Below are 72,089 nucleotides of genomic sequence, written 5' to 3' on the forward strand. Positions count from 1 at the left end.
GAGAATATAGTCATAGACTATTGAGACGTGTAAATCAAGCTTAATCCTCAGACTAAAGCAAAAAGCCTTTTCCTCACAGAGGGTGTTGAGACGTCCTGCGGGATGCTAATGAGCCAACACCGCCCACAACTTCTACATACCTCAAACAATGAACATAGGTCTAAACCAGAGCATTAGTTTAACGACTAATACTTAGGCATTGTTAGGTTTCCTATTAGGCGGGTCCCTACAATCAATGTCTTAATAAACTATTTATTCCAGTGTGTAGAAATGACAAAGCTATTATAATTATTATTCAACACTTTATTGTGCAAGAAAACAAGTACATACGGGTAACAATATAGGATTAAATAAAAGCGCAAATGGCGGCTTCATCACAGTATGTATGTAGGTACGTCGTTGGCGCCATCAATTTCCCACATTGGAGATAATACTGCTTTAACTTTTAAGTCATATTGCTAAGCTGGGGAAAATGACAGCACAAGTCATTTTGAAACCTATAAAGCGAAACACGACCACATTGACCAAGCTGCTTCTTTTTATGTGGTGTTTCTCGAAGTTAGCCAGAAGGGCTGTATACATCTTAACGCGCAGTAACTGCTTCGCGAGGCTGCTCGCTCTGTGGACAGTGGACACCCCGTCTATTGACTGTTAGTGAAAACGCTGTGGCGGATCCAAATAATTTATTGTTGTAACAGGATTACGAGTTAATCTATATTGCAATTCAATAATGACTACAACAGACGTAAATTAATTTACAGAGCTAATGCGGTTCTGTACGTTCATTTAAGTTTTATGTACTTGTAGATTAAGCTTGGTACCTACTATGCTTTTGCCTTATTCTTACAGACAAATAGATGGATAGACTTTCGATTCTTTAATCTGATATATATTTTTTCATGAGCCCATTAATAAAGAAGTAGGTAAGAGCTTTAATTAAAAAGGCAGTAAGTAAAAAAAATCTTATAAGTCATCGTTAATCACGTTATCTGTATTGAGATGTAGAAGGAACTTAATTTAATTGAACAAAATTTAATTAAAAAAGTAAAAAGCGTACCTAACATTATAAAAATGTAAACGTGTATGAAAAATATTTACCTATTATAAGTGTGAAAAATAAATGTTTTATTTTGGAGTACGTAAACAAAGGTCAATTCAAAAGCTTTTATCAAAGCTACTATTTGCTCGTAGCCAAAGCCAATGTATTTATTTTACTGTATAGTTACAGGAAATCCATCTTGCTACAAATTTTAATAAACCCACAATTAAATAACCAATACGATATCGGTTTCTACGGATTAATTTAGCAAAAAGGAATGCAATAAAGTATTCATTACTTCGACCAGACCGGGTTCAAATAAACCAGCGAATACGGAGTTTTCGAGCAAGAACCTCTTAGACAAAATGGCTCTTACGTCGCTTGTCAACCCGAGTGTCTCTTCACTGATCTCGACTTGCAACCCCTATCTACACACTGTTTGAACCGAAAGAACTCAGTACAAACAAACAAAGGAATTCCATTGCTTTTTCTGTGAATTTTAACGCGGACGCATTGTAGTGAGGCATAAAGTAAATTAGAGATGATTGAGATGTAGTCAATTTTATAATAGTTATTAAAAGTATTTTTTTAGCTTGTTGAATAGTTAATATTATATCAAAAGAATGCTAGTTGAAAACACTCTAATTCAGCTTCGTTTTAAGTTTCATTTATAATTCCTGACCAGCATTTTTCATTAGTATCTTCAAGTCCCTAATGTATATAGAAAATACACAAATTAAAGATTAACCGTTTGTGGTACTTTCTAATCTATCGACTAATAGCGTATAATTAATGGAATTTAATTTCTTTTGATAAATGAATATTACTTTTGAAAGCAATTTTCTTCATTCGAATAAGGTTAAGCACTTTTGAGGCGTCATGTTTATCAACAAGTTCCAACTTCAACGTCAAACAGTATTGGCAAGAAACTAGATATTTATCTAATATATTGATTAATTACTTAGAAAATATGCACATTGAGCATTCACCATAATATTAAATATGTCAAAGTAAAAATATTATTCGCCTTTATTATATTAAACGTTCAATAAACAAACACAAAAAAATAAACGACCGTTCTATTGATTGGATAACTGAATGATATTGCAGCTTTGCACCTTCGTGATTTGGAGGGCTATTAAATGTTATGCAGTCGAATCAGAAGCTGCTGCTTGAACGTTTTGTGAATTCCTTTCAAAAGAATCTGAAATAAAAAAAACATGGCCAACAGATTATTTCATAAGATCTAAGTGATTATTTATATCAAAATAGTCAAATCGCTTAAATCACTTCTGTTTTGTGATTTTAGTGCAAATCGAAGGAGAAGGAACTTCCTAATTTGATTTAAAAAATGTCACCATACCTATAAATTTTTATATTTTACCAATTTTTATTATACTCTTTTTAATTGAACGCTCAATCACGCGCTACTAAAGACCACAGCTAAGCCATTACCATTATTATTAGTTTTACCCAACGAGTAGATAGTTTTTATCGTCTCGTTACTCTATCAAGTCATTGGTACATTAGGTACTCAAGTATTAACACATTGGATTCAAGCTGCATATATTCAAAATTCCAGAAGCAAGATCGTTCTACCTGTATATTCCATTCCAACGCAACTCGGCATTGCTATAAATTATTTAGCTATCGCCAGGGATCGTGTACCTTCATTAATATACAGTAAGAAAAACTGTCCCACCAGCTCTGCTCCGACATTTACTGTAATTTATTTAAAAGGAAATAGACTAAAAAGTTTTTGTTCTGTTTAGTAATTGCATACTAATTTATTCGTTTTCGATTCACGATGGTAAAGCCAATAATGTTATTGTGTTAGGGCTAACTCGTGGATAGTTTATTCATTCAATTCTATAATGCTCACTGACAATGGTTAAAAGTTAATCTATTTTTTTGTGAATCCTATTTATGTAAGAAGAATTTTAAAATTTACATCATCAAACTAAATTTACCATTGCAACGACATGTAAGCTATAACCCTAGTATGAAGCAAACATTGAAAATAAGTTAAAAAAAATTGGTAGGGTACCTCTAGAACTCAACATATGCCAAGCAAATAAATAAACAACAAAAATATTAGACAGAGCATCAGCGATGTTTACAAGTGCGCTGTAAGTAAAAAGAAGTGAAATAAGCCGCCAGAATGTGTGATATGTGGAAAATAGTCTCTCAAATAAGTCGGAATAAAATGCAGTTGAACGAAACAAAGGCTGAGCTCGCAAAGCGACATGGTGTAACTCCGCCCGATAGATAAAAGCTCTATTAAGATAGTAGAAGCGTAACAGACGTCTTGCCAGGGTTTATTGCATCTTTGTTTGCTCGCAAAGCTATAATAGCGGGACGACCCACCCTCCTTTGGAATTCCGGTACTAGTTTCCGATTGTTATTACTCCCAACTTAACCTATACTTGCTGTGAGGTTTACAAGGATTGGGGATCCGTTTAATAAAATACCGTTTGTTTGCCTATTTTTAGGAATTGTAGCAATTATAGAATTTTAAAATAAGAAATCGTATTACATCTAGTCATTATATTATGTATGCAGGTTTTATGAAAGCACGGAAATAGAGAGTCGTGAATATCTTACACTTATAAGTCGTCTTCTATAAAATAAATAGAAACCATCTCTCTGCACACTATATTAAACAATAATTAAGCATAACAATTTAATGATATTATAGAACTATTTGAAATAGACTGCACAGTTTAAATGCATCGATTTAAAACAACGAAAGAAGAATCTATAAATTGAAACTAGAAATAAATATTCGCAATCGAAAATAAATGTAAGTTATACATTCACGCGAACTAAGTTTGAATTGCTATGGACATTTTTCTCTTTATTTATTCATAAGTTAAGCAATCTAAAACAGACTGGAGCTACTCGAAAAATACGTGACTGCCAAAGCCTAAATAATTTATAGAGAATTACTTGAAATGCGGGGTTGATAGTTGCATAGCTGTTTACTCTTCGATTTTATGATAATTTGACTTGTTTGCTAGAATTGAGTTTCCTTTTATTCGTAATGTCGACCACATTTCCAATACCATCTTTGTAATTTGAATAGAAATTTGATAAATTATGATAGCTTTGAATTTAGTAGAATTCATATGCTCATATACGATTATGGGATAAAGCTCATAGAGTTATAATACTCGGAGATATATTAGTGATGGTAGAACCACGAATAAACGGGGTATATTATTTTTTTGTTTCTAAATTAAAGACCAGTAGTTTTCCATAAAAAATTATAAACATACATATTAGTAGCAATTAACACTTAAGAATTTTGCTTCAAGCGTCAAACATTTCTTTCTTGAGAGCTTCTTTTTCAGATTCATATTAAGTTTCAAGAGTCATGACATAAAGTTTAGCTATTTTTTGACCATTTTATATCTTTAACATCTGCTTGTACTTGTACTTGCTTCAACAGATATTACCTCTGAAACGTAAAACCACTTGGGGCCGTCACTGTTTAACTACGACTGTGCCATGAATTTTAGAAAAGAAAAATATTTAAATATGCTCTCGTATTCAAGCAAATCCTACCGACTGTGTCGTTAAGATTACAATATTAACAATATTTGCAGGGATTTTCGGAAAATTGAAACGAATGTTGACTGAAATAACGTAAAAGATATTTGTATAACGGTCTCATGTTTCTTGTAAATATATCCTTATCTACTCGAGGTTTGTGCAAATATATTTAATATTTCCTTAAATTTCATGAATACATGAAATGGAGTAAGGTATAAAATATTATCTGGATGAGGAATTGTTTGTAAATTAGTTTAATACGTAAAAGTTTGTTTTATAGTACCTTATAAATATAAATAATATGACTTTAAATATATTTTTACGTTAAAATAAACAATTAAATGTTACTTTAGTTGGTATTAAAGTAGACTTTTAATTAGATAATAAATACCGGGAGAGGGGTTTACAAACTTAGTTAATTAATTAAGAACTATATTGGCTCTATTTAGAATCTTTAAGATGATCACAACTCAGACCTCAAAACCAGATGCTTTTATAATTGACCTACGGTCCAGTCAGTTTAAAATTCAAAATTGTAAACCTATATTTTGCCTAAATCCACTTTCAGTATTTATACCCAATATCACTTAGTTATATCGCAGAAATAACGCGACACAATAACAAAACTCACAAATTTTATTACAATTTAATTTCAAATAATATTCCATGAAGCCTTTGGACTTTAATACATTTAAAGCCCCTAATCCCTGAGATCTTAACGCGGCGGTGCCCAAAATAATCTCTGAATACCTGCTTATCATCGAGTAGAAAATTAGTGAATCCGTTGGAAATGTATGAAATATTAAGCCTATTAATAACGGATCACAAAAGAGCGCCGCAGTAAGCAGCGTCTTGAGGACTCAGCTTAGAGATAATGATGCTGTGATCCGCGTTCGCGAGAGATTTGCCAAGTCCACTTGAATTAATTATGTTCGAAATCCCTCATATAAGTTACAATTTAACGTTGTTGAATGAAATTGTATCATTTGTAAATCTGGTTTCTATCTAATTTTTTATGTATTTACACACGCTACACAAAACTTTATTAGAATGAAATCCGAGATTGAAATATTATGTAATAGAGATCGGCTGACGTGCATACGAGCGATGGGCGGTAAGCATGTATATTACTCGTATTTCTCATCTCTGCATTTTGTTTCAAATACAACAAAGTGTGTAAATAATATATAAATAAAGTAATATAATATAAATAAAATATAAATCTAACAAATTTTTTTTATAATGCATAGATATTCCATACAAACGTATATAAAATAAGCATAATGGGTTATCCATAAATTGAAAAAACACGTTAGGGGTTGGCAAGTAAAGGGAAGTGTCAACGGGTTGTAACATTGTGTGACAAGGGGTAGGAGGGGTCATAGGCTTTTTAACTTCACGAGTCACGTATCAAATATTTTTTTTATATTGTATGTGTTACTTGGTAAAAGCAAATAAATGGGATATTTTTAACATTTTGTGCTATTTCAAACTATTAATTAATCGTCTACTGCAAATTCATACTTATTGGAAAGGAATCTATCCATCTATCCAAGGCAAAGTTTCACATTTATAGAACCTACTTTATTATAGCGTTCTAAAACTGTAATTCTATGTAATAATGATTGAAGGAAATAGCAAACATCTCTTCCAGTAACTAAACAACACATCCTTTTTATGTTTATAAGTCATTTTTTTGTTATCTGGATCACGTTTATATTGAGCTCCTACTGTATAAACATTGTGACTTCTATCACATAAAAATAGTAAGCTTCTTTCCTGATTAAATCCTTAATTATTAGTCCTAAAATGATTTATTCAACCAGGAAAAATTACAATCAACACTTCGGAGATATCAATAAAAGTACAGACGTACAACCATAACGAAAACAATAATCACAATTTTAAATAACCTTAAAAATAGACATTTAAATAGATACAGAATACAATTGGTTAACTGTTTAATTGTTATTACTTATTTTGACGACGCGGTTGGCGCAGTGGTAAAGTAACTGCCTACTGAGCCGACGGTCCCGGGTTCGATCCCCGGTCAGGGCAAATATTTGTGTGATGAACTCAATTATTTGTTCTTGGGTCTGGGTGTTATTATGTATATGTGTATTTATTAAATATTATATTTATCGTCGCCTAGTTCCCACAACACAAGCCTTAATTGAGCTTACTGTGAGACTAGGTCGATTTGTGTAATAATGTCCTATAATATTTATTTATTTATTTATTTATTATTTATTTATTAGCGTAGGTATGTCATAAACCAATTCACAGTTTGGGTTATTATCGGTCTGATAATCATGGAAGTTTGTGGGGGCGATGTAATATCTCTATATAATTAATATTAATTACATATCCTTTATTAGTCCCGGCTCTAGAGATGTAGTTCATTATTTTTCAAGCCCACGATTTTTGTTGCCCACGTAACGTAACAGTAATTGACTTCATCTTAGATGAGGTAAAAATCGTGACTCTTGAGATCTCATCAACTGTTTTAGTAATTTGTTATTTATAATATTCCAGAAAAAAGCTATTTTGGTAAAATGTATCCTTCTTGCCATGTGTAGGTTGCAAGGTTAAATTATTATCAAACTTCTATGTTCTCGAAATTTCCAGTTATATCCCGAGATTTTCTTCACCAATAATATTTTTTATATTAACACAATTAGGATAGTATTTTTTTAAACTGTTTTCAAAAATATAGAGAAGAATAATTATGAAACTTTTCTACATTTATAATTAAAATGGTAAAATATTGACAATTAATAAAATATAGTTCTTAACATCACAAACCTTTGTAGTTGAAGAAGACGAAAAATACAATTTTAAATTTCAAGATTGCTTGAAATACGTTGACAAAGGTGTTCCGCTGTGAACGAATCACAACAAGAAAATAAGTAAATAAAATAAAAGAAACTTACCCCACAAAGCGATATAAGCACAGGCTAATGACGTCACGCCTGAATTTATATGGAAGACGCAGCTTTTGTTGAAATTTTAATGAAAACGGAAAATGAATACGTTGTGCTAAGCATTTTACATTAGGGTGTGTTGATATCACATGTTTGAGATGAAGGTATATAGAGTATGTTGAAGTAAAAAGGATTTTATTTTATGTGGCATTGAGATCAAAGTAGCTTTCGTCGAAAACTCTCTGGTTTAGCTTTCAGGTTTATCAAAGTATTTGTGAACTATTTCTTAAGCTATGAACTGACGGTATTAAAGGTATCAAAATTACTACAATGAGAAATAAACTGTATACTTAATAATCATTCAGCATTTGAAAGTCAAGACTTAGACGACTCAAGATCATATCGATAGCGATAAACAGCGATCATTTTCAGGTATCCGCTCAATAATACAAAAAAGTAAATGTGATAAAAATAAAAAATGAAAACTATGAAGATATAGTTTGTTTGTGATAATATAAACAACTTTTAATCAACTCTGCATCACGTTAAGAAAAATATTGCACTATAAAACGTCGGGCAACTCCGAAATTAGTTTTAAATGTTCTGTAAAAGTATGTTTCAATTTAAACTTTCAGGCACGGAACTATGTAAAGGAAAGTAAAGTCATACGAAAAATACGGCCTCCTTCAAGTTTTGATTGATATTCATTATTTCATAATGTTTACATTTTTATCTATTAACTAGCTGTGCCCAGCGGTTTTACTCACATTGCTGCGATCCTGTTAGTCTTAGCCTAATGATAATATATTGAATTCCTCGATAAATGGGCTATCTGTAACCGAAAGAAGTTTTCAAATCGGACTAATCGTTCCTGAGATTAGCGCGTTCAAACAAACAAACTATCTCCTCAACTTTATAATATTATATGTGTATCTAGAAGATAAACATAGGTCATAGGTAGAGTAGTAACAATGACATTTGTTCCTGTAACTATCATAATATTATATGAAAATTTCAGGAACTGGTAATCTATTGCCTATTTGCAATTTAATTATCAGAAAATGTAATTAATCAAACATTCTGGTCTAGTAAAGCTTATGTTAAATCATTGCAGCTGGTTTGAATGATATTTAATTATAAAACGAAACGTTAATGTTATTTATTGGAATATTTAAAAGTAGGGAGACGCAAAGGCTGAAAAGCAAAGTATGTATCAAGCTTACAGCGGTCTCACAATTACTTTTCACCAAATTTTTGTTACAGGTATCTTGTTGCAGCGCGTTAATACATAATTGACGGAGTCCGAAAAGCTATGAGCAAAAGGTCAAACTATTTTAGTGTAATCTACAAACGGAGGAACTGAAGAATGGCTGGACAGATAGCGTGCACTAGCACTGCGTGACCATGCCTCATTGATCACTATTCTTGAAAGATAGATGCGAAAGACATTTTTTTTCACACGGAGCGTCCCCTTGTGGGCAAAGTGGGTGCGAGCAATTCTCATACCTACGTAATTTGTTACTTTAATGCGACGTGTGGCCACTTGGCGTCCCCAGCGCCTTTTGTGCGAGATTTAACTGGGCTTTTTATTTGATCGAGAATGTTTTCGAGGAAACTTTTTTGGCGTCATTTTTATTGAGGTTTGCCTGAAATTGTCGTTATAATATATTGGTTTAATAGAATACTGTTGTTGTAGGAAACTGGCAAATGGCTGAGTGTCCTAATTGCTTCATTTACTATCAACTCCTTGATTAATGGACTAAGCACGCAATATATTTGTATATAATATAATCGCTGCCGTGTCTTGTTACTTAATTAGGTACGGACTATTATAATGATATAATTATATATTGGAAGGGAATATTATGCGTCCATCCGAATAAAAACAAGGGAATCAATATTATATGATCGTGGAAATTAAATATATAACGTTAAGTTGGCTAATAAGAAGACATGTTGTGGTTTATTAAACGAACGAGTAACTCAAAAAAACTACATAAATTGACATACATATTATTTCAGATGAGATGTTCAAACCAAGAACTATCGAAGATCAATGTGATGGTTATTAATTATCAACCAAAATATAATAAAAGCTCTATCCTGAATGTTGCTACGTAAAAAGCTGCTACTTATATTAAAATCTACAGTTTTAAACAAATATTTTTAAGAACACCATACCTTCTTTATTCTTCATTAAACTGGAATAACAAATTAGCTAACTCTATCAGAATACCCAAGCAATGACAGAGTGGTGGCAAAAATCGTTCACGCAAAGCTTCACAAAGGTAACATCATTTACTTATATTCCGACGGCGTTCGGAACTCGGGATTCGCAAACGCATCCGTGAGTCCACAAAAAATATTGCCCTCTGCTTCCTGCACTGCAAATTCGAACCTAGTAAAACATTTGATGGTATATAGTGGACCGCGTTTAATTTATTTACGCCAATTCGCTTGGAGTACTTTCTGGATGTTACTGTGAAGTGAAAATGTCTAAATGAATAAGGGAACAGGATATAGGTACAACTTATAATATTATGTCGATATGTAAGCAGTATATACAACACAATTTAACAATGAAAGAAATTAATAGACCGGGAGATACTGACACAAAATTTCGAGTCATTTGTAACAAGGATGGCGGTTCTACAGGGGTCTTAGTACGCAATGACAAAAAGAAAAATGATGGTGTGAACGCTGGTACCGGTGGCTTAGTCGCGTGGGCGTTTGTCGAACTCGTCGGAAAAATAGCGAAAGTCAAACGATTTGTAACACAAAAATTTTAGAATTTGCCGATAGCCCATAAAAAAGTAGTAGGCGGTAGTGTCATGCCATACTTTTCCGGTGTGACTTACAGCCCGCCATACCGACGCGAATGTGTTGATTTAAATAAAACAATCATTCAACCATTTGTACCAGGCTAACTTTTGCACAGGTAACTATCGTCGTGCAGCCATTTACGAAAATCGTAATGCCATACTTTTCGGACGATTCCAAATGGTCGCCATACCGCCGAAAATCTGCAAAAATTTTTTATTTCGCCAAACTTTTTGTACCAGTATTGCATTTGGATTTTTGGAGAGTATTTGATAAAATGCGACCATTATTATATTTGCCATACTTCTAGTAGGGGGAAAAAGTGCTGTCATACTTGAAAACTTAATTTATTATTAATTTATATAAGTGAAGATTTCCAACACATAGATCTTTGAAATTTTGTATTTATATTTGTTGATCCTCAAACTTACAGGAAAAATAAGTGCCATACTGTTACAAATCGTTTGACTTGCGCTATTTTCCGACGAGTTCGACTAACGCCCACGCGACTAAGCCGCCGGTACCAGCGTTCACGCCATCGTTTTTCTTTTTGTCATTGCGTACTAAGACCCCTGTAGAACCGCCATCCTGTTACAAATGACTCGAAATTTTGTGTCAGTATCTCCCGGTCTATAAGGAATGGAATAGAAAATAGTTTAATCATTGTTGAATATCTCAAGATTTTTTTCTTTTGTAAGCTCGATTACAGATAATAAAACGGAGGATCGTGTAAATTAAAATAGATATTTTAAAAGTACTTCTTTAATAAAAACAAACTACAGACATACCTTAACTGAGTAAATTAATACCTTTTTACATTTTTCTTAAAATAACAGTTAGTAGTAAAATACATAAATGGGTAAAATTTCTTTCTTTGCATATGGTTCAAGTCACCTTGATTTATTTAGAGGCAGTAACCGTGATTTATTTATAGGCACAGGTTTCTTCCGAAGTGTTACAATCTTTAAATTTGTCACGAAAGGCTTTTGGGACACGAAACCCGCATTTTTCTCATTAAAAATCGTAATGAAAATGTTAAAAATTTGGAAAATCCAAAAGTGCACGCCTCATAATTTTTTTTTAATAAATATTTATTAATTATTATTTTTGTTTATTTAATAACAATTAAACCACATCGAATCAGACCCTGAAAAATGAAAGGGTTCTATTCCTGAGCATACTCAAGCGTAAGAGAAAAAAAAAGACTCGATTAGTAAAGTATTTCGGTCGCTATCGTGTTAACAAGAAAAAGGATCCGCACATACAGACACACGGACGTCCAAGACAGAACTTTTTTAAACTGTTTTTTAACTAGTTTAAATAACAAAAATGACATCAAAAATATCATGAACGTTAAAAATAGTGTTTTTTCTTAATATGTGTGTGTATGTATTATCTTACAAGTGCAATGTATGATACATAAAGACATTTTAAGTTTGAAAAATCAGATGTTTTGCGCGAAGTGACAGTAGTACCCACCTCAACGCTTCGCTTATGAGGCGTGCAATAACAAGTTTAAATACCCTTTAACCTACGTAATACGATAAATATCTCGATGTTGGAGTTATGATTTTATTTTGTGAGTAAATAATACCTACTAGATTCTTTATGAGCGTTTGTAGACCTTCTAATATTTGAATAAATGAAACGAAACGAATAGATAAGAACCTATATAAATATCAATTAGTTACTTGTTTTAATATCTAAAAGTAAAAGTTATCCTCAATGAACACAATCATGTATAGGTAAACCATATTAAACGTTATTTAATAATATAGGGTTATGTTAACGAACAAACTATACTTAGTTGCAGTGAAATCAATGGAATCTGAAAAAGAACGAAAACTATTAAATCTGCTTTCCTACTTCTCCCTGAACAGAAAAAGATAAAAAGATATCGTTTTTATTTTTTATTCACGCGCTTAAGTCCTTTTTAATAATCCGAAATATATTCGCTCGTCATTTAATTTCATGAAAAATATAATCTACGCGAAGTTAATAACCACAATCTACTGGTTTATTAATGCCACGAGGCTTATCTGACGCGCTTATGTTTTGAGATGCGACGTTAATTTAAGACTTTATTAATACCTCAGTAAAATACATAAGATTTTTATATTAATTTGGATTTTATATAACACTAGTGGTCCGCCCCGGCTTCGCCCGTGGTACATGTTGACGTTTTCTCTCCATAATAACCATCCTCGTACTTCAAGGAATACAATAAAAAAAGAATTATCGAAATCGGTTCAGCCGTTCTCGAGTTATGCGCTTACCAACACATTTTGCGATTCATTTTTATATATAAGAAGATTACTATGAAAACGAAAGCGTGCTAGATTCTTAATGTAAGCTTACTTTTTCCTTTGTTTTTACAATCGGCAATCATGTGATTTAAAAACGCTTAACGCGTATTAATATTTCTAGGAGTTAATAAACTCTATCTACATTAAGCCTTTAAACCCACTTTAACGTATTACCAATAATCACTTAATACTGTATTAATATCGCGACAAGATCGCTAATTAGTTGGTTATAAGCTAGTCTATTCAACAGTAATTTATTTAGGTAGGTATTACTTGTATTTATAAGTTAAAGGAAATTCATAAACCCAATTAATACCACCGAATCAGTATCGACATAATATACTCCATACTTGTGTATTTAATTACGGAAAGGTAAGAAGAAAATGTATTTCGGCATTTACAAGAAAAAGTAAAATAAATGAGGATCATTTCGAGCGGTGGGATCATTCACTTTCCTTCTGTTTCTGATTCATAAGATTCTTATCGCCTATTAGAAAAAGGTAAACAACTGACACTTACATATCGTTTACTCGTCTCCAAAAGTATTTAAAACTACGTGAGTGATAAAATTGCTTTATTTAGTTACAAGCTAACATTGCGTGACAAAACGCGGCTATCCTCTAATCAGATTATGTGGCCATTTGGTTGTCTTTCTTGTCAACTATCAGACCCTACGCAATAAAAGTCCACGGATACATTTGTACTACCGTAACAATAAATAGTGGGATTACTAGTGGCTTGAAATATCAAGTTGTCGGTGTCCATAGGTAGCTTATTTACCTATTTATGTGTTTGATAAAAATTATTTCAGACTATTTCATGCTAATGCTTTCGTCGAAGGTATGTTCAGAGCATAATTGATATAGCTTTTCATGTCCTGGACTATAAACTCTACCATCAGCTCAGCTGGACAGCTATTATGGACAAGTTGTTTATGCGTGAAGCAATTGTATGCCATTCTAAATTTAATTCATTGTCCTGGTAGTAAACTTTTTTGTGATCCACATTTCAAACTTGTCCTTATTTATTGGAAAGTCGCAATGACGCTATCAGGTATACAAGTTTCAAAAGCCCGTTAAAATATCTGATGAGAGTAAATTCCATCTGTTTTTCTAAAATATGAAAACGGGCTAATTTATTTATATTCAATTAGTAATGGATTCATTTACTTTGTACCATTAAGACACTGCTCAAAAATCTTTATATCTCGGTTCGCGTAAGATTTAGCTCCCTGATAAATTATAATGAATAATTAATTTAATTCATAATCCTGAATCCAGCTTAATTAATAATTAAATTCTGTTGCTAATATTCCTTAATTTATGTTTGAATAGATTACTAAACCAGACTCCTTCGTGTAAGAAATATAAATGTTGCTTTGATGTACTTAAATACTGTTATATATATATAAATTTGTTAGTTCGCGTGAGTAATAAAAAGTATGCGTGTACAATATAATTTTGAACAAAATAAAGTTATCCTTCAATGTTTACGTATGGATTAGCCGTTAAACTAGTGGGATAATACCATGAACTTCGCTGACTAGGCAGTTTTAGCTCGTAAAAATTCAATAGAATTCTATGAGCTATGAAGTATTTTAAAGATGAACTGTGAACTCTGTTTATATTTTAATGAAAAAACATTAATAGGTAGGTACACTTATACATAATCTTCAGTTGTAAAAATTTCAAATTTCAAATTTATTTATTATAAAACATACATGTACATACAATTACAATTACAATTTATTACAATATACAATTAATATTCATGTAAAATTATATAAATAAAAAGGCTACTAAAACAATTTATACAAGCCAATGTTTCCCTAGCTAGGATAATGGGCAACCTGTGTTTAGAAGAAACAGCTTGCCAGTACTTAATTATAAATTAAAATTGGTTACAATAGAGAGTAGAGAAATAAAAATATGTATAAATTTAAGGTGTGAGAATGCGGGTGTGCCGTATGAAACTGTATCGTATGAATGTATATAATATATTTGTGTGTGTAAGTGTGTGTGTGTGTGTGTGTGTCTGAAATATTATATTGTATCTAAGCAAGAGTCACGTTTACACTTAAGCCAGTATCTCAAGAAGTTGTTCTGTCTCGTCATAAGTTTTTCCTAATAGAAAGACGCGTACGGTTAATTTACATTTAGAATACGGTAAGGCATAGATGCCATTAATTTTGATATCATTAATTTTGTTATACAAATAGGGTCCGAGGAAGTAAAAGAAGAAGAAAATTGTTTACGATATCCAAAAACCTGTCGTGTAAATCTGGAAAATTATTGAAAATAATTTTCAAAAACAATTCGCACCAATGAGCTTTGAAAATAAAGCTAAAATTTATGAAAATAAAAAGTATCATATTAATTTTATAAATCCATTGAATATAAGATAAGGCTCAGAGAAAGGGTTTTATTTATAGTAAGTACAATTTTTATCACTTGTGAAAAGAAATCATTATGCAAAAACTTTGAATCTGTAGCCAACTTTGAGTCTTAATTTTTTCCCATCATTTTCTACTTTTGTTGTAGCTATCTTTTTATAATGTTATGAGTTATTATAAATTTCGTGTTTCTAGATTTTCCGCTTAAAACAACCTAGTCATTTACTAAGTTATCCTTTAAGTGTCTACAGTGCTTCTCTTAAGCTACCCTAATTACCGTACATGATTGTACAAATTCATATAGCTAATAATTATTTTTATATTATTGTGGGAACTTCATAATTATTTCCATATTCCTTACAAGTAAGTATAATTTCTTATTTAAAATATTTCAAGTACCTACTTTATGAGGTAAGTACAGAAGCCTCTTGACCCTCTCTGGCCAAAACCTAAAGCATTCAAATGGGTATTATTAAGGAACAACAACGGGTGCTCATTTGCGAACAATCACAAGCAACTTTGCGTAGCTCTACAAAGTTAAAACTTCACCCCAATTGTATTATTTATAATACATACAACTTTGTTATTGCGAGTAACAAAGCCCTCGTCTCGACGTCTTAGAAGAAAGACGTCATAAAAATGTTATTCCCTAAAAACTGTCAGACTACCCTTGTTTGTATTGCATTGAGCCATCTCGGAGTTTGAAACTCAGCGACAAAAATTTAATAACGCAGTTAGAATCTCATTTAAACTTTTAGAGGGTGTTATAAACATGGAATACAATTATTTGCACTCTGTTCACGCATTTAACACGTAGCTACACCCTTTTGCGTGTCCCACGTTATTAACTCACAACGCGTGTTTGACACGACCACTTAATTGTGACCTAAACTTTTTGGCACATTACCCTGATATAATCACTTTGTTCGTTATCCGAGGGAAACGAGGCGGTTCATTTAAAAGTGGCGGGTTAATTATTTTGATGGCCCTCCTATCACCCGTTGATTTACGTAAATGATTCTTTGCGTGCCAAATTATAGTATAAGGGAAGATTACAGTAACTTTAAATATTACTGGTGTAAATATTCCGATTGTTTGAAATTGAATTCAATGAACTTCAATTTGAAGGAGTTTGGTTGGTTTCTACGCAGTTAGCGTATGCAAAGCTTTAAGTTCCATTGAGCATACAAGTTACAACACTGTATTGAAAAAAATAGTTCGAACCTGAGGAAAATTATCATAATTAAAAAAAAACACACGGTTCGTACGTACATTTTATCGTATATTTTTTATTCAAAAAGCAAAACTTTACAATACGTATTTGGCATAGTTCCATTGCAGGATTAACGTAGGCTTAACTAAAATAAAATTATGAACAGCGATACAGTAATTTATAATACACACTGTATTTATTATTAGTGCTGTTGAATGTAGAGGCATAATATATTCTTATTGAACGGACGGATAACCGATAATATTATATAAAATTATAAATCATAAAATTTATATTATACATAATTTCAAATTTCATGATTAAACAATACCTAGTGACTATTACTGTTACATTTTAACATTGCGTGTTTGAATCTTTACTATTCATATTAAGAAACAGGTAAATATTCTCAAACGTTTATAAAATGACCAAAAACTAAAACCAAACTTATCATATTACAGTAAAACCATAAAACATAAATAGTTGATGGATTCAGTCAATTTAATATACTTACTGTAAGTTCAATTTAGCGACGAAATACGACAAAGGGTTCGTACACAAGTATGTTGGTTTGCTGACAAAAGAATCTTGTAGACAGCTTCAGCAATTTGCCCGAGATGGTCAGGATAAAATGTGCTTTACGAACCTTTCAAGCAGGATTTACTTTCTTAACTGTACGACTTTTATAGTAATAACTCTGAGCTGCATTTTTGGTCAGTTTGCGAAGCTTTAGAATCAGGGATTATTGAAAACCAATCACTTCCAACTGGATGCATTTTTTTGGTACAGATTTGGTTATTGTCTATATATTTTTAATCGGAGGATTTTACCTAGTTTTATATTACTTTAATTTACATCTGATTCATTGATTTCATTAACTCAATATACTATTTTGATTTGACTTATTTTATAATGAATGCTGAGTCCATAGCGACAAAGTCTATCTTATATCCAATTCAAATGAATTTTTAAAATTATAATGAAGTACTTGAATAAATACAAGATTTGAAGAAAATTGGATGAAAGAAGTGCTTCTGAATAAAATATGTTAACTGATAACAATATAGTTGCCGGGCGAAATTACCATAAACGATTCTAGGCTGTATTATTGCACAGTCTTCGTTGTGAATGAAAAATGGTGGCATTTATGTCCGTCCTCATAATCTTTATATGAACATGGGTTGTTATTGTTTGGCTCGCCCAAAGGGTAACATTCTTAAGGGTATACCTACGGATATTGATCCAATGTATTGCGGTCACGTTCTCAGTGTTCGAAGAAATGCAACTTTCATGTTTGGGTATTTTCGAAGTGCTATTAGGTAAATCAGTTTGAGTGCTTAAGTGAATCTGTTGATAGAAATATTAGTAAGTACCTACTTACTACATTTTTGTATCAAAATTCCGCGAGTTGAAATGAAATACAGCATGATGAAAAATATGTTGACTGTTGTGTCTAAAGACAAAATTGCACTGAAAAGCTTATTGAATACGATAATAATTATCATTTCCAACCTACAAAATTACATTGGTATAAATTAATTTTCAAACATCATTATTAAAACCTTTGAAAATCACATAGCTTCATGATAAAATTGGAAAAGCTGGTCGCACAGAAACACTAGTAAAATTATTCCGTTTCGTGTAAGAAATGTCGAAGAATAGCAGACATAGCAGTCAATATTAGTCTTCATGTAGGACTACTTGTTGCTCAACGTATATTTTGCCAAGCGATACGTTATCGAAGAGTTCATAATTTATGACTGTTGTTTTTCTTTTTGTAAATATTAGTGTGAGTTGTTTACTTTCCAACTTTGTCGTGCCTTTGTATCGTTGTTTAAAGGTTACACTAATGTTGATTTCGGTAAGATCAGAATCTTTGTAAGTAAATAGAGTTGAATAAAATAAAAGATGAAGTATTTCAATTATTATAAGGTCTATTTAAAATATTGTATTTTATTTTATTTTTTATTTTTATTGTATTAGTGTACTAGATAAAGTAGCATATTATTAAGTAGCATATCAATGAAATAGTCTTTGGTGTATTATAGCCATACACAGATCATCTAGGAACTTTAGAATTTTCAAGTTTTCACAGAATTTTCAAGTTTTAACGTTTATTACCACATTAACGTTTATGCATGTGACGGTGTATTTGTGTTATTGTGACGGTGACTTGTTATCTATACTAATATTATAAAGCTGAAGAGTTTGTTTGTTTGTTTGTTTGAACGCGCTAATCTCGGGAACTACTGGTGCGATTTGAAAAATTCTTTCAGTGTTAGATAGCCCATTTATCGAGGAAGGTTATAGGCTATATATCATCACGCTACGACCAACAGGAGTGGAGCCACGGGGGTGAGACCACGCGGAGCAGCTAGTTATAAATACATTGTAAATATTATGTCTTTTAAAGCAGTTTTGCCTCAGCCAATTTGTTTTCTACGCTGGTTTTTTTTTTCACCAAAAATAAATGATTCAAGCCTCTATATAATAAGATTAAATAGAGAGAGTTGTAAGAGTAGATTATAGTGAGGTAGATTAAATGAAAGTAATAAAAACAAATAATTATGTTAATTGTTTATTTTATTTCAATAAAATCATAATCTTGTATTCTAGATACAGAACAAATGAACAACAAAAGCATTCGTTTCTTAGAATCTATTCACATTAGCTTAACAGTTATAAAAACTTCCATTCGATTCAGTTCTTCAAGGGACTAGAAAAGGACATGAAATTGTAGCTATTTACTAATAAAATGGATTAAGCCGCATTGATGTCTGGGTTTCGACGTTTAACTATAAGTTCGTTTAGTTTCTTTGAGCTGTAAAACTTACTTTACGGCCGAAGTTAGAACCAAGCTTGATTAGAGGGTGTTTAACCGTTCAAACAGTTAGGTAGCTTGATACCTAATTACATAAAACATTGAATATTATCCATCGCTTCATGTAATATAACACAAAAACCAAATCATTATTTTCTACAGAGATACAAATAACGACAATCACTATAAATAAGTCTATTTTCTCAAGGTAAGGTAATCAAGTCCTTAGCGTAGGTTTGTCTCAAGAGAAATCCACGGAACAAAGAAGTAACCCGACATCGGACTACGGCCGTTGAGTATTGAGAATACATTGAAAATAGACAGAACTTTAATTAGGATCTTTTTTATTTCGTGTTCATGTAATTTATGAGATCATAGTGTTAGTTCAAACTTCATACATATTTGCAATGTGGAGCTAAAAAATGAACGCGTAAAAATTGTTATTGCAAATTCATAATTATGCCTATGATGAATTTGAAATTCCAAACGTAATATTATCAACTTCACTCTATCATGTAATATTTGATATGTGAATTTCTGTTATATTTAATATGAACTTATTTATATAGAAGTTGATATTCTTTAAGTTTATTTTTATTAAAATTTAAAACCTTTCAGCCGCCGTCATATTAGCTTTTTATTATAATTACATTAATTTCACAAGTAGGTACTTTAAATCAATATAGGACTCATAAATTACAAGAACTACAAAACATTTCAAAATAAACGAGAACAACTTATGATATTTTTTTACATTCAAACTTATTACCTCATTACACTTATAAAATATTCGTATGTTTGTATTTACAATTGACAAGTTTACCGATACATAGCACTGAGTACTAAAATAATTTGTGAAGATATGCCTAATAAAAATAGCCAGAATTGAAAAATAATATTTCATTTAAAAATAGATAACATTTACATAGTACATGTTTTAGATTTATCCCTAGAAAGATTGTCTAATCATGTTACAAAAGAACTTCACCTATGCAATATTTACAAATTTATTTACTAGGAAGGCGTTACTAAGTTTTTATTCATATCCAAGTAGAAACAAAAATAATAATGAGAAATAAAAAACTTGAGTGATGTCAAGGGACATCCGGATGGAACGAAGTGTTAAGTTAGATAGAGACAGGCAGAGAACCACGCGCACGCCGAACGGCTTACAACTCTAGCAAAAAGTGGCAACTTTTCGTAAGAATTTTTTCCGTTTGCCCCCCCCCCCCCCCTTTCATGACGCGCGATAAGGAACTTCGTTCCAATTAATTTCAAGCATGTTTGTAAAACAATAAGTGGCTTAATTACAGATATGTATTTGATGCTTATGATTAACTAATTTCCAAAATATCTATCTATAAAGTATGGGATACTTGCATGGCTGAAAATTAAACAATGTATGCAAAATTTTATTAACTACTTATAAGTATCACAATTATCGCTTTGGGGTTGCATTTTTAATACAAATAAATCACTAGAGACTCAAAATTAAACGAGGTTTAACATTCTTAATTTTAACATCGACATTAAAATAATAGTTTTCGAAGTACCTAAACGATAAAAATAATATGTACAACATTAACAAATCTTTAAAAAAATTACACTTAGAGCGTGTATATAAACGGATATGTTGAATTTCTGGCAAACCAATAATTTTATCTATTACACAGATTCGAAATATACGACAAACCTTGTAAAATTCCAAATTAAATTAATTATCAAAACTTACAGTAAGTACCTACAAAATATACAATTAAAAGTATACAAAACAAAACCCAAAAACAAACAATACAATAAAACAATTAAATTCAACCTTAAATTAAACCAATTAAAAACACAAGTACCCCATCGCAAATAACTTACACCTAATCAGAACCCATTGCTAACGAATTCAGAGTCATGATTGCGTCTTAGCACATTTTCGGTTAATAAATACAAGTGATAATTTATCACGTCTCTGATTGTATTAGCGAACTGAGGATTTGAAGGAGCGAAAGTGTTAACAGCATTACACTCAACGTGGCTGCCTCGCCCGAACTTCGCACTGAAACAAACAAGCCCAGTTATTATTCAACTTAATGGAAGGACTTTTGTAATGATAACTGTGAATAAGACGGGGGAATTGCGTTAAGTATTTAAGAATGTTTTTATGTTCATCTCTTTGCTCTAATTACACATAATTAATGAATATTAAAAAGTTCGTTATAGCGTGTTATTTTCGTTGGAACGAGCGTGGTATATTATGCGAGGTGTAATGCTTTTTGTTAGAATAAGTTGCTTATTTTTTGTTGACGCCTGTTCCTTTGATTTATGTGGCAAGATAGGTTTGGAATTATAGTATATATTATATTATTTCACAGGGTGTAATAATATAATATGTACAACAGTACTTTTGATCAACTAAATCTGTTAACTCCGAGTTGAACTTTTTCATATTTTACAGAAACTTTCAAGTTTTAAATGTTATTACCCTATGTACGTTTGTATTTAATTTTAATTTATTACACATTCAACGTATGTTTTTTGCTCACGCATATGTTTTTTTAATAATTTTGTTACGATATTAATAAAAATAACAACTCAAAGTTATCTTCGTAAGGAGGTAACATACTCTCAATACGGTAACGAACTTGCTACGTAATTAATCCAAACTAGATGAGTCTTAGAATCCATATATGTTGATAATAATAGTTTAAAAAAACTAAAAAACACGCTTTTTATAGAAAACCGAATTAAAAAATAGAAAATTTTATCAAATTAGTGTACTGTTATCGGTCCTCAATAAATCTACAAAGTTTGAACGAAATCTGGCCGTTTAAAGTGGGTCAAAATCGCGCCCAAAGAAGTCGGTTACAAACAAACATACAGGTGAAGCTAATATAAAGCGTGTAATAATAAACTGCAGTCAATCATTGAGTCTGTAATTAATTAAATTCTACATAAATAGTTTACTTACACTAAGTTAGTATTTAAAATTCTTTGTAATATTTTATTTATTTAATTACTAGTTACTCTATTGAGTCTTTTGACTTAAAACATTGATGATGTATCAAAAGTTTCGTGCCGCCATTATTAGATTTTTGTTACATGCATCACGATTGTTTATTAGGATATTAAAAGTATTCGACAACGATATTTAAAACCCCTTTTTCAATATGAATTTTCGAAATCAAAGCTATTTAAAAATATATTAAGTTTACATTTTAAAGAGATTTAAAATGAAAACAATTTAAAAGTACGGGTGGCGCCGTGTGCGGATACTAGTCTGACATAATTAATTTTGCAGCCACTAGAACTAACTAGCAACCCGAATGCGATCATGCATGCATTCCGGTTATTTATAGGAGGTATATATTAAATTTGGACTGAATTTACAGTGAATTATTTGTATAATTTATATTTAGGTATATAGACAAGAAAATAATAAATTGTTATAACTAAGTTGGTTATAATTTAAATAAAGGTTTAATTTTAGGACATGTTTCACTGCATAGTATAAAACAAAATTGCTTGCCGCTGTCTGTCTGTCCTTATAATATGTATATTGAAAAGTACGCTACAAAATTTGATGCGTTTTCTTCAAAGGTTAGAGTGATTCTCGAGGAACGTTTAAGTTCGATATAATTTGATAAGTTTAGATAAAGCGGACGAAGCCGCGAGCGGAAAGCTAGTTTCTTATAAAAAAATATGACGATTGCTACAATTGTGTATTAAATAACCTAGACGATTTATAAAAGATACTATTAAATATTTGATATTCATTTCCACATAAAAGCATAAGTTAACCATCAATATACCTAATAGATCTACGCTTTTCATTTTTCTATTCAACGTTTAATACGAAATTGAATGCAGTGGCTTGAATGTATAATCTCCCACGGCGAAGGAATATAAATTATACAGTCAATTTAGGAATTCATTCCGTAGAAATAGCAAAGGGAATTATTAGCGTTGATTAAATGTAATATCATGGCCGTTTCACAATTGAAAATATCGCAGCCCCAATTTAGAGAGGGCAGCGAAGTATATTCGGTGTTGGCCGAGTTAGTCTTTGATATAACTGAATTAAGATTTGCTTTTTATCTGTTCAAATATTTATCGTGATTAAATGTATAGTAAAAAAAAAAAAAGTAATTATATATGCATTAAATTATAAAAGAAACAACAATATCAATGAAAATTAAATTCTATATTACAATGTTACAATGTGTCCTTAATCGGGGATTGTATAGTGTATTGCAACGGAAACTAAACAGGACAAACCTTTCTAATACGATTTCTATGTCTATTTACCTATTAAAAATGCATGAAACATAAGTAGATACTTATGGGCTTAAAACCTCTTTAACAACGGGTAACGTAGGCTTACAGAAAACAGACAGTCAATTTCATTTTGTTTTATTTTAATCACTTCTTGTCTCAAAATCCGTACACCACTTATTGCCACATTTTTTACATTTATAGGTACTTACAATTTTATAATTGTTCACATGAAGTCTCTAATACGCTATTCTCCTGCACAAGTTCTGACCTCTTGGGAATTTAGGATCTATCTTCCTGTGAGAGACTTCTTTAAATGTAGAAAATAAGCCCTCAGACAGTCAAGTAGAGAAAAAAAATGTTTGGTACCTATCGTTTAAGCGAAATAAAGAAAACAAAGTTATTTTGAATTCATAGGTCATAGTCATGTAACTAGTTAATGTAACCTACAGAAAAATATTCTATCAAATTGAAAATAATACTAAAAATACGTTGTACTGCACTTCGAAAACCGTATTTATTTTCGTTAATTAACAGATGTAACTAGTTCGAAATAAATTAGTATGAATATTTCCGCTTGCTTTCAAATAGATAAAATTTATTTTACACGAACGTTGAAAATAAATAGAAAGTTACGTCAATCGAGATTGTAAAGAGCATTTTCATTAAACTAGCGTAAAGGAAAACGATCATATTAATTTACTAATTACTATTAGTGTAATCGTATTTAAAGTGGTATTGAGAATACTCTCCAACAGATATCGAAGTTAACTAGTTGATAACCGCGACTTTCCGCGAAGTTTTCCTATTAGCGTCTCAACCAAATGGAGTGATTTTATATCGTCATTATTAGAATAGCAATTGACTGTGGAACAGAGGCGGCTCGCCCTAAGGAGCGCTGGTGCAGTGAACTCCCATAAATAATTATAATAAAATCATACTCCTTAATTTAATTATTAACAATAATTATTACTATTTAAAATCAATCGAAATCTTTAAAACTACTGTTAATACCAATGAATATATCCATCATTCCATCATCCCATACACCTGTATAATATCTACTGTATTATGTAACGCGCGAAGCGGAGCGCTCACGATTGCGCTCCAATGAAAAAAGATTTAGTACATTTCCTAATACGAAATCCAATAGGAGTGAAAGAGAGGGTTTTGCCAGAGCCCTGCGCGTGAAACTATAGATTTTCTATGGAAAAGTAGCAAAATTCGGAGCGCCGCACCCACAAACGTTGCCGGTTCGTTTTTACCGCCCGGCAGGATAGCGATTGCGCGCGCGGCGTGACGTTGCCAATTGCCACTTCTATAATATAAACAAACACTCGAGTCAACTTCAATGCACGCGCGCGATTCATGCAATTTTCTAATTAAAATTATAAAATACGTGTTGAAATAGCCTGTAGTTATCAGTATTACTTGTGAGTGTTAAAATGAACAATAATTATAATGTGGCGTTCATTATAAAGTGTGATAAAACGTTACAAATTCGGCTTGAATGTAAAGCTAAGGGACCGCCACGGCCTGAACTTGATCTTACGCAAAAATGTACGACAAAAACGAAAACATATTATACGCGTGTGTTTAAATCTGAACAATATGTGAAAACACCGTGGTTGTGTGGTTGTGATGAAAGCAACAAACTATTTTGTTTTCCGTGTCTTTTATTTAAAGCGGGCGCGGCCGGCGGAGGTGAGAGTGCTTGGACTGAAACGGGCGTTGACGACTTAGCTCATCTTTCAATCAAGATGAAAAAACATTCACAATCTCGGTACCATTTGTTGAATGAACTGCAATTGGCGTCTATCGGTCTTGTCGCTTTAAGTTATAGATATTTTTGCACACCAAAAAGAAAGACGTATCACGTATGCATCATTCAATTAATTTTTTTGATAAATTGTACTGCTTTACACCATGTATTTTCAGTGTTTTATTTCAAGTGAACACCCATAAAATTTTGTCACGAGCCGCCTCTGCTCTGGAATAGACAATGTTTGTACTATACATATATATAAATGTTTTATAACTATTTTTTGGGTATTAGATTTAAGCTGTGTACTTTAGAAGCTTTCTTTTAATAACAACTCTACATAATATTTTGATTAATTGTAACAGTAGGTATACATAAGCAGTCTGTCATGTGCAATTATACTATTGATTTTGATATAATAAGGCAACGTCATGAAAATGAGATGATTCAGATTGGGTACACCGTATACATAATAATTATTATAAGAAAACGAAAGTTGTAGTGAGAAAGATGTCTAGACACAGGCATAGAATTTGATTTTATTGTGATCTACTTACCTGATAAGATCCTTGATCCTGATCCTGATCCTTTCGACATTATAGAGTTATAGATGTACTAAATCAGTGTAACAGTAGTCTCCTCCGACAGAATCACGTGTATGTTTATTGTTATAGTACAAAATACCTTAGAGTTTAGACTTTGTTTATAAACAAAAAGATGCGTCGATTTTCTTGTTGATAAAATTACCCGATTAATGTACGACACCTAATTTTAACTTTTATTCATTAAACCCACAGTTAACTTCGCTTACCTAATAACATAGCTTCTTTACTATCAGCCAGCTGGCTGTTGCCGATCACGGCTTCGCTGCCCTCCCGCCAGCCTGGCGCGACGCGGGCTATGCAGCGGACCTGCATCGTCCGGCCGGTTGGCACGCGCAGCCCTAGCGCGGTTGACAACAGCCCATGAGCGTGTTGTATTGGTGGGTAGTGGACTAGTAACTCGGGGTCAGTTACCTGAATAAAGGGATACGTTAAGTAAAAATAATCTTTAAAAATATACTCCATGTATCTGACTCATGGCTTTCTTACTATACATATAAGGCTGTTGAATTTATTAATAAACTATTCGTGTGAATATATAAATTTTACCTTAAAATAAAATTTGTATTATGTTTCCTAAGACGTCCGTAGTCCATTATGAGAGAGTACATCGCCTTTTTCCCCGTGAAGTCGCTAGATGGTGCTAGTTTTAAGCCCGTCACGTGGTACCGCCGCCAGCGCCGCGAGTGGTGGGAGACAAAACTCACCACAGTCCCAGCAAGCCACCAGAAATATTCTCATTGTTCGTCTCATAAATGATACGGAATGAATGGTGCAAAAATAACACCAGGAAGACCTTATCTGGACTACGGACGTCTTAGGAAACATAATACAAATTTTATTTTAAGGTAAAATTTATATATTATGTGTTCCGTTTGACGTCCGTAGTCCATTATGAGAGAATTGTTTGTTATCTCCTGGTGGCTTGATAAATAAGATGCAACAATGTGATAGAGTAATGCCCCAAAAAGCTTATATACATCCTATAAACAAAGTATATAATGTATAAAATCATGACTTTGATAATTATTGAAAGTTTGTCTCAATACCATGCATAAAATACATCCATAAATATACTACAAGTATATGATATATCTTGTCAACATTTTAATCAGTATAATATGCACTTAAACCTGAGTAGGCTGAAAAATCTCGATTGTGATTACTAATGACTGCTATTTTGATTAGTATTAGATACACTACGACAATAATATAATAATAATTCCACCCTGTGGCGGAAAGACGGGGGTTCGAATCCCACCTTGTGATCGAATTTATTATATTCTTTAAAAATTTATAAGAAAATAATAATGTTTATAAACATATCTAGATATAACTAGATATTTCTCCAAATAGATTGATGATGCTACTACATATAACTATGTAACATTACCCAGATTTCAAACTCGACTCTAAAAGAGCTCACTTTACCCTGCCACCAATGATAGCCGCTGTAGCTGGTCTCACCGGATGCTGTGTATTAATAAACTGATTAGTCAGAGAACCTCTTATGGATTGGAAAATGCGCTTGAAACTGGATTCATATTTACATAATATGTGACAATAACTTAGCTAACTTGCGGAATGCGAGGTAAACGCGTCTTCACTCTCGACCCATTGTTTTGAATTGCAATGTAAACAGGAATAAATAGAGAACACGTCCAAAAGCTAATAACAGTATAGTATAGTAGCTGCGCGTTAATAAATGCAAACAATTTTTTATTAATTTTATAAATCACATAGTTAAATAATTATTTTTATTATGCTGATTTATTTTAAAAATATCTCGATAAGAGTTTTTGAATAACCTTCCTTGCCTTCCGGATTTGTAATTTTGAAAGATTTGTTCTAGCTAAGGAAATACCCTAAGGTAATGTTTGCTTAAATGATCAGATGAAATTTTAATATTATTTATTTTAATACAAACCGACTGATTTTATGTATAAGAATAGTGTACTAAACCGTCAGTTATACATAATTTAGCTAAGTATTTAGCATCCTTTTATAGCCTGGTCAGTGGCCACCAGCAGTCTATGTATGTTTATTTTTAAGCTGTCCATCAAGGTGTACAACAGGTTGACCTATTCAAAATGAGCCATACTTTCAGCTGTAGGTTCTGTATTTGCTTTGGAGCTGAACCTGTGCGTGTTTGTCAGTGAACGATTGAGAGGACTTATCCTGATAGTAGCACGCCTCTTGAGGTCTGGGTGCAAAGAGGGTTTCTTCCACTTGGGTACTATTATAATGAACTCGAGGCAATAGAGCCGGTTGTTTAAGACTGTCTTCTTACTTGAAATAACGTAAGCTGTTTGAGCTGTGATTAAAATTTATTTGTAGAATTCGGCTTCCTAGCTGTACAGCCCTAGAAGGTTGTGAAGTGTTAAAACATTCAAACTAATAACTCTTGTCAAAGAGATTTCGTTCTGCCTTTGAATAAAATTTTTTCTTACTACCTCGACAGTCAAGATTAGGAAAGCTATTACTGCAAACATTTCAATGGCACTGGGTCCAAGGTCCTTTCATTCACTGCCAAGACTATCCTGTGAATTGGGTACGGCTGGTAGATATTATACTTGTTTTTTCACTTACTTGCTTTTAAAAGATGTTTTTGAACTAGATCTTTAACAAGAGCGGCAGTTCATTCTTCCCCGGAGGGAGACTCTGATGAATGTTTCAAAATAAAAGGCCTGAGAGGCGTTCCTGTACCGCTGCAGCGTGCTGCGCCACTGCATCCATCCCCGGAGGGTGATGGAGGTTGCAAAAATAATAATAAGCCCGTGGGGCGTTCGTGTAGCGCTGCAGCGTGTTCCAGTGCATCCTTACCCGGAGGGTGATAGAGGTTGCAAAAGTGATAAGCCTGTGAGGCGTTTCTGTAGCGCTGCAGCGTGCGCCAGTGCATCCTTCCCCGGAGGGTGATGAAGGTTGCAAAGGTAATAAGCCCCGAGAGGCGTTCCCTTGGCGCTATAGCATGAGGCAGTGCATCCTTCCCCGGAGGGTGATGAAGGTTGCAAAGTTGAGAAACCCTAAGAGGTGGTATGCCTGCTTGAGGGACCAACTGCCTGCTATTAAGCCTGTTATTAGGCACTGACGTCTGACACTTTCAATTTAATTTCCATCGCCAATTTCAAATTTGCTTCCGTGCTCCAAACCATTCGTAGAAAATCTTAGCAACGCACGGGTGTCAGAATAGATTCTATCGGATTGATATTCCAAAGTAGGTTAGAGACGAACTTTATTTCGAATTGAATTGAGTTGAATTGCAATTCCAAAGTCTCTGCAAGCCAATCAATTGACGATTTGTGCGGAATAATGAAACAATATAACATAATATGTAAATTTTTCACATTTCTTGCAAAATAAATCATTTCATTTCATTTCATTTCGTTTCAATGTGGTGTACATGCTGTTCTGGTGAACGCAAATCATTGCCCATGTAAATCACCAAGTAAGGGCCACAGTCCCTTCGTTCTTCAAACATTCTTTGAGCTGACGCTAGCCCGAAGGGCTGATACGTTATCTTAAGTAATTGACCTTCGTTTATGATGTATGTATTTATAATTATAATATCGATATGGTATACAATAGTGATACAAGGATATAGGAGGCGTCGATACGTACGGGTAGTCGATAGCCTCGCAAATACAAAAATTTATGATTTTATGTTGAGTATGTCATGTCACAGTTAACAGTGGGTGTGAAATTGAAAATTACTCTGTATTTGCAGAACTTGCTTTTCTTAATTATGAAAAGGGGTGATTAACAATAGTCATGGTGTTCGTTTGACGAAGCCCTGATTTTCAATAGTGACTTGAATCTTCAAAGACATAAAATATGATGTCAGAGTTAAAGAATAAATAAGTATTATTACCTCTTAAGTGAAAACTATGGCTGGTTTTCGAATTACATGGTATTCGAGGGTGACGAGATTAATTTGAGCTTTTATTTGTTGAAAATGTCCCCCCCCCCCTTTTTATTCTTTTGGTGTTTCTTTTTGTATTCATGAAATGATTTAAAACGACTTAAAAAGTCGATCTTAACGGTTATTGAATGTACTGGTAAAAACTGATTGTGACGAGTTTTAAACCAACTTATCAAATCCGCCTATCTGCATATGCTACTAATCATGTTAGTAAGTTAAAAATTCTTTCCACAGCGGGAGGAATTTTATATGACTTTAAACTTATCAATAATCCCCTTCAAAGCATCTCTATTAATTGTTAAGTTTATTTGTATAGAGAATAGAAGTCGCATTTAAATTTAGCAGTAATTAGGCACAGAGTCGCGGACTAATTTAATGCGTCAGGCAAAAATTATTGATAAATTTGTAAGAATTCGTAATAATTTACCTATTTCTATTGTGCTTACAAGATATAGGCAACTACATTCTACTTGATTCGACTCGTATCGGATGAATTTTCTAATCTAACGAGATTAAGAATTCGTTTTTGATATTTACCCTCAATTCGGAAAAGGAAGGCACAATTCACATACATTTAGAATGTCCGCGTAGCGAATACGATTCAAGGAGGAATAAAATCAAAAGATCAAAACACGTTTCGAATCTGCTTTCGGTAATTAATATACTATCTTAAAACCGATATTTGTGAAAATAGGTTATCTAACGCGTAACATCCAGTAATAACCATTAACGTTGAAAGATTTGTATTGAAATCATCGTAAATTACGTATAATGTATTAATAACATGACTCACCGTGTTGAGACAAAATCCCAAACCTGCACACGAGCGGCTGAACGCGCGCTGGCGGCGCCATACACGCTGCGGCGGCTCCTCGTCGTCTCTGGACCCCGAACAAGAAGAACTCAGCTCGGAACACGTAGAAAACGCGCTGTTAAGACGCTCGATACGATTCGGTAGGCCCTTGGCCTGTGCTATAGACTTATGGTCGCGATGCCACGCTCGTGGTTGCAGATTTATACTTCAAATAAATCCGATTTTCGTTATTCGTTAGAAATAACGATAACGCAGGTAACACTTGAATATTCATTTCACTATGAAACGTAACGGACTTAAATAAAAACTATTTAAAAAGAAAAAACTGAACTTTCTACTTCAATCTCGAAAGTTCGTATAAAATTATTATTTAAATTTAAATTAAATATGTAATTTAAAATACAGTATTTTAAAATTACATATAATCTAACGACTTGCGTACGGTTTGAAAAACGACGCAACAATGAGAATATTTCTGGTGGCTTGCTGGGACTGTGGTGAGTTTTGTCTCCCACCACTCGCGGCGCTGGCGGCGGTACCACGTGACGGGCTTAAAACTAGCACCATCTAGCGACTTCACGGGGAAAAAGGCGATGTACTCTCTCATAATGGACTACGGACGTCAAACGGAACACATAATACTAAGTTTATTTGAATTCATTTTCAGCGTTTTTAAGTAAAAAATATGAAAATGTATATCTAGTTAAACTCTTATAATATTAAAGGGTTACGTAAACTTAAATTTTGATATTTATGTGCAGAAAATTGTGAAAGAATGTAAATTGTTTGCTATTATTGGACACTTAAATGTTTGACGAAGCGATTAAAATGAGCTTTTCTCTTAAATTTCAGTCTTTACTGACATCTGAAATCTGACTTTGAATAGGGTTATTAATTAAAGCAAACACGACCTTTAAACTTTAACGATATTATTATTTATATAAGTTTTAAACTTCTAGAATTTTATAGTATAAATCTTGAGTATCTTAAATATTTAAAATCTGAACAAAACATAAATGAATTCATACTAAGTAAAAGATAATTGCAAGCCTTCGATTACAAACATGTTGTAAAATACTTCTTGGATTCTAACTTTTGCTGAGTTCTCTTCCTACATTTAAAGAATAGTATCAAAAGCATGTTACTAAGAATTTATAAGATATTTACTCGAACATTTTGTATTTCATTTTAACCGCTAGTTTACGATACTTTGTTGTAAAGTATTGTATTTCTCACCAACCTCATTGTTTTATTTATCTGGTTTCATACTGGATATACTCGGGCTTAAATTTATTGAGAAACTTTGAACGTATCGATTCAATCTTCATATCATGATTATTTTATCGTCAATAACATATTATTACTGACAATATTTTGTATAACGATTAGTATATGGTCGATAGTAGAGACTAGAGAAACATTAAATAAGGTATATTACGAAATATGAATTATTACTTTACTAATAGAGGTCTAACTACAAGTCCAAGTAATATTAATATCAAATACTAGCTGCGCTTCGCGGTTTCACCCGCGTGGCTCCGCTCCTGTTGGTCTTAGCGTAATGATATAATATAGCCTTTCCTCGATAAATGGGCTATCTAACCCCGAAAGAAATTTTCAAATCGGACCAGTAGTTCCTGAGATTAGTGCGTTCAAATCTACAAACAAACTCTTCAGCTTTATAATATTAGTATAGATGAAGAATCTAAAATCTATTTCGTCTCTAGTGTCTCACACTTAATCGTATGGATTTCTAAAATATTACTTATTATTACAATGAAGATACTAAATTTTAGGTTAAACGTAATAATCATCTTTATTTACCTTCTCACCATCTATGTCCCAACTAAGTACTGCGGCGGGGTATGATCGCCCCGACGTACAGTTCAGAAATAATGAGTCACCTCTTCTATTTTCTAGTTCATTACCAGTTATTCTTGGACCCTCACGTGGTAGATCTGTAACAACACAATTATATTAGAATATATATTCAGTTTATATGATGCTTAGTGTTTTATTTTAACTTTTAAGCATCGTGTAGAGTTGACTGATTTCAAACGCGCAGAGCTCTATAGACTCTAAAAGCTTTTTTATACGACACTTTTCTACGTTCGTACAAAGTTCACTTATTTCTTGTTCAATGCTTCCACACACTTTACTGTTATAAGTGATGATTGATATCGATTATTTGTTTTATTAGAAATTAATAGAGAGTCGTGGTTATTGTCAAAGCTAAGCTTTGTCTCTAGGTTTATTTTAAATATTTTAAATATTTTAAATGAGTAGTACTGCATGCATACAATAACATATATTTACTTTAGGTAATTCATCGCTCTACATTCACAAGACTAAACAGACAAATAATAATAATGAAAATTACAAACGCCATAAATAAATTTAGCAATACAATTTGCATAGCAATGCCAGTAATATACTATTTTACCGGATTGAATTGATAAATGAGTTACCAGCAATGAAATCATTGTCAAAATAACACATCGCGCATCCATTAATATGCCGCAATATACATCATTACATTATATATGTGTTTTCAACTAAAATAATTGGTTTTGAGTGTTCTGGTAAAGCCTATTGTGTGGGCTATTGGGCAATAAAACCGATTGATGTATGTGCTTTAGACAAATTCATTATTAAGTACGATACATAAATTACCTATTGAAGTGAAAGAAAGAAAGAAAGAAAGAAAGAAAGAAAGAATGAAGAGGATCATAAGTAATGAATTGATGATCTAGCCGATTTACTGAAGCTTTATTATGGTTAATTCGTTAAATTATTTAACGAATGCAGTGCTGTTCATTTCAATAATTTATTGATTGCAATCTATACAGATGTTTATTATTAAACAAATGGGTATATCAGGTTATAAGGGTATACTGTAATGAAGAGTCAAGAAGGTGGAAATCACTCTGAATTTACCCAATAAGTACGCAGTAATTACTCAATAAATTAATACCTAAGCCTAAAAACGTCAGTAACAAGCAACGAGCCATAATTAGAATATAAACTACAAAAACAACACTGTTTTTATAACCGAAGCAGCAAAACACTCCAACAAAATTTCATCTAAGTCGGAACTAACATCCAGGTATTTTAATCTGGCCGACCGATGTAGTTTAAATGAAATTGAAAACTTTTATAAGAATTGCGGGGACTTACAAATAACTTCCATTCTTCCCTCGTCGGCTGCAGATGCGAAACTAGGCGCTTCCGCTGACACTTCACATCTGTATATGCCTGATGTTTTGAGCGTCACTTGGTGGAGCAACACCTTCTTCATGTCTGATTTTGATAGCTGCAACAATTTTAAGCGTTATTCCTACTACACTATTACCACAGATTATTCTACACCTTTTACTATAAGTCTCTACTAGCTTTCTGAACTATTATAATACTATATCGTTTACAAAAGGACTCTAAATAACTAGCTTTTTGGTCTTATTAACGCTATTGTGACCATAGTCAAAGCAAATGTGAGTTTACATGCGTTCAACTTGTATTGTAAGGATGGAGTAGGTAAGTAGATCAAAAAATCTTTAAACATGTTTGATTCATTATTTTAGGTTAAAACCATGAGTTAATATCAAATTGAGTTCTGATAGCGCAATTTGTGATGCATAGGTACCATACATTTAGTTTTATTTCTGAAAATTACTCCCATTTATTTAGGCTGGGTGTAAAAATAAAATTATTCTATTCATAAACCTACATAATATTGGTCATTGAAATACCTAAAACTTAATAACGATTTGTTGACGAACCGTTCTGTCATTCTCCACGACAGTCTAATTGAGGCTTTGATTTGTTATCAACTGACGACAGTTAACTTGTCGCTATGACTGTTTACTCAGAAAGTTTGGATATCGATTATACAATATAGAAGCACCGAAATATACGCACTGTGAATAGTCCAGTACGTTAGAAGTTTTATATAATTGAGTATAGGTAAAAGGGTTGTCAGTTAGAAGATGTTTTAATAGTATATTTTATTGAAGTAATTTTTTTAAGGACATTGTGGAGCCCAGACACAGCTAGAAGGCGTCGCGGCAGGCCGAAGAAAAGATGGCGGGATGAACTGGACCAATTTAATAGAGACTGGTCTACAATAGCACAAGATCGTGATTCATGGAAGCGCTTTGGGGAAGCCTTTGCCCAGCATTGGGACACAACAGGCTTATACAATACAACAATACAATTTTTATAAATATTAAAGCCTTATTTAATTAATGATTACTTAACATTGAATATAAAAAATAATGCATTCGTAGATATTATTAGATTTACCTATACTTAACTATTCACTGAAAGTCAATTAATATCCGATGAAGTTTAATTATTTCCTAATACAGTTTGTTACTAAGTTAATTTTATATGAATCTGATACACGTTCAAATTGGTCAATTAAGCATTTATCTAAACAATACATTTTATATAACATGCCTACTAATTACATAACATTACCTACAATTACTATTAGGTAGTTTTAAATTACTAAAATCGAACAATTTTAATTAAATAAAGCATTTTGGAAAATAAAATGATAATGTAAAATATTGTTTTTAATTAAAATACTTTTACTATTTTAACGTGAAATAAAATTCCAAATATTAACTGAAGCATTATTAAATTTTATATTATGTTCCAGTAAAAATATTTTAACGTTAACATCAATAAAATTTTGTCCTATCATTAAATATTTTCAGACATTATTTTGATAGAAAGGAAATGAAAGAAGCGACTAGAATTTTATCATTAAGTTAATAACATCGACCGAACATTGAAATATTCATTTTTATAATGTACAAAGTGAGTGCTTTCGTTCGTCCCATTTGCTTTACAAATATTGATCAGTTTGTTTGAAATAATAATCTACACTAATATTATAGAGTTGATTTGTTTGTTTGCTTGAACGCGCTAATATCAGAAACCACGTGTCCGATTTGAAAAATTACACTGTTAGACAGTCCATTTATCGAAACATATAATCACGCTAAGACCAATATTATAGGAGTAGAGAGCGAGTAAAACTGCAGGGCACAGCTAATTAAACCTTAAATGTAAATTAAACAAAATGTCGCACGCAAAAGTTAGAATAATATAAACAAAAGTTTAATCATAATAATATAATGGATGCAAATTTACGTTTCACACTCTAAATATTTGTCTTTGTTTAATTATAAGGATAATAAATAACAATAATTAGAAAAGCTATCTTTTGATCTACATTATAAAATACTCGTATAAATAAATAACTGTCACATAATTAGATGTCCATTTTACTTTTCTTCTTAGAACGACATAATTATTATACGTAGATTTAAATGACAATACTATTTTTTAAATATTTATGCTCTTTAAATATAGTAAAGACATGTTATAAATTTAATCAATGACTTTTTATCAATTAATTTACGTATTCATGTGGATTTATTATTCGTAAATTAGATACTAATTTGATAACAAAAATATTCAATACTAATTGTACAAAAGACACAAGCATTTGCGAAAATCCTCATACAAGTATTGTATTAATTAATCCATCAGATCATAAGTTAAATATATAATACTCACGTCAACCTTAATCCCCTCGACTTTATAAGCGAGTTTGGGCGGATCAAACTTCGGCATGTACCTGTAGAACTCTTCATTGTCTCTGTACCATTTGACTGAATATAATTTGTCTTCACCTAACTCGAAATTACATTCCAACTGGGCCGGTTGACCCCTCACGCGGTATGACGGGACCGTCACACGGACCACTTTTAGAAGTAGAGAATCTGAAACAATTAATAACATTATTGGTAGCTTTTTATCACAGAAGTTTGTATGGTAGTTGGTAATATAGTTAGTTATCCATGGCTTGTCGACAAGTTTCTTTGTATCTTTATATTATTAGGAATTCATAACCATAGTCTTTCGTAGTTCATGGAAATGTCGCTAAAGTAAATTAGAGAAAAAAATGATTCAAATACATTTCAATCTGTGTAAATTTGCAGTGACAGATGTTGTACCCATTTATATGTATATAGGCTGATAAATATTTTCATCTATCCTATTTTTTAAATCCATATATTTTTTAATCAATTTCTCTAAAAATTGCGCCTATTTTTTTTATAAATTTGATAAAATATATAAAGCTACATTCTGCAATTATTTACAAAGAGAAATATAACAATCAAAAGAAAGACTGACAAATGTAAACGACATAATATTCCAACATGGTTTATGTACTACTAGAGGTCCGCCCCGGCTTCGCCCGTGGTACATAATTATTTTGCAATAAAAGGTAGCCTATGTCCTTTCTCGGGTATCGAAATATCTCCATACCAAATTTCATGCAAATTGGTTTAGTAGTTTAGGCGTGATTGAGTAACAGACAGAGAGACAGAGTTACTTTCGCATTTATAATATTAGTATGGATTAGATAAGTTGAAAAGCCACATATATATAATATATTTCTGCACAATTTACGCAAGAAACATTAAATACAATTTGAAAGATATCTGTATAAGCAATTTATTCGTTAAACGAAGATAAAACTGTCGAACAATTAGAAGCAAAACTTAAAAGGAGATAAGCCGCAGCAAGTTAAAGAACCATAGTTGGAACAGCAATTAGGCAGCGAACTCTTTAATAATTACCTTTAGCGGCACGACATTGTTATCTTTCTTAAGTTTTATAATTGTTTCCGATAATTCTAGATAAAGAGCTCACGCAGAAAAAACTTTACAAAATGATACAAAAATATCTTTGAGTATCCAAATTGTACAGTTGTTACAGATTAAAAGAAAACTTTGGTTTTTACTTCATCAAACCCATTTTGATTAACTCTTAAAATTTTGTACTTACTGAATTTTATAATTAATTGTCTATATTTGATACAACGAGTTCTGCTCCGTGGTTTTACCCACCGATTATAGTATAATATCGCCCCTTTCTTTCTATTTATCGTTGTTGGCTCTTTTATTTCTCGTTCGGCCCCTAAGGGTCGTAGCGTGATGTTAAATGGCCTTCGAGAAGTGGGCCATTCAGAACTTTCAGAGGTTAAGAAATAAATAAACTATTCAGCTTTATTGTATCAGTATAAATTACTAATGGCTAAGTGTTTCCTTGTGCTATATTTTTGGGAATTTTTTTTTTAATTTTAACCACCGATAATACACTGCAACAATCTGCTTGAGTTTTTGTTATAATAGTGTGTTATGGCAAACAAAATTAATTATTGTCACAATATTATAAAATTGATGGTAGAGTTTATATAGTTAGGTAATAATCATAAACTACACATTTTGCTATAGGAGAATTTAATTCGTTCAAGGTATGAAAAGTGAAGATACAACCAGCACTTATGATCTATCATTATAACATGACATAAATTGAATTTTTATTGTTACCAATTCTACTGAATTCTTACTTCAAACCCTATAAATGCAACCGTACGTATACCTACGAAGTTTATTCCTTCTACAAGTATAATATGTTGTTCGTACTAATTATAAACTAAATTAATATTGACGTATAGGTATAATTGCGGATAGGCGGTCATAAAATGTAAACATAATTATGTAAGCATTCAATTAAAGCTTTAGAAAATACAATAAATCATATACCTTACTGCAAAAATAATGGTAATTACTGCAAAAAGAAAAACCATAAACTTTCAACACAACAGTCAAGTTTCTACGCAGGAGAAATTACAGCGTATAAGTGAGTGCAAATACAGGCGCACTCTGTTCCATTATTCTCATAGTCCGATGGGACAAATCCCACGACTGGAGAGAGATCAACTCTGGTCGAGACCGATAAGGTAAGGTAACCTTATCCAAGCCACAGGAGTGGAGCACATCTTAATCCCGACTCTAGACAGCTACCGGGGTTTTATAAAGTAAAAATCAATCAAACTATGCAAGGCGAAAGCCTGATTTACACTGCACTTTGTCGCGCGTGCCCCGTCCGGGGCTCGATCAAACATTATTGCTTTTGTATGAAGTAATTCATGCGTGACCGTGGGCCGTGCCCGTGCGGGCCGTGCGGGGCCCGGACGGAGTACGGTGTTGAAATGTGTGTATGGATGTTGTGTCATTTGTTTCCCGTCCCCGGCACGGTGTAGCGTGAATGATGCTTTACAAATTCTTGCAAGTAATTGATCTATGAACAATTTATACCACAAAACGCTTCACGAAAACTTCTTAAGACTGAAGTAGAACTTGTACGCTTAATCTTTAAAGCTCAACCGTTTAGACGTTCTGATTTCGCATATTCTGTGAGGCATAAGGCACTTTAATGTCATTTAAACTTTGTAAGATTTAAAATGCACAATGTATTTGTTTAACGGTGCATTAACATCAAAACAACATAGAGCTAGAGTAAGAGCATTATTTCGTGATCTTTTAGTGTACCTAAACGAAAACTCGTATGTAGTATTGTTCAGTAGGGATTAGAACATTGTATAGAGTTGTATATAAAATATAATATTTTGCAACACACTAAATGCATTACAAATTACACTAAATAATCAAATTGTATGGGGAGGTGCGTCGCTACCTGCGCGCACTTTCATACTAGCCCATGGGTGGAGAGACAAAATAGTTGCGGAGACAAAATAGTTGCGGAGACAAAGTTGCTCGTGCGCGCTAGCTCACAAAAACAATTTGACATAGTGGGTTAATAAGCATTCTTTCGTTGGGCGTCACCGTTATAGATATTTTACATTTTTCTCAAAGTTATACAAGGAAACATAAATATAGCGAAATATTAATGATACCTATAATTGAACTCTAAAGTAAACAATCCTAATTTATGATTCCAGCGATATTTATAGAAATAAATAATTATTCAAATCATATCGTGACATATTATGGTAAATGGCTTAATCATCCTTATTTGATAGAAAAATTGAACGTTAGATTAGTGAACATATTAGGTAGTGGGTAGATACACAGAGTAATATTAAATCGTATCTCTAATATACATTGATCCAACGTTGCTATAGTAACTTTTTCTATCAGAATTGAAATCAAATCCTAATAATTCTGGTTAGCCTACATTTGTTCTCACTCCAGGGACAATAGGTACCTATTATATTATGGTCAGAAATAACTTTGAAAGATATTGCATTTTAAAATCAGATGAACGATTGCTTTATTACTTAGGATTTTTATAATGTTGCTAAAAATAAAAATAAAAAAATATTCGATCATCTAAACACAAACAATATAATAATTATATTGCATAATGTACCAGCATATTAATGTGCTTTACACTCAACAAAACGCCTAACGCTATGTGGCCGTATGTAATGAATAGTACAATATTGAAATTACTTGAAAATCAAACCTAATTAATCTAATAAGTTCATATCCAAATCAATTTCAGTGCATATTTGCAAAGCGTAAACCGCCTGAAATTGTCCATGATTATACAAAGGGGATTTATTAAATTTTGATATAGTAATTTTACCTGAATGTGCGGCGAGATGTAAATTTTCATGTAATGTTCAAATGTGATGATACTTCCAATTACGTGAAACTAATTAGTGAGAATATTCAAATAAGTGAAACACCTGCAATATCGTTTGCACATTTTCTATTACACCCAGTTTCAATTCATGCAAAACATTTACAGGAAATTTTTCATCAAATATTTCTTTTAAAAATAACGTCGGATGCTCATGCAAATTGATAAAATCAGGCAACTTATTTCTATATAGAACACTTCAGTGTATTTTCTATAAATAAGAGTCGAATTTAAGTTTTAATCTATAACATCTTTCTCTAAAATATATTTTAACATGATTTATCCGTAAAAAAATTGAACACAAGAAAACACTTGATGGATCGTTGTTGCAGTTTGCTACAAATTTGCTATTTTTGTGCAGCAAATTCGTAGCTACATATTACAGAAGATAGCAGGTTTTATTTATATTTCAAGTGTACTTAAATTTCATAAAAATATATTGCTATCATGTGAAAGTGTTTTAATATGGAATCTCTTATTGGCGTATTTATTTATGTTTTCACCGTTGATTAATAAATAATAAGTGAGACTTTCTAAGGAAACATGTATTCCAAAGTTACAATGAATCTTTTTAAGCTATTGCATAGATTCTATCGTGGGCCTTGAGCGCGGCGACCGAATGTAAAAATTCCGTAACGAAAAAACCTAACGCCCCCCACTCCAACCGGCTGCGGCACAGCGATGCTATGGAATAGCTTTACCGCGGCAGTCCTCGCGTGCAACACGTATTTTTTATTTTAGTCATAATATTATGTGGTATAAATAGATATTTATTTCATCATCCACCATTGAATTTCTACATTCACAACAGTTTAAAGTTATTCATATGAATGAGTGATTAAGCTATGCAAAATAATATAAACGTGTTCATTTTAAATCCTTTACCATTGTTCAAAATAGTTTCATACAATAACGCCTGAATTACCGCTTGTTTACCCATTTATTGGAAATTCATAAAAAGTTCTAAAGCCACTGTGGAAAGAAGATTATAAAATGAAATATAAATAAATTATTCACAGTAAGTATTAAATGAATTTAAACTAACAAAACTTCGGGATTTTTATAAATTCTATTTTTTAGTAGTTTTATCAGTATTTATTGGTCATTTTCCGTGAACAAAATTGTATAAAGCTTATATTATTTTTTACATTTTGGAATCGAATATGTAATGATAAAATAAATTGTACTTCGCAGTTAGTTTAGTTTTTATAAAATGTCTTGCAAAGACGAATGAAAATAAGACGTTTTGATCACATGTATTTAATAATATGATATTTGATACATCTCTACATAAGATATATGAGTAGCTTGTTATAGGACAGTATGACAAAGGCAACTAGAAGTTTGTCTCCGTACCAATAATGCCTAATTGCTATGTGTATATGGTATGCTATATTATTATAATAATTGACTACAATTCTATATATATCTAGTTGATAACAATTAGTGCTTCAGGAAAAAGACGTAAATTATCTTTTAAATACGAAGAGAAATGCGACTATGTACAAAAGTGCACATCTGTCTATTCATGCAGGAAATAAAGATATCATTTTATGTCAAATAAAAAGTAGACTTTACTGTTATAATTATACGGTTGAAATTCCACATTACGATATTAAGTAATGGAACCGCACAGCCGAAGCAAAAAGCATATTTTTCCAACAATATATCTAAATGACTCTAGATTCCTACTTTTTCACACAATACCGTCTAATTCTGTACTAAGGTTAAAATGAATATATTTATGTATGTAATTTTGTGAATAATTCATGAAATAACATTGAATTCTGTGAATTTATTTATATTCTAAATGACAACATACAAGTGCAACAGGAATACTATTTCTTGTAACTATTTATTGTAAACGTTATTATGATAAAATGTAAGTCAATGAGATACTTTAAAAATAATTCTAGGTCATTTTTAACAGGAACTTACAATATAATTTATATGTAATAAATAATATTAGTTATTCAGTTGTAGCCGTTCATTTTTTGGTAATCCACGAAATCAAAAAAAAGCTGGGATTTAAAGTATCTAGCTAATTTCAGTTACTTTTTTACTAGGCATACATTCATAGATATATTATACTAACTATAGGAAATATTTCCACTATAAGAGGTTATAGTACAGGATCCATCGCCCATTTTTGCAAGTGATTACTATCAAGCAAATTTTCCATAAGTAGATTTATTTTGATGAGACGACCAATAATTTCATGTACGAAACTCTCGATTGTGGTAGCTTACAGAGGTAGGTAACAAGGATAAAATTTTTTGATTTGATGGTTCTGAAATATTTATTACGCAATTTGTAGGACAATATGTCTGTTGAATTATATAAATATTAACTAAGTGAAAACAAAAAAAATCTGCTGGTTAGTAATCATTTATGATGACCTCGTTATCGATACACATTGAAAAGAGGGGACTCTTTGATCAAACCATAGATTTTGTAGGACAAATATTTTTCGAATAATTTAGATAATATATATATATCTTGAGATTGAACAAAAAAAAATCAGTTAGTAATAAATATTTGAGAACCATCAAATCAAAATATTGTATCCTTGTTACCTCTGTTAGCTTCCACAATCGAGAGTTTCGTACATGAAATTATTGGGCGTCTCATCATATAAAGCTACTCACGGAAAATTAGCTTGATAGTAATCAAGTGCAAAAATGGGCGATGGATCCTGAACTATTACAATTTTCACAATACCACAAAAATAAACAAAACACATTTATAATGTTATTGAGTAGTGACAAGACAACTTAGGCCGGGTCCACATTTGTAGCATTTCGGTGTATCGTATCTCCGTTGCGTGGCCTCGGCGCGTATCATGATCGCTAGTTTGGACGCAAGATGATACCCGTTGATGATACACACCGTATCTGATACGGCCCGATCCGCACTAACCGTGTATCATGATACACCTCGTATCTGATACGCGTATCACGATCGGTGGTATGGACGTATTTTGATACTGTATTACGATACGATATACGTGATACACCGCGAACCATCGTGTGTCGGTTTTTCCGCGATCATCAAAGAGGATACACATCGTATCGATCAAGTTTGGACGTGAATGCAATTGATACGCGATCATTGCCTGTGTTCCCGCCATTTCGTGGTTTTCGTGGAGCGTCCATTGTCGCCGATACACTGAGATGATACAGCATTTGATAAGTATGGACGCGTTTTTTTTCAAGATACGCCTTTATAATACGACATGGACAAATGAGCGTCCATATTTATGATACAAATACTCGATACGATACGACTGATCGTGATACGTCAAGATGCTACAAATGTGGACCCGGCCTAATATATTTTACAGATACCCATGTCTTGTCTTCACATGAATCTTATTAAATATTCAGTTTAATATTAAGTTCAGAATTATTGATAGCAATGTCGGCTGCGACTAATAAATTAAATACTAAATTACCTTTAATATTAGGGTAAATTTAACTATGTCGATTATTTCATGTTCTCAGTGTTAAATTTTGCATAATGAATATGATAAGACAAACATATTATTTATAAGAAGTTTATCCGTATTCCAAGCAATGGAATTTATGGTTTGTAACTTATAAAAATTGTATTAAACATAATTAATACATAAGAAACAATTCTTGTTCCTAAACCTCTGAATGAATGTCAAGATTTTCTCTAGGGATACATCTTAGGTTGTATTTTAATACAATGTATCTCAGTTCACTCAAACTTATGTATTAAGATAGAGTATCATTTTCTTACTTTTTATTAATATACTAGCGGTCCGCCCCGGCTTCGCCCGTGGTACATATGAAAAATAGATGTTGGCCGATTCTCAGACTTACCCGATATGCACAGAAAATTTCATGAGAATCGGTCTACCCGTTTCGGAGGAGTATGCAGACTAACATTGTGACACGAGAATTTTATATATAAGATTAAGATAAGATATTAGAAAATTTGCCTTCAGTGCTATGTTATTCATCTTAATCTTAATACTATTATAAAGGCGAAAGTTTGTAAGGATGTATGGATGTATGGATGTATGGATGTATGGATGTTTGGATGTTTGTTACTCTTTCACGTAAAAACTACTGAACCGATTACAATGAAATTTAGCACACATATAGAGGGTAACTTGGATTAACACATAGGATAGGTTTTATCCCGGAAATCCCACGGGAACGGGAACTATGCGGGTTTTCCTTTGAAAACGCGGGCGAAGCCGCGGGCGGAAATCTAGTTTGTTATAATTGAAATTATCTATTATGGTACCTACTACAAAAAAATACAAAAGCTGTAGCGAACGAGGTTCAGAAGAATTGGGTGAAACATTTGTGTTTAGTTCTCGATGTGTTGACATGTTGAGCCCAATATTTGTTTAAAGTTATGTTTTACTTCGCTTATTGTAATACATAAGCCACTTATATAATAATTTTAACAAGATTTTAACACCTATTTGTCAATAATATTTTTTCTTCTTCCTTGCCTTCTTGTGTAAAACTTTTTAATTTTCAAAATTGACAATGCGAAAAATAATTATCTACAACTTTAGCGTTATGCATGGCTTGTACTTTATAGCAGCTGTTAGTAGACATTATTGTCTACTTTTTATATTATTATTGTTGAATTGGTATACCTATTATACCAATAGATGTAAATAATAAAACAAGGCTGATACATATTTTTAAGCAGTTATCATTTGAAATTGGTCTGGTTTTCAAAGGTTAAAAATGTTTACAATATATTAAATATTTATTATCTAGAATACGATAGAGCTAACGATAAGTGATACTAAAACAAAAAAAAACTGTTCGTTTGTTAAATTAAATCTCTAGAATATCAGAGAATTCATATCTGATAAAAAATGAAAAATGAAAAATGAATAATTCCTTAAACTATCAATAATTATTAGCAGTCCTTAAAATATAGCTTGATCTCTGTGACAGATATCAACGAAACCAACGAAATAACTTTACAAGAGCCATGTTGATAATTGTAGTTATCATGACTTTTATTTTAATTATTTTCTTACCAGTTTTATCGTGATTGAAAAACAAACCTGTGTATTTTAATAAAATGGATATTCACACGTAAAACATACCTCGTTTGACCTACGTCACATTTAAAGGACTGCAATAATATACTATTACTAGCTCATATATAATCAATATTCATACGATTTCATCATATTGTAATACCTACCTATAGTTATACGTATATGCACGATCTTCACATTTATCATCCCAATATTCCGAAGCTTAAGCAAAATATCGCATTCATCAATGACAATGCATCCGTTATCCAAAAACCAAATTAAAAAACACGCTTGATTGACGGGCAATGACAAAAACGATACCGGCACACACCGGCACACAACCCTCCATTTATTTACGTATTAACAAAGAATACGTAATGTTTAAATATATGCTATTGATTATACATTTGTTTTATTTATATTTAAGGACAACTCGTAAGTATGTTTACACTAGGTGTTATCATATAAATAGTTACCCTATCAAATGGTTGATAAAAATTACATATTATGTGTGTATTTACTGACTAGCATAAGAAAGTTTACCATTTACTACAATCGATAAATTTAAAAGGAAAATATAGTTTAATTTCTCATACTCATAAAAAAATAATTACAATTTATTCATGAAACAGTATCACAAATATTAAAACGTTTTGGACTTTTCGTGGAAATATTGAGCTGTATTTGTAACTTTACTATGAAAACTTGCGAACTTCCACGAAAAACAATAAATGACAAATAATGTACCGAATACTTTACAAACTGTTGACTTCACGTAGCGGTTAAATTCAATAAGCCTGTTTTAATTCATACTAATTATTCGTATTGCAAAATATATTTGTTTGCACAAAAATATGTTGAACTTGTACATTTTTATTAGTCATTATTTAAATATAAAGTTTGTATACATTTTACGAGCTACGTATTATTCTACACAGACACATTCTATGTACTAAAATTAGGAATCTATTTGCTTCATTGACCAATAGGAAATATTCATTCATAATAAACATTGTAAAGAAATGCATAAAACAATGCAATTTATGCTCTGTACTCACTCTTCACTTCTTTCTTCTGCACGTGTGTATATCACTTGCGAGCAGAATTTCATAAGTAAACTTGAAAATATAAGAGACTGAGAGCTCAGACTCTACAATTATTAAATTCCTTATAATACATCTCACGTATTTATTAATTGAACAAGCAAGATGTTTCTTTCAGTAAAATTTGAAAAAAAAATAACATGAACCAAAAACGAGTGGTGCTATAAAATCCAACTTTTTTCCATCAGTAAATAAATTATCGTAGATTGGGGTCGTTTGTATTAATACACATATTTGTTCTTGAGCCCCTGGTATACTATTGTTGAAATGTCCTCGATTTCTGTTGAATAGGTTGTCAAATAAATATTAAAATATTATGTGTTTTAAGAAAACACATATAGAAAAAATTTTATTAGAAAAGATACGCAGGGTTGAAACAATTTCGTATCTTTCAGGAAAATAAGAGAGAGTCACGCGTTATTTGTTAAATGAGAAACGTATCAATTATCATGTTATATTTGGAAAAATAATTGCTTTAAAATGAAAGATGAATCGTGTAATTGAATGAAAGAATCAGAGCAACGTTTCACTCTCATGTGGGTCAAATGCTTTACACTAATGGTATATTGTTATTTTTGTCGTATGTATTAGTTTACTTATAAGGAAAACTGGAATAAAATAAAATTATCAGAAAACATACTATAGGTAACTTGACTTTTCATGCACATAGAGCTAACAAAAGTTGTATTGGCTGTTCTGGTTTTTATAAGCTCATAATAATATAGTAAATGGTATTGAGATAAAGTAAAGAACAAAAATATTTTTTTAATAATTATTATTCTACAGCGCTTTGTTACGCAATAAAGTCATTTTTATTAAATAAGGTAGTTATCGTAAAAATCTCTAAACAATAACAATTGTTAATTAATTGTTAAAATTTTGTTTAAAAACACTTGAAAAAGTTCAGTGGCGCCCAACGTTGCCCTACTAAAATGTACAAAATTATAATAATCTTACCTTTAACAAGTAAGCTCAGAAATATTAAAACGATATACATCCTTAAGTATTGTTCACTTTCAAATCACATATCACAAAACTTTTGTCATGCACAGTTCACGCGTGTTTATGTAACTTATTATACGAACACGTTTTGTATTGTCCTAGAGCGCTCAATGCACACGTCTTTTGCCATGGAGCGCGCGCGGTCGACTAAACGGCGACGGTTGGATTTGGCCGCCCACCCCCCCTTGTCGAGGTCACAAAGGCCTTTTTATATTTTCATGATCTTACAGCGTAAGTCGACAAAGTTTACGTTTGATCAAATCCGTCACAGCTCATGTACTATGTCATTCGCGACACCTTGCTGCAATTTGCATCGGTCCAGATGGTTCGTAGCCATTTCGTAGCGCTTTCTTTAAGCCCGTAGACCCAGTTCTTTATGAAAAAGTTGGGGAAAATCGAGCTGAAATAAAACAATATTAGTTTTTTATTTATTCTCTGATTCATTTAACGTTTTAATTTTATAAAATCTGTTTTAAAATATGTTGTTGTTGTGTTATAAATAAACGCCTGTGTACGTGATTTATATAATAATTATTATTAATTAGTCCTTTAACAGTTATATTTATAAAACTATGTACCTATATTTCCCTAAAACAAAATAATTAAAAATATTAATTACTTGTTCTATAATTTTTAAGTAAGTCCTGAGAAATATCATAAAAATAAATAAAATTTAAATTTAGATGATTATTTTCAAATTGAGTCTAATATTATATTATTTCAAAGCCTTATTTTTATTACCGTTTGTCTATGATCCAATTGTTTCCATGTCACCTTTGGTCACGTACCTATCTCAAGGGTCTATTTCAGATCCTCAGTCTAAAATTCACGTTTGGGTTCTATCGACAGTTATCTATTTTTAGAAAAAAGCCCTTTTTCTTGATATACCTAACTAATACATAAGATTAGAATAAAAAAAATATATTTAAAAAAATATTATATTGGGAAACGAGACGTGTAAAACGTCGTAAAGTAATTATTTTGTTCTTAATAATTATTGTGTATTAGTGATTTACCGAATTTTTTGTTGGCAGTACAATAAAGTATTTAAATAAATAAATAATACTAGAAACAGAAAGCTTTTGATTTATCTGAAAACTGGAGCATACATAGAAGACGGGAATTTTTCATTTTTACGATACATTTATAAGTTTTGCATTGTAATAAAACCGAGAGTGTATCGTATTTTCATTCCCGAAGTTCAAATTTCATTTGATTGATTTGATTTCGTTTATTGTAAATATGTTTCGATATTAATTTTCTATTTTATTGTTTTGAAGTATGATAAATCAAAACAAGAAAACAATAACAATCCAATTTAATAAAGTAATAGAACATTGCACTCGATAATCCATCGGCTGAAAGGAAAATGGATTTAAAAAAGTGCACGAGTTTTATAGTAGGTACTCATATTCAAATAGATTTTATAAACCTGGTTATTGTTAATGTATCATGCTAAATTGTTTTTCTAGTTTCTCCTTATTTTACTACGCTTATGCTATTTTGTATGTCATCATTACTTCTAGATACTATTTTAATAAAAGAATATACAGCTATTGTATAATCCTACTAATATTATAAATGCGAAAGTTTGTTTGGATGTGTGTGTGTTTGTTACACTTTCACGCAAATACTACTGAACCGATTACAATGAATTTTAGCACACATATAGAAGGTAGCTTGGATTAACACATATAATAGGTTTTATCCCGGAAATCCCACGGGAACGGGAACTATGCGGGTTTTTCTTTTAAAAATCGGGCGAAGCCGCGGGCGGAAATCTAGTCTCGTATAATTTGTCACGTAGTCATATCATTCATTGAGTTATTAAGGCTAAGATGTCAACATCACATGTTCCTCTCATTAAGGTAAATGTTCTTCGTATTCTTTATAACTGGGACGTGATATATTTTCCCCTTTTCTCGGCATCGAGTGGATCGTAACGTTATCGTAATTGTACGACTATGAAGGAGCATCATACAATCATAAACACTCCGTTCTATCCTTTACGAATTTGCCGGGTTATCGTGAATGGTCGATTATGAATTTGCTACCGAGTACGTGAATGTTTTTCCATTCCAGATTATCTTGTTGAACTATTCAGAGCATTGTTATTTGGTTGGATTCACTGACTTTTCGTTTACACGTAGTATTTTTGAGGCCATGTAACGGGTTAAGCTTTTTGCGTAATTCTTCTTGACTTGAAATTAATTATTCGGTGCTGGGCCTGAATTTAATTACTCGGTTCATAGTTAGGAATGCTAAATTATAAAGAGACACAAGGAGATAATAATGTACATATTATATCTAGAATAATATTATTTATAATGGTGCATTCTTACTGTATTTGATTCATGATTCAAACCTAGGTATTGTACTTAATCTGGTAGCTGAATAAGTTATTTCATTTATCTGTTTGCATCGTTATTACATCATTCTTCTAAATAAAATATTTTACTCACACAAAAACTGCCTTAGCCTTTATCTAAGTAAGTTACATATTAAGCGAAACAAAAAATCTTCGCATTGAGCACTTCAGATAAAGTTAAGCTTTACTCGCCCTTCTGCATGACGAGCGGGCACAGGCGGCTTACATCCAACGCTTTATCACTTAATTTGAATCGTGTTCAGAATTCACAAGACGTTAGAGCCCGGGCAGAACGAATCATCAAAGCATGATTAACAGACGAATAAGGTTACGTAATTCGCAAATTGAACGTTATTTTCTGACGGAATTCACTTGATGACAGCAGTAATATCGACAAAGTGAAACGTAAACTGAGACGAGTTTACGATACTTTTATTCGAGGGAGGCGAATCATAATATCCAAATTATTATGAGGGCAATAACTTTTGATCAATAGAGCGTTCGATGCTTGAGAATATGCTTTACGTTCATTGTTCACTTCAGAATGTTACATATTACTTCTAGCTTCTTAAGAAACAATATTTTTTGGTATTTTGAGTTTATACAGGAATGAATAAATAAAGCACCAGTGAGTTCTGGCATTACCTTATAATAAGTGGAAAATATTGTGTTAATAACATAACTATGATATTTTGAGCAATTGAATATTGTGAATGGTTTTCAGAATATTTGTTTTTGATATATATACGGCTAAATACAGCTAAGAATGCAAAGTACAAAAACTCCCTGTTAACAGTAGATAATAATCAGTGCCTATTGCAACGAAAACATGCAAAAAAATGTTCTTATTTTAAGGCAATATAAGGATATGAGAAAAAAAATTAACTGACGCAATTTAAGTCCCTTTCTAAAGGCGTATGTACTGCGAAATACCTAGTATATTTACAACATTAGCATTCGCTTTTATCTATCGTTAATGTGATACTGCCGCGTCGTTTGCGTGATTTTCGTACAACCGGGCTCATATTTTAGTGGTAACATATATACAAATATGACAACCCTCACCTTTCTGTAAATCAAACATGCATAAATCTACGCCGTCCCCTTTACGCTATTATGTCAACCGATACGATTTATGATCACATCTAAGAGATTTTCAAGACGGAAATCGGGGTAAATAGACTAAGTAAATACATATATGATGTTCAGAACAAATACGGGGAATTTTCCATTTGCATGTTTCCATTGGTTTGTATTTTTTTAAGATTAACTTACATTATATATCTACATATTATTTAAGTAATTCCTTGTTCTTAAAAGTCCAACTAAGGAACTGATTACATAATAATGACTGTTTAAAAAATATATTTTTTTTTTAACTTTGGTAAAATACAACCGCTTTAAAATTGTAGTGAAAACAAGTTATTTCAATCAAGAAACAAAGAGTCCCAATTTAATAATAAATTAATTTTCCATTATATAAATGTATTATCCATCTTCAATCACCGTCATCTGGTAATGAGGACGAATACGCAAATGTAGGAAGCGGTATTATAGTCCTTACTCTTTAGTCTTAATTGTAAAATCTCTTAGAAGCCCTCTTGCTAACTGACATCTCCGTGAGAATGCGAAGCTTGGTGCAAACGTGATGCAATATTTGCCGTACCTAGTGTTTCTCTAGTAAACATATTGAGTATATGCGTCTGCTTCCTTAGAGTTCGAGGTAGATCAAAATCAAGTATCTATCGAGTACCTTAATTTCGCTGCATGTGCAGAATTTAACTGAAAATGAATAAAACCGCGTCACTGGGTCTTTTAAGAGCACGACGCGCGCTTCTGAGCACATCTGTGGTAAAGAATTTCAATTCAATAAACGTTGTCTTTTAAGTATTCACTTAATGTAGTCCTCCGATAGTGTGGTGTCTAAGCGATTTCCCACCGCAGCCATGTACGTAACTTACCAAGGTATTTGTACCACTTTGACTGAAGTTGGCTCTGGCCCAAACTGATGATATTACTTTATATTATGCTACATTTGTAGATATTACTTGGACGATTATGGGCCCATATCTTTGGTGTAATAGGATCAACTTTGTAGAGTCGAATTCCTTTGTTCGGAATATTCTTTGCTTCCTTAACGATTTGGGGATTTCGCTCCGGTTTTTTACGTTATTTGTCACTGGATTTTACTAGCAGTAATACATATATTTCACTTTTATGAATCAATATAGCAGACCCAATTATTATACTTTAAAATTACGTTTATACTTAAAACAATCTAATGTTATTATGTTTCAGTTTATAGTTGCATCTAAACATCCGTAATTACTAAAATGTTGTTCCTTATGATGTGTTTTTAGTATAATCTTATTTATTCCATTTTATGTTTTTGATGTTATTTTCTGTGGTGGATACAGGAAACTTTTTATTGGGAAATTCACACTTCCCCGGGGAGAAGGGAAAATGTTCACTTAGTTTGTTATTTATAAGAAGGCTAAAATTATTTTTATTTATTAAAAATGGCGTTGATTTTATTATCCAGTAAAATTACACAGTTTTAGTTTTTTAAATATTTCTAATCCAAGCGGAGATGAATCAAACAAACCAAAAATCATTAAAAACCATGCTGGTATTTAATGATTCTGGTATTGACTCAATCTTAATTGATCTATCAATCTAATTGATACCTAAAATTTGAGATACTAAACTGGAATCTTATTTAAAGAAATAGATAATATCAAATAACAGCGCTTCTGAGTATTTTATAAAGTTACGAATCGTCCTAAACAAAACGGGAACTTTCGTGTATCAAACTTTCGATTGATCATTTTAATTTAGTAAAAAGCCATTTCACTATCGTAAAAACATCGAGTTAAATCTAATAACCAACAGGTTGATAAATTAGTACCAGACATGGTAATATAACAAATTTCCCCAGTTACCTGAGGTCAGAGCCGAGTTGAGTAATGCAATTAACGGTCAACCTTTTTTTAAACCTCAGCCACCCTGTTGGTTTTTTCACGTGGTTAATTACAGGACTACAATTTAGGTAAAGCTGTGACGTCAAGGAATGTTATTAATGCGTTATGTGGAGTTGGTTATAAAGGCAGAAAATGGGTAGGATTTAGGATGTATAATTGAGGTTCGTGTCTCTTTATGTGTTATGGGAATAGATGCGTTTCAAGTTTGTTTTACTGATCGGTCTACTATACAGGCTAATTTCGTATAGCGTTCTTCGTGTCTACTAAGCTGAGATATTGAGTCTGACTGAGTGTCCAGTATCGAATTCACAGCCTATAATACAAAAGGACGTGCAATGGACGTCGTCAAAAGAAATGTTATAAAAAATGGATGCAATTTTATTTTTGTGTGACATTATACAGTCGCTATTATTTTTAAGATACTTCTGTTAGCTTTGGAAGATATTATATTAGAAGGATTAATGCTACTTAAGACAATATGATGATATAAATGAGTTTATCAGTGTGTTGAAGTAAAGTTTATTTCAAGCTTGTAATGTTAGACCGGTATTGTCATTTTATTATAAGGGCCGATTTTTCAATGCTTGGATAAAACCATGATAAAACTTATTCGTTGAATAATGTATAAAACGTATTCTAATTGCCCGTATGTGACGGTTTACGTGACATTTTAATATTATCGTGTTATACTTTATTGGACGGATAAGTTTTATCCTAGCATTGAAAAATCGGCCCTAAGTAAAGTAAAAAGGTTAACAATAAAATCATATTATATACTGAAAGAAAAATTCCCCTATAAAAGATTTTTCTAATTACCAAATAAATGCTAATTTTATTTTTTTATTCATATACTAGAAATAAAAAATCAAATGGTATAAAAGAGTTATAAAAAAAGCTATTCAAACCAATATAAAAGTAAAAGTAATTGTAAACATTTTCGTGATTAAAGACAACTTTTGAACTTGGGTTTTATTGTTTTCTTTATAAGGAGCCGTAAACTTCGAGCCATAAAAAATAATTTATTGTTGTAAACACTTTTGTAATTTAGCGTCTTTAAGAATTTTTAAAAGCAATGAAGTATAAGATTACATATTTAAATACAGCTATCCAATATGAAAAATAACCTTTGTGTATGTAAATAGGAATGTTATCGGTGCTTTCATCCTAATAACTTAATATTGAAAAGATAAATAGGTGACCTAAAAGACAAAAGGTGCCCAAAATCTTTGTAGCAATTTTTCACATCTCCATGAAATTGTATATTCAATGATTTTCCAGGCGTATTTTAGGTGAAAGTGATTTATTTGACTATATTACGCACCCTGGCCCGGCTTCAATGGCATTACGTTGACAGCTTATGAGGTCCCTTATTTATGTTTGATTTATGTAGTGAGCAGAGATACGGCTGGTTTAGGTTTGTAACGGTGGAGCTCAATAAGTGTAAGAAAATTATCTTAGTTTTTCAGAGCAACAATATTCGTGTAAAAGTTGCCTATTCACGGTTCGATTTTCCAACTAACGCTGATAAATACTAGGATATAAGGTTTCCCTTGACAGAGAGTCAAAGAAAGTCTATCATTTGGAATAATATTACACGTAGTCTGGACTAGCTCGGCATGTATGTTATGTCTATACTCCATATCAAGTACGAATATTTACCGTAAAAAGTTTGTTATCATTGTGTATTATCGCTATATTGTCGACGAATATTTCCTGTAAGATTTTCATTATACTACAATTAAGTACATCATAATAATATCCATTTAATAACTTAATTGGTAGCATAGACGCGATAGTATTTCGCTTCGTGGTAAAAATTGTAATTAGATACTCAATACCTAGTTAAAAAAGCACGTTTAAACTCATGATGTTATAGTATTGTCAATGGGTCAAAATCAAATAAAGGACCACACTACAATGCATGCAAAAAATATTACTAAGAGAAGGTAACTCACAAAACCGTAACGTGAGAACTGGGAAAGGGGTCATAATATAAAATAATTGACACGTGAAGAATCCATAAATAAGCTCATATCGCAATAAAGAGTTTTGATGAACGAATTTACAATATTTTTATGAGTGGCTGAAAAATTCATACATAAAATTATGAGTGTCTAAATCCTAAACACACTTGGGTATTGTAAAAACAAATCGCTTAATGTGAGGTTTCTGCAAATTCGAGGGATTTCCTGAGTCCAATGAAAGCTTTGTTGTAAAAATAATTGGGGTCACATTGTCAGTGCTTCGCTGCTGTGGGTGGTACTTTCAATGTTTAATCTGTAAAGATTATATAATATTATTGTTTAAGAGCCTTTGTTTTCTAGTAGTATTACATTATAGTGTAATAGTATAATTACTATAGCTTACTATGTTATTAATAAAAGTATACATTATCTGTCACCAAAAAAAAAAAAATTAATTTACTAAAATAGGTACCTAAGCAGTATTTGCAAGTTTAATATTTGTAAATGATAAAACATATTTGTCTATACAATATAATTAAATAAGATATTCTTCAGACATAAATTTGAATTGCATCCAATCTTATTAAACGCGGAAACGAGTAACGAGTGGTGGATAGGTCATTGCAGAGATGATTATTATAGAGTTAAACAATATTCATTTATTATATCGTCGCATGGTCACATAAATGCTTCATATTTATTACATCACGAAACAATTTTTCAGAAGCACAAAATTAACAAAAGAAATTTGGATAAAAGATACCAGCTAACACTGTAATAAGAATATTAAATAACCTACACTTACATCACATATCCTTTCCCAGAAAATAAACGTCTTCGTTCACTTGGAAAATGTAAAAGCTTTTATTCAAGAGCCTTTAATTACACTCCAAAAGCGTCGCAAAGTACCTTCTCAGTCATTATAGATGCCGTGACGCGAACTATAAAGCGGGAATATACTTCATGCAAATTATTTTACCTGTGGCAGTGCTTGCTATTAGTAATAATCGTATAAGTCGGAAAACGTGAGTAAATATAGGCACCTGCTCCTCATATTGTATGGAGTATGCATGTAAGGCGTGCTATATGAATGTCCGAACGACAGCACGCTACCATTAAATCTAAATGGAATTTTTGTTCCTGTCACATTTATTGGTAGAGGTCGTTATGTACTTCGTTATAGCGTTAGGCTGTAACTGCTAAGTTATTTATGTTTTTGTTTATAATCTTATTAATTAATATTATATTATGTTTTGAGAAAAGTTACCAAAGTTTTAAATAACTAATACATTAATAGGAGAAATTACAAGGAAGTTGTTGAGTAAACTGGTTTGCTTGTATACTGTAAATCGTTACGAAAATCATATTACGGATATAAACTAACACTTATATCACTCCTCTATACTTACAGTACCTACTTGAAGCGTATGAATATTAATTAATACAATTATAAAAATACTAATCAGGAACGTAACAATATGTTATTTATAATTATGCATGCATTAAAGGTAATTTTTGCTGAAGCATCCACAGCTTTAAAAAGTCTAAATACCTCCACGCGTTGCGGTTAATAACAAATCACTACATGTGTATGTTGATTGCCAATACGTATTGATTCATTAAATTGCTCGCCTATGAGAAGTGGCAATTAGTTTATGTAATTAGAGACATCAAATAAAATGTAGGGCGCTGTTCAGCAAACAAAACGAGAACTAATTAGCCCGTGCACTAATTATCGTATTTGAATTAATATTTTCATGCTTTAAATGAGAGCGTTGGAAGCTTTGGTCCCGGCTCGCTTGTGATGTTAACTTAGCTTACAAGATTATTCGTGGGTCCTTACTATATTTGTAAAGAATTTTTTATTTTCTTTTATTTATTTAGAGATTTTTGTTAATAAATACAATCACTGTTCCATAGTAAGTTAATCCAATGGAATGCTTATGAACAAGTATTTTTTTTTATTAAAAAAAATAACTGTGTTAAAGTAAGTACCTAATATCTACCTAAGTTTTTCTGCTAGAATAAATTACAATAAATTTTGCAAGGTTTTCTTTTCACTATAATTCAGGCTACTTTTCATGTAGAGTTTTTAATATTTTTAATTATTTTATAATTTTTTGTTTGTCATGAGTGTTTTAAAACAAGACAATTGCATTTGCTTGCTGCTCTTAGTATAAAATGTTATTGTTCCAAATAGCAATGTGTGCCAAACCAAATTACTTTTATAGTTATATTCATATACTTGGGGACTATTATATTATATACTTCTTGTTGTACATAGTTAATCATTAATGTTATGATTTAATTAATTGTTAAGTGTAATGTAAATAATATTACAAATACGTATAAACATCATTTTCCTTAGTAATATTATAAAAAAAAAATGTGTGCGTGTACTAGAGTACACACGTAAGAAGTGAAACTTCTTTATGACCTTATTTTTCAAAAAATAATTTACTATCTAACTACAGTAATATTATAAAAAGGAAAACTTTGTTTGTTTGTTTGTTTGATTGATTGTAATGAATAGGCTCATAAACTACTGGACCGATTTTAAAAATTCTTTCACCATTCGAAAGCTACATTATCCACGTGTAATATAGGCTATATATTATCACGCTAAGACCAACAGGAGCATAGCCACGCGGGTGAAACCGCGCGGCACAGCTTGAATACAATATTACAGAAATACGTTAGTCTAACACGCTCGTCGTTTCGCTCCTTGCTACCTATTTAAATATTTACACCAGCCGCTGCTGCAACTCGCTCGCTTCGCTCGCTCGGCTCGTGCGGTAGTTCAAAAATCAAAAGTTAACCTAAGATACTCGTCGCTTTGCTCCTCGCTACCTATTTAAATATTTACACCGCCCGCTACTGCAACTCGCTCGCTTCGCTCGCTCGGCTCGTGCGGTAGTTCAAAAGTTAACCTAAGATGCTCGTCGCTTCGCTCCTCGCTACCTATTCGAATATTTACGCCGGCCACTGCCGCGACTCGCTCGCTTCGCTCGCTCAGCTCGTGCGGTAGTTCAAAAGACCAAGGGAGACGCCAAAAAATTCGAGTTATATAGAGTTTTCAACTTATAAAGGATTTCGACTTAGGCGGATTTTGATTGGACATAAAGAGTTTGAGGTTTATTCTTATAAATATTGAATTCACAAAATCATAATTGAACACCAATCAAGCAAACACGTGTTAACGTGAGTCATAGATTTATTATCGTATACTCCTAAAATGTTTTCTAAGAAACAATACTGTACTTACATTGTCGGCAAGTTCTTAAAGGCGGTAACTTATTTTTGTTCGAACAATAGAGGTAATAAATTCTCGAAACAGTCAGAAATTAATGACGCACATAGTATATACATATTATGACAGAGGTTAAGCTTAAATAACTTGAAAAATCAAAAACTGAGGTTAACTTTAAATACAATTTTAGAAAAATAAATACCACAATCAACATTCAAGTATTAGAAAAAATTGATACCATAATTCCACCCACGTGTTAGTGTATTGAAAAATACAATCAAAAAGTGAGGTTAATCATAAATAACTTAGAAAAATAAATACCATTATTACACCTAAGTATTAGAAAAATAGATGTAATTACTTATTTACTTTTTTTAGAAATTCACTGGAATTAGAATTAAAACAAACCCTTTGATTTTGCTGATCACTTTAATATAACATGTATAATGTATATAGTCACGAGTACGGCGTAACGCAAAAATGTCACGAGTACGGCGTAACGCAAAAATGTCACGCGCGCGGCGTAACGCAAAAATGTTACACAAAATTTTTGTCCACCCCCGATAAAGAAGTTTCACTTCAAAAATATTTAACATTGCAAATTGTGTTCTTCCTCATAAATTATACCTACAGTCTTAAAACAATTTATTACCTCTAGTGATCTTTATTGTGTCTAAAAATAGATATTGTAACAAAAGCTTCCCTCTCAATTAAATTTAAACCACTTATTAATATGAATTACCTTGCGTACTCGATAACTACACAGTCTTAAAACTACAACAGATACTGAGAATAATTTTGCGTTGGAGTCTTAGGTTTGAGTTGTTCTAACTAAAATCTATAACGATGGCTTCCTTCCTTACATTTGCACATTCAATATTCCTTCTAGATTCTTAGGTCTCAGCATTTAAAATAAGTTTTTTTAATACTTTAGACTTTTAACTTGGAAACGCTAATTTTGGAATGTTTTAATTTGTACTACTAATGCATTATTTAATCCGTCAGTCCTCGGATCACAGACACAATAGAAAATCTATTCGGTCTCGCTCGGTGGTCAATGGGTTAAAATGTATTAATACACACACTTACATTCATATATAGATTCTAAAGGCAAGATATTAATAGAAGATTATTAAACATTTCATAACTATATTATTATCAAAACTATGTCGTTCTAATCTGCTGAATCTACTAATAATATATTATTAACTGTGAATAGGTTACCAAATCTATGGATAAAGAAATTTCAACCTTATTAGTTACATTATAAGAGCAATTATAAATGTAACAAAAAAGTAAAATAAAGTGAGCAATATCAAAACACGAAAAAAAACTCTTGAACAGCTTGAAATGGTTAAACAGCAGCGTCATTTTTTATCTACTCTTAGGGGAAAAATTCAACTATTATTTTTTTCTTTCAAGTACTTTTTAGGGTTGCGTAGATAAACTAAATAAATAATCCATACCACTGTTTTCATTATGATTTCAAATTCATAATTCAACAAAAAATATTTTGTTAGTAGGTCCTTACTTACCTTAATCCATATATCGTTGGAATATTATTTTTATGAATTACTTCCCATTATATTTATGTTAATATCTAGATAATATTAATATGTTTCCTAATCAAACATTAAAAAGACGATCGACTGTAAAATTAAAATACATAATTAAGTACCAACCATTTCCACCACCATTTTCCATAACTCTAGTAAAACGTTCAATGTTGTTCATATTAACGCCCAAAGCATTCCGGCTCATTATCCTGATATGCTCTCCTCATTTAGTTCCAATAATATTCACGCTATCCTAATTTCCGAATCCTGGCTCAAGCCATCCCTCCCCTCCTCTAATTTCACTCTTCCCAATTTCCAACTCATCCGCAATGTCCGCATCGGCAGGACCGGGGGAGGAGTAGCGATATACTTACGCTCTCATATACCGTACTCGTTAATAAGCGCATGCACTCAGCCCCCTCCTTCTGATGCAGCAGAGCACCTCCTTATTGAAATCCTTCTATCCAACACTAAAATACTTCTAGGAGTATTTTATAGTCCTTCGTTGTCCGTTAAATACTTTCCCTCCTTTCAAGAACTCCTTGACCAATTTGTCCCCCTTTACCAACACGTTATACTGATGGGTGATTTTAATACCTGTTTGCTAAAGGATGACTCCCGCAGCAAAAAGTTACTTTCTCTTCTTGATTCCTTCGACCTTCACACCTTACCCTTGAACCCAACACATTTTAATCCCAACTGCAATCCTTCACTCCTGGACCTTATGATAGTTTCTAATCGTAATTTAGTATCTAGCTACGGTCAGTGTGCAGCCGATGCGTTTTCTAACCACGACCTCATCCATTTATCCTACAATCTACGTCCTCCCAAACTTAAGCCTACCTACATCCTGCGGCGTAATTTTGGTGGTATCGATTTAGAAAAGTTGTTAAGCGATGCAGCAAATATCAACTGGGATATGGTTTATGAAGCCTGTACCATAAATGACAAAATTGCCTTATTTAATAGCTTTCTTTTACAGGTTTATGATAAGCACGCCCCGATTAGGCGTATAAAAGTTAAGCACCTTCCAGCGCCCTGGCTTACTCCAGAACTTAAAACATTAATGAATAAAAAGAACAATGCCAAAGCCAAACTCAAAACCGCTAAAACCGATTTTGCACGGGAGAAGTACAGAAATATCCGGAATCGTTGCAATACTTTGTGTAGAGATGCACAAAGACGCCATATCCATAATTCCGTCGAGAACGGCGACACAAGTAAAATATGGAAATTTTTAAAGACATTAGGAGTTGGTAAATCCCAATCAAACAATATACCACCTAATATTAATATTGAATTGCTTAATAAGCATTTTGCATCATCTTCCCATCTCTGTCCTGATCAAAAAAGATCAACGCTCCAATATCTTTCATCATCTGCAACTCCTACTCACCCACCGTTCTTTTTTAATCAATTCACTGTTAGTGGTGTTAAGAAGAATATCCTGTCCATTTCTTCCAACGCCGTCGGTAGTGACTCAGTTAGTCGTAATATGATCGTCCCCATCCTTGACATAATCGCCCCCGTCATAACCCACATCCTTAACGTTTCCATCTCTTCCAGTAAATTTCCTGACATTTGGAAAGATGCTAAAATTATTCCTCTCCCGAAGAAAACTAATCCTGCTTCCTTTTCAGATTTCCGTCCAATTTCCATTCTGCCTTTTCTCTCCAAAGTCCTTGAACGCCTTATTCACCAACAGCTTAGTTCCTTCCTATATAAAAATAATATCCTCAGTCCATTCCAATCCGGTTTCCGTCCAGGTCATAGCACGACTACTGCACTTGTTAAAGTCACGGACGACATACGTAATGGAATGGAAAAGAAGCAGTTGACAGTTCTTACTCTCCTAGATTTTAGTAACGCCTTTAACACCGTCGATTTCGACATACTGTTACAACTGCTCCATTCTATTAACATATCTCCTACAGTGGTTGATTGGTTTCATAGTTACTTGCACGGTCGCCGACAGCATGTATTAATGGAGGACGAATCATTGTCCTCGTGTGATGTTGTCGCAGGTGTTCCGCAAGGTGGCGTTTTGTCCCCTCTCCTATTTGCTATATTTATAAATTCTATTACCAAGAATTTATCTTCTCTCTATCACATGTATGCTGACGATCTCCAGATATATACCCAGTCAACCCTTGAAAACTTATCCTCTGCACTCTTAACTACTAATACCGATTTGGAAAGAATTTCGACTTGGAGTCGTAGGTATGGTCTAAAAATTAACCCAAGCAAGAGTCAAGTTATTGTAATTGGTAGCTCCCATTTAATTTCGCGCATTGACTGGGCATGCATGCCTAAAGTTTATATAGATGGCTCCATAATCGAATTTAAAAGTAATGTCAAAAATCTAGGGGTTCACTTTGACACGACCATGTCTTGGTCGTACCACTTAAAGGAAACAAGTCGTAAACTTTACGCTGCAGCAAGTTCCTTGAGACGTTTACGGCATTTCTTACCGATTTCTACCAAAATTACGTTAGCTAAATCCCTTCTCCTTCCTCTCCTTGACTACGCTGACGCCTGTACCACTGATCTTAGTGAAGAGCAATTGAATACACTTGAGCGTCTCCAAAATTTCTGCATTCGTTTTGTTTACGGATTACGCAAATACGACCACGTTTCCCAGTTTCGCAAAAAACTCAAGTGGCTTCCTATTAGACTTCGCCGGAATGCAAATGCATTGAAGTTGTTATATTCCATCCTCTTTAATCCTAATTCTCCCTCCTATCTTAAAAATCAATTTAAATTCTTAGATTCAGGTTCCTACACTCTTCGTTCCGCCGATAACCTTCTCCTTAGCTTTCCTTCTCACCATACTTCCTTCCTCGGTAACTCATTTGTTGTAACCGCTATCAGACTGTGGAATTCTTTGCCTGTGGATGTTAGACGAGCTTCCTCTATAAAATCTTTTAAATCTCTTTTATATAAGCACCTCTCCAATTTAGCATATCCTTCTATTTAATATAATGTATTTTATCCTTTCCTATTATTCATTTTTGTATTTTATGTATTCTATCTTCTATGATCTTTATTATTATTTTATGTATTATATCAGCCACCCGCGTTACATGTATTTCTTCTTTATCTCTTACCTTGGGCAGCCTGGAAGAGATCGCTAGTAAGCGATAAGGCCGCCTAATGTACCTACCATATTAATCGTCTTTGTATAATTATTGTAAATATTACTTGGTGTGGTATATTAAATTGTTAAATAAATAAAATAAATAAATAAGTATCACTAATTCGAAAACCCTAAAAACGCATTGACAAAGAACCCACGAAGCGCGATACAAACTCGAGCTTGATCGGTTTTTATTTTGTTAAAAATCAAGGCCTGTATTCAAATATTTTGAAGCCCTCGTTAGATCCAATGCGGTGTCGGTTGAAATGTAGAGTGAATTCATTATCGCGGTCGGGCAGTCGTTAGTGGTTTACAACCCTGTTCACCATCTCTTTGAAATAATGCTCCCCTGGTACCTTCATGTATCACGTAAACCCACCGCATTGGAAAGACATTTAGAATACAGCCCGGGACCTGGAAACGGCCTTTTATAACCTTGGCGTAATCACTGCGAGGAATTAAAAATGCGTTGTGTAGCATTTCTAAAGAGGGGAAGATGTAGAGCTATTTCTGTATTACATAGCAACAATTTTTTTATAATTTACATAAATGATAACAGAAATAGTTTTGTGATGGACGTTGCATGTATTAATTTGTTGAAAATTAGAAGTACCTTTCTACAAATTTTCCCCAAGCAACTTCATTATATTCTATAATAAACTTGTAAACAATGAAATGTTTTCATTAAAAATTGGTACAAGCACATATCCAATCATGGTCAATCAACGTATTTAATATAATTAAAAAGTTAGCGTTGAATATTCACACACCAACTTTAATAATACATATAACGTATCCGAATACGTATCTACGAAAATACGAACGAAATTCCTGAATATAACATCGTAAATTCAACACTCGCTAGAAATCATTTACTTTCACACCACTCGTAATGTACTGTAGGAATTAAAACTTATCTACGCAAAAGCTGCGTTCACTAATCCCAAGCTAAATGAGTTATTTTGTGAAACTACTCAATTAAATTGCCAAAGGGCCTAAACGAAACCTTGAAAACCGTTCAATAAGGATTATTATACTTAGTTAAGTTGCTGATGTGACTTTCAACTGTATTTCATTATAATGCTATTATAAGCGTACTAAAAATTCATAATGTCATTACGTTACTCACCTTAATCTGCTTAAATGTATCGGTTACATAAATGAAAAATTATATTTTATTTTCTACATAAGTCAGTTAATTCATCTCTGAGCCAATTAGTCAAATTAAACTGCTTGCGTAATTATGTCCTTAATCTTTGTTCACTGGTCATATTTTGTAATAAAGGTCAAATTTGAAGGGTCACTGAGCAAATCAGCTTAACGTTGGAACCCGACGTTTAAGTAATATTTACAGTTATAATTATAATGCTTTCTCGTGTTTATGTTTTGGGGGATAAAAGGTATTGTTCACAAGTTTATTTTTCGTATTTCTTATATCTACATTCTTATTGGTATAACTATCGCAAATTCATATGCAACGCCTAAGTTCTCAAGTTTAATTGCCGGGCAAGCATTGTGTTACTCCTTGTTAGTATTTGGACTTTTAACCTTAAAAAACTTGTTAGAATCCAAATACATAGCTATTTTTTTACCCATTATGGATGTAATATGTTCACCGAAACGAAATATAATTGAAATGCAATACTATAATTTTAGCTTTATCATAAAACTCTCAACTTTATAATACATAAACTATTCGCGATTTAAATGTGCTATAAAATTTCTAAGCACATTACATATTATACATCGATGTATTACCTAATCGTTAAAAACAAATGTTTTCCAATGTTTTTCTCCTAAAATGTAAAGCGCGTCACACACGGCGAAGATACTATAATATTTTATCTTAAGATACTGTAATATTTTATATTTGGTTGGTTTTATATTTTATATACTGTAATATAAAATATTACAGTATCTTAAGATAAAATATTATAGTATCTTCACCGTGTGTGACGCGCTTTATTCTATTTTCAATATTATCTGAGTTATTACTTTTCAATATTCATGGTCGCTAATTGAGAAACACCTTTAACGTCATCTCGTCGACTTTCACAGCTAAAAGTTAACTATCATACTGTTTAAGTAGTGTAAGCGTCTAGTCTTCACTTTTTTGGCCGTGGGCATTTTATTCGATTTTTCTATAAGTTAACAAATTATACTTTGTACCTATAAAAATACACGGATAAACGTGAAAGAAGATTATTTCTAAAAGTTACTCTTCAGATCTTCAGAGGATCATTTGCTGTTAAATAAATATATACAGACATTATTGAATTAAAAATAATTTCACAATATTGAAAATACCCTCCTATCTCTACATCATGTGAATTAAAAATATTGTATACTAGAGGTCCGCCCCGGCTTCGCCCGTGGTACATATTTCGCAATAAAAGGTAGCCTATGTTCTTTCTCGGGTATCAAGATATCTCCATACCAAATTTCATGCAAATTGGTTCAGTAGTTTAGGCATGATTGAGTAACAGACAGACAGACAGAGTTACTTTCGCATTTATAATATTAGTATGGATTACATGATTTAACGCCCATTCTAAGCAAACATTTGGTGCATTAGAACATATTTTATTCAGAATGCTGTTCTATATATAGCATGCGACATGGAAAATATAATTGACTGCATTCACTCAGCCGTGTTACGTTTCCTGTCCACCCCTTTCAGTTAAATTTTCACGAAGTAGCACTTCGCGTATACAATTACTTTAAATGTATTCAACTTTAATGGTCTGCAGAATTTGAAAAACCCCACTTATGTTTTGTAAAGAAACTGGCGATTAAGTAAATGGCTATATTTCGATCGTAATTAATGTACAACAGTTCAAATTACTAGTCAATCGCCCCGGTTGCGCTTGTGTTAAATTTTTCTTAAACACTTCATTTTTCATTTTATTTTATTCGGTGAGGTGCAGTCGTTCGGAAGTTACGCGTGTACAAATATTTCAGCGATTTCTTTTTATTTATATAGACATCCTTATTTCTGTGATCTAGTGCGCGTTATATCTTAGCCACTGTGTTAATCATACGTTTAATTCGTAGCCTAGGCTCTTTATTAATACGCCGTTTAATCAGACAGCTAGATTTACTTAGACAAGGCATTAAAATTGAGACCCAGGTCATTGTTGTTTTAATGAGTATATAATTTCAATCTATTTTCATTTACGTCCACACAATATCTTTTATAGCCAAAAGGTAAGTGACATGAAAATAGTATGTTCCATATTAAATAGGTCCCCTAGGAGCCATATTAGGAAAGTTCTCTCCTATCGTATCACTATCCCGATTTCTTTAGGAAACAGATCATGCAAATATTCATCATTTTCATGATAAGTGATAAATGTTTTGTGTGTTGTAAGACTGATTGGCTAATAGTGCTATCAGCTAGAGAACGCTACACTATGCTACGTGCTACGTGCTACGACGGCTCTACGAATTGGTTAAAAGGAACTATATGTTTATCGTCATTAATTTTGATTAGGTTTTTTTTTCTATTTTTGCATTATCCCATAATCTTCTTGCATTTCCTATCCTGCCAAGTTGCCTGGTAGAGATTGCTGTTCAACAATAAGGCCACCTTCTGTACAAATTATGCTTTTGTAAGATTGCTTCTTTTAACGTAGTTTCGTATTTTATACAACACGTTTTTTTCATAATAATATAATTCAAGAGAAACTCGACCAATAATATTATATTTATTCACTGCAGTGGAATGCAGCTTTTAAATCAATTTAATGCTTCCATCAGTTTGAGGAAAAAAGGAGGAAAAAATCTGCTCTGTTGCATTAAGGCGAGTTAATTACTTAAGGGTGGGATTTATGACTTTTTTTTCTAAGTGTATCAATAAAAACAACCTAATTTCGTTGACCATGCTTAATTAATTAAGGACTTGTTATGTTAGATAAGAAAACACGTTCATTAGTAGATTTCAATTGAATATTTTCATAATCGCTCTAATGCTCAATTCTGAAGGAAATACAGAAAACTGTTACACACTACATGCCAAGGCATTTTTCACAATAATCTTGATAAAAAGAACTTATACGAAATAATAAACTTCCCTTTTTCAAAGAGGTATTTTCATTTATAAATTCTCAGGGATAAGGTCCAGATTTCCACGAAGGAAAAATAAGTATTTCATTATTATAAGGCTTTAAGTGCTTTCAATAAAGTAAAATTTTATGTCCAAAGTGAGGTGAATGAACCGATATAATTACATTAATAAGTAAGATGAGTATTATATGAAGAACCTACGAAGTATTGAGAGTACAAATATATTACTGAAATGAAACTTATAAGGAAATTGACTTCACAGAAACCATATGAATAAGGCACGTTTAAGCACCAAGTAATATATTTTATTAAAGGAACATAACGTAGGAGTGGAGCCAGAACTTTGGATATTTTATTTTTATGGATTAGAACAGTTTGTTTTCATTAGTCAGGCTTAGCGGCACTAATTATTTCTGCATATATTTCCTTGTAAGCAGACACATGTTTTTATTTTCTTGACTATCAGTTGTCATAACAAGAATTACACATTTTTCTATACAAAATGTTCTCCTTTTAAAGATTTTTCAAAGAAACACACATTTCATAAATACAGATTACTTTTACTTCTGAACCTCACCTTTTTTATTAATAATGATATTAGACATATACAATTAATATTAGACATTTCTGTATGAACTGTATTATAATGATAACGTACACCACGGTTGTTGGTATAGTTGATTGATTGACAGGACTGCTCAATTGCTTATTATGACGTGAAAGCCCTTCCGGGAACAGAATTGATCCTGACAGCAGCTATAATCACTGGACTAAATTCCTAATTATGTTGAATTATATTGTAAGAATAAAACAAACTCATTGACAGTTATAATTTAATAAATAATTATTTAATAATGAAAGCTATTACTTTTTCCGTTCTTTTGCTCATTTACAACAAAGAGTAAAAATAAATAAACAAAGCCTCATTTTTAACCAACTTCAAAAAAAGGGGGAGGTTACCAATTCGACCGGTACATTTTTTTTAACATCAAATATTTAAATTTAATGGTGTACAATGTACATAACAATCGACATACGCGAAAACTGTTCGAAAGCATAATGTTTTGTCGGAACCTGAACGCTACTTACAAGTCCGAGCCCACATTAAGGAATGACGAAGGCGTAGTCGGACAATAAAAAGGTAAGCCGTAAGCCGCTTCGTGCGTGACCACCGACTCAATGCAAATTACACTTCCATCCATTTTATACAATAAAACCAAATGAGCCCTTTTAACGCGACATGAGAAATCGATAAAAAGTACACGTCCATGCTTCGCTCTAAGTAATTTATAGTTGGCTGACTCACTGCTTGTATTTTTATACAAACTTCCTTATGCTTATGAACACTTCAACTGAAAGTAGCTTGATAAGGGTAGGCTTATTGCATGTACTCACTGGTAATGCCTATTCATGCATAATGATAAGGGTCACACTTCGTGGTGCCAATAATTGTCGATTTATCAGAATTATCTATTTTTGTACTTAAAAAAAACAGTTATTTTTCTTTGTAGTGCTCATATTAGCTTCGAAAATATTACATAATAATTCATGCGAAAGATAACAGATTTCAAATAAAATCAAAATATTATTTTTTAAATGAAAATCATAATTAAATATATTTTATTTAAATCCTTTTAACATAAATAAATAATCAATCGCGCCATAACGTGGCAGCTTTGTAATTCTTTGTTATTTATATACCAAAGAATAAATCAAAAAGCTCTTAAGAAATATTTTTACGATTTATTAGATTAAAGTTTTCACTGAAAACATACGGTCTACATTACTTAGTTATTCATGCAACCTGTAAATTTTGTGAGGAGATACCAAGAAGCAGTAACAACCAATTCATTATTTAGGATCCCAATTTATAGTCGAATTTTGAGAGTGCAAAACGTTGTTTTAATTTGTGTCATTGTTGTGACGCCAAGTAAGGCGAAACGGTTTTCTTGTTTCCCTAAAAGCAAAACTTAAGCATTACATTCCTGACTCGACGCGTTACTGTTAAGGAAATTTCATTTGGATTTTACTACGTATATAAAGAGTACGGTTACAGTCAACTCAGGTTGCAATGAGGAAATAATTTGTGTGGAAGTGCAATTTTCCTAAACACTAATGTCACTTGGAAACGTTTTTACTTTTTACGTCAGCTAGAGTTATTCAAAATAAATATCCACTAGCTTTCCGCCCGCGGCCTCACCCTGCTTTTTCTAAAACCTAATAAAAAATATAAGTACTAAAATCTTAAAACCTTCCTCGAGAACCACTCTAACTATTAAAAAAACCGCATCAAGTTTTAAAGATTTAAGCATACAAATACAAATACTGGCATAAGTGAACTGATCATCCGCAAGACATAACTAATCAGGATGGCTTTGAAGTTATATCAAATTGTCTACGTTCGACATTATCATACATGTAATATTTATTAATTTTTTATAAATACTTTATTGCACTTAAAGATAACAAAACAAGAAATACAAACACTTAAATTTGAAAAACAAACAAACACTTAATTGAATTTATACGAATATGGTAGAGCAAAATGTTATAATATGAAAGCTCTATGACAGATTCGACGCAAAAAATGATAAAATTTTATTAACAATTCGTAGTTAGAGAGTGGTTGTTACGCTCTGCTATAAAAGAAATCTTTGTTTGATTAATTTCAACAAGGGTCGAGTTTTAATTAAAGTGACGACACGAAAGGAAAGTGAGGCGAGAAAACAAGATTCTAAGAACGTCTTTCAAGGAAGTGTGATATTTCTGTCCCTCCGGAATAAATGGATGCACGTCCAGCTGCTGAACAATCTTTTGAAATATCTTTGAGCAACATACAATATAAATAATGGTCGACGTTAAAGTTTTTCTGAAGAGGGTACGTTTTTTGCTCGTGGAGGATGTATTTACCTTATCCGGAATCTTGAAAAGCCTGAGACGTAGTAGAATAGAGTAGAATTTATATCGAATCTAAACGAATAAGGAAACAGCTTAATAAACCTGAAATCATATGAATTAATATCCCGTATAACCTAATATAATATTCACAGAACTACGAAATACATATCCTTTTTTAATGTACTCGTTTAATATTTGTTATTCGCTTCGTACAAATGAAACAAAATATACATTCTGTCGTCAGGTACAGACGTTATATTATATTGTTAGGCAACTAATAACGTGGTATTATCGCTAATACTTGAAGGATATCGGCTTCGAATAATATGTGATCAAGTTTTTGACGTTGCAATCTATTGCTAATTTCCCGAGAGGATCACCTGCTGCCACAATGAAGAAACTATATTATTGTTACCGAGCAACTGTAAAAGTACGTAGATATTAAATTGGGTTATTCGATACAACTCCTCTTCCTTCTTATATTACAAATGTGAATGTGAAATCTTTTGTGGATTTTTTATGGAAAATATTACGTTCTAGATAGATTAACGTTTTCTAAAAACACTTTTTTTTAAATATGTGTAAAATAGAGAAATTAATGTACTTATATAATATGAAACTAAACATTATAGTACATTATAATACTATTATTATATATGCATACATACTATTATTATAATAATAGTATGTTTCAGTTTGATGGATTTCTTAACAATTACAATGTATGTAATGTATCTATTAATAATTTAATTTATAACTGCATTTCCTTATTAGACACATACAATACTTTATTAACAAAACCTTACGTAAATTATAATTTATTATATTTAACTCGAAATCAATTATTTATTTCCATACAATAAAGAGATAATTGAGAAATAATTGAGAGAAAAAAATATTATGATAATATTTATGTAAGTGTCATGAATAGTATGAAGTTAAGCAAATTAAGTAGAGAAAAATAAAATGGGAATTCATAATTACATTAGCTTCAGTAACCTAATTAGATCTGATAAAATATCCGCCTGGAAAATAACATGGAATTTTTAAATATAAAAAATTCTGGAGTTTTTCTTATACCGAATATATTATAACTGTTGCTAAGATCTTCCAATTAGGTTGAAGATATTTCTTGATTTTGTTAAGTTTTGTTTAATAGTATGTTATCAATGAACTACGTATTTTTGTTTGTATTTATTTATGTATGTATTTTTTATTTTTATTTTATTAATTTTGAGATATTTGAAAATTATTATATTATCGAACGTTATTATTTATATTTAAGAAATAATTTTCACACTCACACGCTATTCATTGTAGAAAGTATTAGTTATAGGTCCATAAAAGATAAAAACCCTGAATTAAAATAGAGAGGTAAGTAAAATATTATGTTGAAAGCAAAATTCTTATTATAAGAATGTGACTTTCTGCTAATGTAATAAATAATTTCAATTTACAATAAAGACTCCAAAAATATGGACTCCAAATATATTTCTATAATATCGCCTTATTTTAGGCTATTTCCTTAATGGTATGAAATATAAACATGACGTCAGAGGCCTGAGAGCTCTTACAACTTCCAAAAGTCCTTATTGCGTGGTTACGATTTCTCGAGCCCTAATGGGTGCCGCGATTTTGCTGACAAATAAATATGTACTTCCCTCAGTAATTGTACGGGGCCAGTAAATCGATGACCGACTTAAAACCCATTCTAGGCCAAATAACGAAACTAGAATTTCAATTATTTTAAGTTTATGGATTTATTAAAAGTGCCTTAGTCGATAAGAAGTTATTGTTCCCACAATTTTATCGCACAATAGCACTAATTTAATCGACATGCACGTCAACTATCGTAAAGAATATCAATTAAGTACGTGCCCGGTGCCGTGGCATGACCATTTTAAAATATTCTGACAACCTTTTAAGGTTTCGTTGCATATAAATATTAAAGATTTTTGCGGATATGTTATGCATTTCGAAAATGTGCATTTTTTTAAATAATAAGCTAGTAGTTTTGGTAATAGAAATGTAATAGAAATGTATTCTCTCTAATAAAAGTAATAGATCCCAAAACAATTATCCAACAAGGGCTCCCATACAATCTATGTATTTTATGAGTAATAAAGATGATAATAGTGGGCTTCACTAAGCAATAAATGTTAACTTGTGTCTATTGGCCCCACTGGAAGGTTGCTAGCATGCAACACGATAAAGTACCAACTACCAGCTAACATAAAAGGAGCAAGAATTTCTTGAGCAATAAAAAGAAACCGCCCTAAGCCGTGCGTGACCACAATAAGTCCATGAAAATTCATATTTATTTTCGTCTCAGAAATAAACACGACATGTAGCATTTGAATTTTAATACTTTAATTTTTAAAAGCTTATTTATCTTGATTGCGAGATTTCGTATTTATTTTTGGGGTTAATTTTGTAAATTTTCTGTATATATGGATCATAAAGTACCGTTGTTTATTATTACTGTATTTGCTTTAGTTTTTATCAAAGTTTTTATTTATGATCGAAGTTATCAACGCAACTATTAAAGATAATTTACTTTAAAACCCTGAAGTGGATATCAACTCGCCATCGGACTCTACATGGCGCCATCGGACTCTACGTATAGATTTAGCTCGACATAAAGAGGCGTTCGAATCGAATCTCTTTTATTTTGGTCTGCGCCGGGGATTCAATCCTGGATCTTCCGGTTTGATCGCTAGGATAACGTTTATAACTGTCATATTAGAACGTGCCTTTTTGT

At 32.0% G+C, this 72,089-nt stretch overlaps 1 protein-coding gene across 1 annotated transcript; it reads right to left on the reverse strand.

Moving 5' to 3' along the window:
* Positions 1–20,306: 20,306 nt before the first annotated feature.
* Positions 20,307–47,208, reverse strand: LOC149904718 (uncharacterized). The gene is made up of 6 exons (XM_090107335.1): positions 47,066–47,208; positions 36,020–36,225; positions 33,608–33,743; positions 32,255–32,388; positions 25,907–26,111; positions 20,307–21,117 (listed from the first exon to the last, which is right to left on the reverse strand). Exons 1-6 carry the CDS (start codon positions 47,103–47,105, stop codon positions 21,023–21,025), a joined length of 816 nt encoding a protein of 271 aa, XP_089963461.1. The 5' UTR covers positions 47,106–47,208; the 3' UTR covers positions 20,307–21,022.
* Positions 47,209–72,089: the final 24,881 nt, after the last annotated feature.

This window comes from Colias eurytheme, chromosome 11, assembly GCF_061535395.1.
Source record: "Colias eurytheme isolate Ceu_HAF_F1 chromosome 11, ilColEury1 Martin Lab GWU primary, whole genome shotgun sequence".
Classification (NCBI taxonomy): Eukaryota; Metazoa; Arthropoda; class Insecta; order Lepidoptera; family Pieridae; genus Colias; species Colias eurytheme.

Coding starts and splice junctions, on each gene's coding strand:
- LOC149904718 (XM_090107335.1), bottom strand. CDS start 47,105: ATGTATATCGTTTTAATATTTCTGAGCTTACTTGTTAAAG. Junction 36,226..47,065: donor TCTGAGCTTACTTGTTAAAG/GTAAGATTATTA, acceptor TAATTGTTTCAG/ATTCTCTACTTCTAAAAGTG. Junction 21,118..25,906: donor TAAAGAAGCTATGTTATTAG/GTAAGCGAAGTT, acceptor TGTTTGTTTCAG/TGCGAAGTTCGGGCGAGGCA.